Source organism: Dreissena polymorpha, chromosome 8 (genome assembly GCF_020536995.1).
Source record: "Dreissena polymorpha isolate Duluth1 chromosome 8, UMN_Dpol_1.0, whole genome shotgun sequence".
In the NCBI taxonomy this organism is placed as follows: Eukaryota; Metazoa; Mollusca; class Bivalvia; order Myida; family Dreissenidae; genus Dreissena; species Dreissena polymorpha.
In genome coordinates this window covers 87,965,788-88,037,876 of record NC_068362.1, presented here as the reverse complement: position 1 = coordinate 88,037,876, position 72,089 = coordinate 87,965,788, and the positions used below count along the sequence as shown (strand labels likewise).

The 72,089-nt window shown below is 36.3% G+C and overlaps 2 protein-coding genes across 18 annotated transcripts; one reads left to right on the top strand and one right to left on the bottom strand.

Moving 5' to 3' along the window:
• Positions 1-16,698: 16,698 nt before the first annotated feature.
• Positions 16,699-34,541, bottom strand: LOC127843278 (neurogenic locus notch homolog protein 3-like). Of its 16 annotated transcripts, XM_052373200.1 has the most exons (13): positions 33,609-33,680; positions 29,416-29,470; positions 28,886-29,017; positions 26,974-27,042; positions 25,161-26,043; positions 24,667-24,722; positions 23,597-23,672; positions 22,773-22,904; positions 21,918-22,049; positions 19,779-19,829; positions 17,670-17,927; positions 17,318-17,452; positions 16,699-16,819 (listed from the first exon to the last, which is right to left on the bottom strand). In XM_052373200.1, the coding sequence occupies exons 5-13, from the start codon at positions 25,171-25,173 to the stop codon at positions 16,782-16,784; spliced, it is 891 nt and encodes a 296-aa protein (XP_052229160.1). In that variant the 5' UTR covers positions 25,174-26,043; positions 26,974-27,042; positions 28,886-29,017; positions 29,416-29,470; positions 33,609-33,680; the 3' UTR covers positions 16,699-16,781. The 16 variants fall into 16 exon arrangements, with proteins under 16 accessions (XP_052229160.1, XP_052229150.1, XP_052229149.1 ...); XM_052373190.1 differs by lacking the exons at positions 25,161-26,043; positions 26,974-27,042 and adding an exon at positions 34,435-34,541 and having other exon boundaries at positions 23,597-23,665; positions 24,663-24,722; positions 28,886-28,983; positions 29,414-29,470; positions 33,609-33,729; XM_052373189.1 differs by lacking the exons at positions 25,161-26,043; positions 26,974-27,042 and adding an exon at positions 34,435-34,541 and having other exon boundaries at positions 28,886-28,983; positions 29,414-29,470; positions 33,609-33,729.
• A 252-nt stretch (positions 34,542-34,793) lies between these two features.
• On the top strand, positions 34,794-65,964 carry LOC127843277 (palmitoyltransferase ZDHHC16A-like). 2 transcript variants are annotated; one of them, XM_052373186.1, is made up of 9 exons: positions 34,794-34,965; positions 39,090-39,393; positions 40,267-40,461; positions 47,300-47,411; positions 56,620-56,753; positions 58,128-58,193; positions 59,120-59,356; positions 60,113-60,183; positions 65,218-65,964. In XM_052373186.1, the coding sequence occupies exons 2-9, from the start codon at positions 39,157-39,159 to the stop codon at positions 65,351-65,353; spliced, it is 1,188 nt and encodes a 395-aa protein (XP_052229146.1). In that variant the 5' UTR covers positions 34,794-34,965; positions 39,090-39,156; the 3' UTR covers positions 65,354-65,964. The 2 variants fall into 2 exon arrangements, with proteins under 2 accessions (XP_052229146.1, XP_052229147.1); XM_052373187.1 differs by lacking the exon at positions 59,120-59,356.
• The last annotated feature ends 6,125 nt before the right edge of the window (positions 65,965-72,089 follow it).

Below are 72,089 nucleotides of genomic sequence, written 5' to 3'. Positions count from 1 at the left end.
TATATGGCTTCAGTCTTTCATGATGCACAATTTTTGGTTTCTGCACATTTGACTTGATCTCGAATACTAAGTCCCCAAATTTTATAGTTATCACTAAGGGCCCTTGCCATATTATTGGTTCTAGTTTCTTTGATCGCCCCACTGTTTTAGATTTATCTAAACAGTACACTAAGTCTCCAACTTTATAAGAATTTGTATTTAATCTTGAGTCATAATCCCGCTTTTGTCTCTTAATTGTTGATTTAGTGAATTGTCTTGCTAAAGAATAGCTATTTTCTAGTTTAGCTTTCAAACTTTCCACATATTCAGATTCTTTTTCACAATTGTGTGATTTCGGGAAACATCCGTATTGAAGTTGAATTGGCAAAGTTACCTCCCTTCCAAACATCAGATAATTTGGACTATAACCTGTTAAACTATGAACACTAGAACGATATGCCGATGTCACAAGAGCTAAGTCTTCGTCCCAGTTGGTTTGATTGTCATCAATATATGTCGTAATCATGTCATATAGGCACTGATTAAACCTTTCAGACATCCCATTTCCAGAAGGATGGTATGAACTAGTTCTTGTTTGATTTATTTCGAGGAGCCTACACATTTCCCTAAATAAGTTCGATTGATAATTAGATCCTTGGTCACTGTGAATATCCAAACTAACTCCATATCTACTGAAATATTCATACACAATTTTTCGTGCAACAGTCTCTGCTGTCTGATTTGGAATAGCATAACACTCCACAAATCGTGTAAATTGATCCATCATTACGAGAATAAATCTATTGTTCTGCTGTGTAACAGGAAGTGGACCAATTATATCCGTGCACACTCTGTCTAAAGGAAACGAGACTGAATATTCCTGCAGTCCGTGTCGACCTGGTTTCGTTGGTCTCTTTCTCGCTGCACAAACTGTACAATTGCGAATAAAATCCCTGATATCATCTTTCATTCTGTACCAATAAAAGGATGACTTCACTTTGAAAACTGTCTTATCTATTCCAAGATGAGCTGATAACTTCAAACTGTGACATGATTTCAAAACGTCCTTCTTTAGTAATGAATATAGGTGTTTTCGAAACAATACACCATTCCTTAAGTGTAATATGTCCCAATTTAGCCACAAATTACGAACTACTGGTGATTCACCAGCAATAACATCCCTGGTTGGTTTAACACCTTTTTCCAACGAGATGATAATGTAACCCACGTCTGGGTCATTCCTTTGTAATTTCGCGATACTTTCCGGAGAATGGTCAACTAAGAGCGAGGATTTTAACTGGTCACTGACATTGAGGGTAGTATCAATGTCGTTAGATTTCAAATCAAATGGTTCCTCTTCCACCCCTTTCGGAGATACTCCATGTTTACTTCCCTGTTCCCGGTTTCGAATCCTGAGACGCAAAACACTACCAGTAACTTTGTGTAGTGCACTTTTTGCATTACTGATTATTATGGCTAAAAACACAACCAAAATATTCCAATAGTAGAGAAATGATTGCACAGCATGAAAACTTGTACTTCCATTATTTATCCTGGAAGCGGAAATGTTCCTGGTAAATAAAGGTATCACATCATCTACCTTTGCAAATTCTGACCACTCATTATGACGCTTTAAGCAGATTTTGCAGCCTTTACACGGTAAATTCTCCAGTATGGAATTTGCGTTATAACAGTCACACTCATTTGGATCACACGGTATCCTGGATAAGCTATCACAATTCACGTGTTTGGTACCCTTCCGGTGTTCAATTTTAAAATTGAATTGTGCCATAATCTCCATCCATCTCGCCATTTGATATGTGGGAGATTTGAATTACATAATCCATCGTAACGAAGAATGATCTGTCCTCACTAAGAACTCGCGTCCAAGTAAGTAATGTCTATATCTGTGCATAAAGGTAACCATTCCTAGCAATTCCCGACGAGTAACACAGTATGATCTCTGCGCTTTTGTAAGAGATTTGCTGGCGAAGAATACAGGTTTCTCTATTTCACATCCTGCTTTGTCACAATACTGCATCTGGGACAAGCAACCACCAACCCCAGTATCACTCGCATCAACATCCAAAATAAACATTCCTTCATCCTTTGGATAAACTAAGATGTCTCCACTTACAAATGCAGACTTTAAATCTTCAAATGACGCCTGTTGCTCCGAATCCCAATGAAATTTCTGACCGGCCCTCATCAGTCCATTCAATGGTGCAGCTCTAGTAGAAAATGACCTGATAAATCTTCTATAATACGAACAAAATTGAACAAAACTTCTAACTTCAGTTAAGTTCTTTGGCACCGGCCAACTTTTAATACATTCAATTTTATCATCATTTGGTTTAACTCCTTCCTTGCAAACTGTAAATCCAAGAAATTTAACAGAGGTTTGAAACAGTTCACATTTCTCAGGTTTCAGTTTTAATCCAGCGTTCATTAAACGTTGAAACATTTCACGCAAACGTAGAAACTGTTCTGTGAAATCTTTTCCAAAAGTAATAAGGTCATCTAAATATATTAATAAAGACTTCCATTGAATGCCACGGAATATTAATTCCATACAACGCTGAAATGTCGCAGGCGAATTTGACAGTCCCATAGGTAATGTCACATATTCGTAAAGTCCATTTCTACTAGTACAGAACGCTGTCTTGGCTCTGTCTTTTTCCTCTACCTCTATTTGCCAAAATCCTGAAGCAAGATCACAAGTACTAAAATAGACAGCTCCATCCAAACTGTCCAAACACTGGTCAATTTTGGGTAGCGGGTATGAATCTTTGACTGTTATGTTATTTAAAAGTCTATAGTCAATACAAGCACGAGTACCGCCTCCCCGCTTTTTGACAAAACACATTGGGAAAGACCAAGGGCTATTACTCTCCCGTATAACTCCTGCTTCAAGTTGTTGCTGAATAATCTTTTCTTCCTCGCCTTCAAATGCCTTGGGTACCCGCCGTGGGGGTACTTTAATTGGTCTATGATTTCCAACATTTATGGTATGTTTTACAACACTGGTACGCCCTAAATCACTAGGACCAATTGAAAATATAGGTTTAAATTCATCCAATAGATTCATAAGTAAAATCCTTTGATTATCAGAAAGTTCTGCGCTTGAACGTTTGTACAAATCTTGTAAAGGTTTGCACAACTTGGAAAGAACTTTCTCAATGTCAGAACTGTCACTGCACGCTTGGTTTAATCCATGTGAAACATTTTCACTTTGAAGTCGAGAGCTTTCCAAATCACTTTCTTGTAAATCCTCTGCATAACCAAGAGTAGAACCTTCCTTAATGGTGACACTTTCTGGTGATGTATTAATTATCCTAATCGGTATTGAATCGCCATTGTTAACATTTTCGGCATTGAAGACAGTATTTCCAATTAAAAGTCCCTCACCAATACCTCTATTTGGTAGTGAATTTTTCACAAATTGACCAAATTTTGTATTAAATACACCACCATTTGATTTAATTCCTGGGATTAAACACTCTGATTCTGCTGGTAAAACAATATCTTTGTTGCAGGTGATCCTGACTGCTCTAAGAGGTACATTTTCAATAACAGTGTCATATTTCTTGCCATTTAATTTCAGGCCATTCTTGTTTAAGTTATAATTGAAATTATGCAAGAAATCAAGTCCCAGTAGTCCATCTTCTCTAATAGTTGCCACAAAAACGTCCCACTGAAACACGTCTTTACCTATATGAATTTCAACACTAGCAACACCATCTATACTTAAAAGTCCATTATCCGCAACTTCAAGCCTTATGGATGAATCCACGGGTTGTAATTCCGGCCTTAAATTATCAGCAATTTTATTGAAAAGTGCTGTAGAAATTATTGTTGCACAGGCACCTGTGTCAATTACAAAATGACAAGTAATATCACTGAGTAATGTTTTCAGCAAAACTGATGTTCCTAAATTAATCCCTCTGCATTTCACAATTTTATAAAGTTGTCGTTCGCTAGGTTGGACCAATACAGGGCCGTTTGTACCAGTCCTTCCTAGTTTAACTTCTTGCTTCCCAGGTTTCCGCCATTATTCCGTTTGCAATCGCGTGAAATATGGCCATTTAAGCCACAGTTATAACACACAATATCTTGCGGGGTCCTAGCAAACTCCTTGCGAGGTTGTTGAGAAGTAGCCCTCTTATTGGGTTGTTGGTAGGACTGCCGGTTAACAGTCTTAGAAGTTTTCATCTGATTTGCAAGAATATCAATTTCTTGCCAATTGAAGACTTGATGTCTTTGCCGAAAGCCAGAAGTCTCTCCTCTGTAACATATTCAGCAGAAGCTGGCTTGCTCGATTGCTGCACCTCTCGTACTCGGGCGCTGCCTTTCACTTCATCTTTAAGACTATTGTAGGTCTCAAGAATAGTCCTAGCCTCCTCGATGGTCTTTGGATCCTTCATGCCAATATTCAGGGCAACATGTTGATCCTGTAAACCCTTAATGAAATAACGAATGTTAATTGTCTCCCTGGTTATTCCATCCGCAGTGGGGTATCCTTTAATCACCAGTCTCCTAATATCAGAGACATATTCCGCTAACTTTTCCTTCGGTTGTAGCTTACGACTTTCCAACTCAGCCAGATAAGAGAAACTGTTACGATGTTCCTTATATCTCGTCTCGAGAGCCAACATCAATTTACTATATGATGCTGTGGTTTCTGATATCGTCTGGTTGAAGGCAAACTCAGCAGCCTCTCCTCTGAGACTACTTTGAAGACGGAATAAACATTCATCTTCATTCCAAGCGCAAGATTCTTGTAAAGCTCTAAAAGGCTTCACAAAACTTTCCCAGGAAGTCTTCCCATCAAATAAGACTTGTCTTGGCATGGGTATTTCATGCCCCTTCCTCCTTGGAACTCCCCTGTTTTCCCAAACTTCTGCCCTAAACAATTCATTTGCCTTTGACAGAATTCTTATCTCATCATCTTTTTCTGCGCTTACTCTATTAATTTCATCTTGATATTTATTTATCACAGAGTTTCTTTCGTGAATGGAATCTTGTAAGTTCCTTTCTCTGGTTTCTTCCGAGATCACCAGTTTATTTTTTAAGTCAGCAATTTCTTGCCGAAGCATTTCTTCTTCACTATTATCATCGGACATGTTGATTATTTATTATTGATATCGTACTGATATTACACTATCACTATGACACTATTTTACACCAAATGTAAGAGATAATCCATTTAATTATAGCAAAGCAAACGCTATAAACCCTAGAGCCACTTTACAGATTTGTACACTGTCTTCAATTTAGCCATCCGATCTTCACTAATAGGTGTAAAATAATAATAAACAAACTCATTGAAAACACTATCTGAATAACTTGGGATTGATTTGCCTCTTCTAACTAAAATTGTATTTGGAGGCGGATGTCTTTTATATATTTCAACAAAACATGTAACTTTTCTTTCAGGAGGAGGACACCTCTTGTAAATTTTAGCAAAAGTCACTTTCGCTTTGTAATTATCCATTGTTAATAGTGATATTTAACAAAATTTAATCGGATTTTGATTGTCCCACACGACCCTTGGGTGTTACTTTCATGAGAGCATCTTTAAGTTGACTAATTTCCCTTTCTAGGTCTGTAATTTTATCCTTTTTTTTATAATAATGGCACGTACAACATTTGTAAATTCATCCAATTCTTCCCGAAGATGATCGCACAAGTTTCGAATTTCAAGGCCAATCTGATGTAACGAAGCTTCTCGTTCAGTAAGTTGTTCCATCAATTTTCTGAATTCTAACACAAACGCACGTGTTAAAGAACATATCCCACCGCTGCCATCAGTGTCGCAAAATTTGGACTTCGATGGTAGCAATCAAAGTTAAACCTTGCGCAAATTATCTCAACTAAATTTTAATTTAGTCAAGAACCTGTGGTCTTATTTACGGATGCTGCCACCAGTCCATTTGGACAAATTTCCATGTTACTTGTTCACTAGCCGAGCTAGTAGAAATTAAATAAGTCATTTGTTTCTACCACTACAGTTTATTTACATTATATACACGTATTATTTTAGCATTTTCCAACAAAAGTCAAACATTAGACATTTAAATCACATACAAAATATTTTAAGTTTAGATACATTCCAACAACTCCCGAAAAACATCCAAAAGCCTCCAAAAGCCTTTCTTCCCCCTTTTTAATATAACTTTAGGTTTATATACTTAAACCCCTACCCGAACTTTCAGGTTAACCTGAATCCTCGGTTAACCTGAATCCTCGGTTAACCTGATAAACAGGTCTGTAACAATTCTTAAACTTTAAGGGTACCTGAAATTGTACTTAATCATGGACCTGACCATTCAATACCGAAGTGTCAGATACCCATTGATAAACAATTATCCAGAACTAATCTGATAATGAGAGTTGTAGGTGTACCTGAGTTTACATACATGTTTTATGTAGTAAAATATTGATACGAGTATTAATGAATAATACCTCAAAAAGTGAAGAAAATCATTATTGCTTTAAAACATTTTAGATGCAAAATAGTAAAAGAATCACTAATAAAAATCAAATGTATGATTTTTTTTAAACTGCAACATAACCACCAGATATATTCTAATTAGCATAGAAAAAATATGTTTCTTATTTATACTTTAATTTCTAGGCCAAATAAGTTGTGTGGCTTTTCGTTTGACATGTGACGACAGAAATGATTCGTTTTCTTTCAACGATATTTATTCATACGGCACATGAACACCAACTCCGATCCTTATAAAAAGACAGTTCCGCTCGGCTTAGAAGACAGTACAGTCACGTAAAATATCGATTATAATATATATTTTATATTACAACTGGTAGCAAGATGAGTTGCAGATAATTGGTCAGTTATCACATTTTAACTAACTTTGTTGATCTGTTTATTCTTTTGAGCTCAATTCGACAGTGTAACATGCCCATAATGTCACTTTAATATCCGATCAATATCACAACAAGATAAGTGCTCCATCTTTGATAACAATATCATTACGCTGATTATACAATTGTGACGATCATTTGAAGTCATTAGGGATGTTCGCATGGAGATAACATTTCGTCATCTGTTCTGACGGAATACAATGAACTTAAACCTTCCTTGCGAGCATTGCATAAACTAAACATTCAAACCGTTTTTCATGAAAGTAATTCTGCTGAAGTTTACGACGTGGCAATTTTTAACCAAGGTAATCACACCGTTGACTAGACGTATTGGTTAGTGGCAACTTGGCTGAAGGGAAAGGCGCGATTCTGCTATTAAACAAGTCCACACACTATTCTTATGAATCAAATTCGTAAAATATTCAAGTCCAATAATCAGATATACGGGCGGGCGGTCTGACCCTGACAGACCGTGTCCGCGATTCACAAGTTAATGAATCCGAGGTCTACCGCTCTCTAAATGTAGCCAAACTTCAGTATATTAAACAAGGTCTTTTTATACTAAAATTTGCCAAAATGGACTGTTTTTTCTATATCACGAACATGCGTTGCTACTAAATATAATACTTTGTGATACAAAACAGATGTATATTTTTCATTAAATTATGTTTTAATCATTCCTTAACTATTACATAAAAGCTTGCGTCTTGTTTATTGAAGTTAAAACGTAGCTACACAACAGCTGTTAATTTTACATTTATAAATATATGCTTTTTATAAAAACTGTCGTCAAATTAATTAATATTATTTACAGATGTATAAGTATTTCGGTGATTATAACATTGTATCAATAGATTAAATGGATTTCCGTCCTTTAATCCAAGTAAAATCACAAACAATCATGCCTTTGCTAAATTTTGTCATAGATGTTGATCCGTTACGAAAAAACGCCCAAGGAAAACGTATATTTGGAATACATGTATTTATTAAGGCTTGTTTAATCTTATTACCCCTGCTTCTTAGATTGAACGCTTTATTAAGTTCTATAAAACGGGCTGGTAAAAACTGAAGTGTTTGGTGCATGCAATTCTCATTCATCGGACTGATTGCATCTGAAGAGGGCAGTATATGCAATGCTTATTTAACAGTGGTGGTAACAACAAGAGTGGGTGTTTTATGTCATGTTAATTTATCCACGTTGGTTGTTAAAAGAGTGAACTTTTTATGCAATGTTCTTTTACACTGGCTGGTTGAAAAAAAGTGAACGGTTTATGCAACGGTCATTTCTACTTGCTGGTTGCAACTAAAGTAATCGGTTTAGACAATATTTATTTATGAATGCTAGTTGCAAAAAGAGTGATCGGTTTATGCAATGTTCATTTATACTTGCAGGTTGCAAAAAGCGTGAAGGGTTTAGGCAATGTTCATTTAGCCATGCTGGTTGCAAAACTAGAGATCGGTTCATGCTTGAAAAAAGGGAAAGTTTCGCAATATTCATGAATCCACCGCTGTTAGCAAAGAGTGTGAACGATTTATGCAACGTTCATGTATCCGTGCTGGTGGCAAATAGAGTTATCGGTTAATGACTGTTGAAATATAAAATTGTGTGTACAAGAAGGTAATTAAAATGAATGTCAATTGCAGCAAAAAATATTTTATTTATTCTATCTATACGAACCCACTTTCAAACATTTCAACTCGTTTTAATTTTTGTCCTTGTAGATCTTTTGCTCGTTCAAACATAATAAAGTAAATGCATAGTTATAAACTTAAACAATGTTTACGTCTACCTTGCATGAGATGTTTAATTAAGCGTGACTTGAGTGTACCTTGAAAATGAATATCGGTGTACTGTCTTTTTGTATAATAGCATACCGGTATATCACCATGGCGTAACACTTATAAGGTTAAACTAAAATTCAGCGTAAAACTTAAAAAAGGAAAGTTTATTGTATACATGATTTATAGTAATAGCACTGTTTGTATTACTCATTGGTAAGTGTGTGGGGGAGTAGTAATGCATCCTATAACCGCAGTTGTGTATTGCTGAAGTCACGCGCTTTTGATTCCTGTCCTGTCATCTGCGAGGCATATTTATAAGCGGGCGAACACAATAATTGTCGGTGTGTCGAGCTTTTGAAATTCTTATGATTCATGGCATTAAAAAAGGCGTTTACTAAAAAGCTTTAAAGGGGCCTTTCCACGCTTTGGTATATTGACAAAATTTGACAAAAACAATGTTTCAGATTCGCAAATTTTTTTCGTGCAGTTATGATACTGGTGTGGAAACAGTAATACTGAACATTTACCATGCTCTAAAATATCCATTATGTGCAGCTTTTGACGATGTAAAAACCTGAAAATTATAAAGCCTTGCAACGCGAAACGATTGAATAATTTGGAGAATTCTGTTGTTGTCGTTGTATTTTTTGATACTATGCATATATGAGGTAAAAAATACATTGAAAGTGGTATAAGAGCGGATGGTCTAGTGGATAGGACGGTTGACATTTGCTCCATGGCTCCAGGGGTCATTCGTTCGAGCCCCGTTGAAGGTTACTTTTTTAAATTCTTTAATTGTATTCTTGTTTTTTTAATGGAGATGTTTAGACCCAATGTTTACATTTATCAATATAAAGTATTTAATGACAAACTTCAAAACATGCCAAAATCTGTGAAATGGCCCCTTTAATTATGTATTATTTTATATCTTCAAACAAATCTAGATGAAAGATAATTATTTTGAAAGCTTCACATTTTCAGAAAATTTAACCGGTTAACCGATCGATCAGTTAAATAACCGAATAACCGGTTGCACCAGTAATAGAAAGTGTGACACATAACCAACCTATGTCTTGTTATTTTATTTGCTCATTCTTTCCATTTGTATATGAATGTATGTTAATGTTTAAATTTATGTGAAATTAATTTGGTATGTCAGTCGTGTAGAGTACCTGAGTTTATTAACTAATTAAATATAAATCGTGCTGGACGAGTAAATACTGGTTAAGACGATTCATATAACATAATAGCAATACGGGGAAGATAATAATGAACGCTTGTGCGGTGTAAAATTGTGTGTGTGTCACTTTTATTTGTGATTATATGTGTATCTAACAATCAAAAGGCATGTCTGGTAACGTGCGACTGCAGTGATCATCCGACCAAATTAACGCCAAGATTATTTTGTCCGGCTGAAAACGAAACGAATGTGTAAACATGATCAAACAGCAAAAGTGCACACACGCTGAAAGTATGCCATTTAACTAAAATAATGACATTGTAAATGTAATATAAATACAGATCAGCCTAAACTAACCATATTGTACGCACCATATTCACAGACATATGGAAACCGCAGGTTGCAATGTCTCTCGTCCCATTTACCGTCGTTAAGGCGCATGATAACGGCGTCATGCAAAATGTGGCTATGAGTGATGCCGAGATTATCATACGTCGCGCATATTCCTATAAACAAATAGGCAGAACAAAAGAAAGCAAAAGAAAGAAAGTAGCAAAGGTACTCCTCTTAAAAGTCGACATGTGTAAGGATACTTCACAATATATTCTGATTGTTCATGAATACATTTGGCCATGAACACTTTTTGGGTGATATTTTGGTTCAACACGCGACATCTTGAATCGAGAAACGTTCGTACATAAATTATTACTAAATATACGATGATGACAAATGATTCCTCCTCAAACATGTATCTGAAACCCATGTGAAATGACCTTCATAATTATTTCATTAAGTCCAATCCAGACTTCTTGTCTGAGCGAAGCGGCAACTCTATGCACCATGTCCTGCTCTTTGACGTTGTCAATGGTTACCAAGGAGCCCCCCTGTGATCTGCAGTCAGCCTCTGCAGCTGACCAGCTCTTAGGCGCAGAAACGAACTCGTAACAGCTCTTTTCAAACACCCCGTATGTGCTTCCTATCCGGCTTGGATGTGGGTAACACGTGACTATGTCAATAAAACACTCGTATTTCAGAGTAATACTCTGCCTTGACAAAATAGTTACAAAATGTGTCATATTTCTGTTTCATGTTACTATGGGTTGCATATTGGTTCTTGCGCAGATATATGGGTTGTATATTGGTTCTTGAGCAGAGATATGGGTTTTATATTGGTTCTTGAGCAGACATATGGGTTGTATTATTGGTTCTTGAGCAGAGATATGAGTTGTATATTGGTTCTTGAGCAGAGATATGGGTTGAATATTGGTTATTGAGCAGAGATATGAACGACATATTACAATCATACATCTGAAATATAATGTTCTTACATGCGCGATTACATACAATTTTGAAATATTATTTAAATCTTTTAAACAGTCTCCTAATTTTACTTCTCAAAATAAACGAGACGGACGAACGACCGAACAGACGATGCGATTATTATGTGCGTTATACACCAACATGAAAGTACACGTGTAGTATAGCACTGACGTCTACTAGAACTCTGTCGTATGAAAGTTACACAAGATATTTTTCATCGTCGCCATCGTAGAGAGTGCTGACAATGGAGGTCGTGCCCATTGGCTATAATAAGGAAATATCATTTAAATCGTTTGAAAACCTTTTGTGTTAAAATATTTTGGTATCATCCAAAGGACATTCTTTACAACTATACTGAACAATATACCAATAAGCAAACGGAAATAAACGGAATTTGCAATTGGATTTTTGTAGTTTATTGGAATCTAATCTCGAAACGTAAGCTGTTGTTTATTATTAGTTATTTATGCACCCTTCGATATCCAAATATTTCGAAAATACGAAGCGTGGAATGGCTTAGGCGGCGCTGCAATTCTTTCAAATAATGACAGAATGACACGATAATATTATATATATATATATTTAAACTTCAATATAATCAATACTTAAAACAAAACGGCTAATACATACAGAAATAAATACCTGAAGCGACTAGTTAATAAATAAACATGGGGTTTCTTTTACGTATTTGTAGACGTCCCGCTCGGAGTGAAGGTTACAGATACAACCATAATCCGCACAGACTAGTGTTGAAATCACTAACAGTACACAAAATAATTGAATCATGACTTAATTATACAAATGCGTTGAATATATGCTCAGTTGTAACAATGTTTTCTCTTGAAGAAATATGATGATACTTTGAGAGATATGACCCTGAAAGGGTCCTTGGTCGATGACGAAATGAAATCTTTTAAAAGTATTGTTTGACATAATTTAACATAAAATAAACAAATATTACATTTAAAATGTGTGTAGCGCAAGACCTTTGATTGTGTTGTGTGTGTTTTTTATAACTGATATACGATAAATAGTGGTGGATAGGGCATTTGAATTATTGGCATATAACCTGGTATAAGTATCATGTAAACCGTAAAATCTGATTTAGAAATACGAGTATAGTTAAGTTATAAAGTATATCTTCATTGTTGAATGTGAACGCGTTTACTTTAAATATTGTATATGCACATATATTTTCCTATCTTCTTTAAGATAACAATTTCAGCTACGCAAGTAAGTTAAACAATTATTAGTTTAAAATGAATGTATTAATATAAAACCAATACACAAACTGGCACGCATTAACACAAAATTGTCGTTATCATTACGCGGCGTAAAATTGTTCTTAATTAAGACAGGTAAATCATCTCAAATATATCGTTGAATAGACATACACATGACCACCAGATGATCATTGCAGGTCCATCATGGATTTGTCAAGGTACGCCCAGATGTCTGAATGTTCTGATGAAATGCCAAAGATAAGACACCTGATGATTGTAGACGCATTTGGCCTCATGAACACGATATCACAAATTGAAGAAACAAACACTCTGAAATAAATGTCACATTTTCTAATTATTTAACATTGTTTAAAATAAATATAATTCTACTATGTTTATTACTAGAAAATCAGAACAAATAACCACCATAATATAATCTCAAATCTGCAATATAATTGTTAAAATATATGTGAAGGTCGGCTTTTTAGCACGTACAGTACAGTACAGCAACAAATCAAAACAAATTATTCTCTTATTAAAGCGTTCCAATTTTTTAAAGCATTTTTTTTTAGTTCTTCGCTTGCGAAGGAGGACTAAGGTTATGAGTCTGCTTTTAGCTACGCTAGGAACGATTACCACCTTAGCTACGCTAGGAACGACAATCTGCCTGTTTATACTCTACCACTGGCACACTGCAGACAGCAGTGTGTGCATGTAATTAATATGTGTTTGACAGCTTGTGGGACGACATTTTCCAATTTGTCATTGAAATCTGTTAATGTTCATATTGGCTGCTTTCCGGGAAAACGGGGCTTAATGCATTTCAAATAAGTGGTGTCCCAGATTAGCCTTTGCACACTGATTAGCCTGTACAATGCACACAAGCTAATCAAGGAGGACACTTTCTGATTTTATGGTGTTTTTCGTTTAAAGAGAGTTTCTGGTACTGGGGTGACTATTAATGCATATGCATTAAGCACTGCTTTTTACAAAATGAAGCTTAAATCATCTTTTCTATCATTGATTTGAAATATAGAAAAAGATAAAAGTTATAATAACTTCAAAGTTACCTCGCTGACAAGGCAAATCACTTTTAAATCAAATTTACAAACAATGAGTTCTATAATTTTACCTTGTGGCATTTTTAGTAAACATCTCAAAGGGACCTGTTCACAGTTTGTCATTAAATGCTTAATATTGATAAATGTAAACATTGGATCTGAAATGCTCCATTAAAAAACAAGAATAAAATTGAACAAACAAAAACAGTTACCCTCAACTGGGCTCGAACCAATTACCCCTGGAATAAAAGTCTATCGTTTAGACCACTCGGCTATCCAAGCTCATACAATGAGAGACCTATTTTATACTTTATATAAACAATCCTTGTAGCATGACAAATATAACGACAACAACAGACCGCACCAAATCATTAAATCTTTAAATTTTGTCAATTAACCAAAACGTGAAAAGGTCCCGTTAATGTCTTGAGACTTTCATATTGAAAGAGTTCAATACACTGTCAGAATTTACATCATGAATACCTTACAGATTTAATGGTCGCATGTTAGCCTGGGGCCAATATATTTAAGACCAGGAAACTAAATTTCAAAAGTTGGTTATAGTTGGGCTAAAAAGCAGGGCTACTTTTCAAAGCTTGAGCGTTAATTCAATTCAATTAAACATAAAATACAAATTGGTGACTGTGGATCAATTAGACCTAGGAAATGATTCAATTCCGGCTCACAACAAGACATGTTCCATTAAAAGTATGTAATGTCGGCAAAATTGTTGCTAAATAATTTAAAGAAAATACATAAAGTATTAGATACACACAACATGAACATGATTCTATTCTTACAAAATTAATCGCTTTATGATGTGTGACAAAAAATATCTACATAATTTTGCCAATTATACACATAAACCCGTATTGTGAATGGTCTTGCCGGAATGGGAATACTGAATAAAAAATAATGGCGAGAATAATAATGTAAAACTGTGTTTTCTCGATAAACCGCGTTTAATCTGCAAGAGAGCATGAATATTGGCTAAGCGTATACGGTCTGTTAGTGAGTCTCGTTTTTTATCGGCAGCAATGTGCCATTAGTTATTTATTGGCTAAGTGTATACGGTATGTGAGTGAGTTTCTTTATTGGCAGCAAAGTGCCATTAGTTATTTATTGACTAAGTGTATACGGTCTGTCAGTGAGTTTCCATATCAGTAGCAACATGCCATTAGAAATTTATTGGCTAAGTGTATACGGTCTGTCAGTGAGTTTCTTTATCGGTAGCAACATGCCATTAGTTATTTATTAGCTAAGCGTATACGGTCTGTCAGTGAGTTTCTTTATCGGTAGCAACATGCCATTAGTTATTTATTGGCTAAGTGTATACGGTATGTGAGTGAGTTTCTTTATTGGCAGCAAAGTGCCATTATTTATTTATTGGCTAAGTGTAAACGGTCTGTCAGTGAGTTTCTTTATCGGCAGCAATGTGCCATTAGTTACTTATTTGCTAAGTGTATACGGTCTGTCAGTGAGTTTCTTTATTGGCAGCAAAGTGCCACTAGTTATTTATTGGTTAAGTGTATATGGTCTGTCAGTGAGTTTCTTTGTTGGCAGCAAAATGCCGCTAGTTATTTATTGGCTAAGTGTATACGGTCTGTCAGTGAGTTTCATTATTGGCAGCAACGTGCCATTAGTTAACTAAGTAATAGTTCAATCAACATTTTATTTGAATGGATGCTTCGAACCAACCTAGGAATTTTATATTTTCGTTAACAATCATTTGAGAACAAAAGATGTTTTAATTCCATTAAAGAATTTTTGACATTGCATGAAAGAAACAAATGTCGACATGTACGTTGAATTCCAGCTATAAGACGCAAAAGGCTTGAAAGAAAAAGAGGGTTTAGCCCCTACCTCTCCCTAAAGACAACTACACACGCGGTCCCAACATTCCATAGCCACATACACGCCTGTGAAAGCGATATCTATCTTTTTTTTCTAATTGGATGTCTGGTTAGCGCAGTTGATTCTCGCCTTAGCGACAGGAATTCAGTCCTATTTCCCGGAACCTGGTAAGTTTGGCCGATGCTCACTATACCGGACAAATTGCTCCGGCTTCACCCCCCCCCCCCCGCTCCTTTACCACAACACAAGTCCACGCATGCGAGTCAAGAACGTTCAATAGGTAGGAGTGATTGGAAACACTCCCATGTCCACACATAATGCAGCCTAACCCTTAAATATAACCATATCAGATCATAGCATTACCACCTGAGGTAAAGAAGCTTACCGTATATTAGTATTACTAACAACGACGATCATTTTTTGAACCTTTGGAGTCTTGTCTCAGGACGCTATCGCTTCTTATGTCGGATTTATCACATCCCAAAGTCAATGAAGCTTGACTTGGTTGCTACAAAGGCCGTGTCTTGCAAGTTGACTTTAATTCTGAGGACTACACCACGGGACAGTACGGTGCATCGCAGGAAATATTTCAATGTTGTGTTTCTTCAAGATATCGTTATATCAGGTATGCATGTACAATATTCTCAGACTGGTGATCCGTTTCTGATAAAATATACCATTCACTTTAAAGTAAACCTGCATCCTTTCTTATAAAATGTAATATACAAAAATATATACATCGTAACTGTGCATTAGCAACGTGCAAGAAAATCATTTTTGTATATTGCATTTTATAAGAAAGGATGCAGGTTTACTGTGAATTGCAGATTTAATCAGAAACGGAATATTGAGAAGTCTGAGAATATTGTACATGCATACTGATATCAGGATGAAAAGTTGATATAAATTGTGCATACACAGTAGCAATAGCCTGATTGCTTTATTCTGAAATGCGCTTGACTAAGGCGAAAAACACTGGTCTGTAGATAAATACAATAAAAAAAACAACATTTTTTCTGACCAAAGGTATGTTCTTTACAAACGGTTTTGGGCTTGGAAAGCATTTTCAAATTGGTAAGCTTTATGTGTATCTCACGTGTTGCTTTTTTAAGCCGTTGCTAACAATAACCACATACTAACATCTGAATGATGTCTCCGTCGTGCGTGAGATGTTAACTATGTTCATATATTACACTTTTTGGAAAGAATTAACTAATTGATAAATTGTGAAATATAAAATCAAGTCATTATTGCCTACAAATGAGTATTTAATTTGCCCTGTCTTTTTGTTCGTAAAAATATTGTGTAAACCTTGCTGGAGAAGAAACAACTATCCAAAACAGTGGAACATAAAATAAAACAACACCGGGACTAATCATAAAACGCTTCAATATTTTTGGGGGGAATGCACGAGTAAACACTTTTATTTGTGACTATATCACTTTATGTCGGGATCAATCAATAGATATTTCTGTTAACGAACGGCTGCGGTAATCAACCGATCAAACTAACGACAGGATTGTTGTGCCCAGCTGAAAATAGAACAAACGTAAACAAAAGTTCATATACATAAACGTGCATGTTTAGGTATACAGAAACAATCGAATTTATACTGGAAATAAACGCTTTGATATGTTTACAATTTTCATATGGATCCAATATGTGACGTTATATTAATGTTCGAGACAAGAGGTTGTTTGTTATACGTGTACTTGATTTTGGATAGTGTTGTTTTTGCTCGTGCTTTTTCTTGGAGGAGGGTGTGCACTTTTGTAAACGGCTGGTTAACAACAAATTATACACATCTCTGCTATTTTTGTTGTTGTGTTGGTGTTGTTGTTGTTGCTTTATTAACTAAAGTACTCTTATTACCATTACTCACCATACAGTATGTAATTCAAGTTCTGAGTTAATACCAGTTTTTTAATGCAAACCTTACAGAAAATATGCCATTAAATTAATACAATAAAACCATTAGTTATGTTTTACTAATACAGATCAGCCTAAACGACCGTACGTTGTGTACGCACCATATTCACAGACGTATGGAAACTGCCAGTTGCAATGTCTCTCGTCCCATTTACCGTCGTGCCGGCGCATGATCACGCAGTCATGCAAAATGTGGCTATGAGTGATGCCAAAATTAGCAAACGTCGAGCGTATTCCTATAAATAAAAGGCAGCAAAAAAGCAGCACATTAAAGAAAGTTGCAACGGCACTTAAAAAGTCAACATGTGTAAGGACATTGCATACTTTATTCCGGTTGTTCATGCAAACACTTTGCCGGGAACACTTTTTAGATCATTAAAATCACCAAACAAACGTATGCTAATTATTACTAATTATATGATGATGCCAAATAATTCCCCCTAAAACATGTACCTGAAACCCATGCGAAATGACCTTCATAATTTATATCATTAAGTCCAATCCAGGAATCATTTTTAAGCAGCGAAGTGTCAACTCTATGCACCATGTCCTGCTCTTTGCCGTTGTCAATGATTACCAAGTAGCCTCCCTGTGATCTGCAGTCGACCTCTGCAGCTGACCAGCTCTTATGCGTAGAAACGAACTCGTAACAGCTCCGATCAAACACCCTGTATCTGCTAGCGGTCCGTCTTGGATGGGGGGGACACGTAACTATTGCAATAAACACTTGTATTTCAGAGCAATACCGGTACTCAGTAATAATCTAGTTCGACGAAAATACTTTACTTACAGAATGCGCCATATTTCTCTTTCATGTAACTAGTATTATACAAAAACTTTTTTAAATGCATGTGAATAATAAGCGGCTTTACTTTCTAGTTAAATTGAATGCAACCGCAAACACAGTCAGATTTTTGGCGACAAATATTGTTTACATGTAAGACTATATACTACGTATAAGTATTGGTGAACGAATATACCGGGGTAAGTACTTAAACTGAATAATTGGTCACTGTGCAAATACATGTATTGTCTGTAATATGTGCTCTCCTTACATAATCAAATCTGTTGTATACCTTGTTTGGCACTGGCCTTTGAGTGTTGCGTTCTAAAGAACGATCGCATTGAGGTAGAGTTGAGGACACGGTAGTACATTAAAATGCTATGAGGAGGATTTATTGAGATTGACTAGAGTTGTTCGTCTAATACATGTACCCTTCTTAAACGAACAAGCAAATACAAGGTCGCTCGAACGAGACCTCTTTCACGTGAAACAAGTACCACGCGAAACAAGTAAAATGAACACACATACGAGGTTCATAAAATGAAACATCAACAATAATTGCATGCATAGCATGAACACATATTTGCAAGCCGCTGATGAGAGACATATATAGTGTGTACGATTGCTACATAAACGCACGCACATGAGATTGTTTAAACGATACATCGACCATGTTTACTGGTGTAACATATACACAAGTTTCCGTTTTCCTACTTCGAAATGGGATTTCTAAGTTAGCAATAAACACAAACCTTATACATACCTGACGTTTTTGGTTGTTTGAATAGGCGTTGCTTTTGCAGTAGTTGTATAAATGTATAAAAACAATAAATTCCGGGTTGCGGATTGCATTAAAACAAGCGAACTTCAAATGTACATTAATTTTGATAAAAACATATGTAATAGTCTTGCTTATATCAAAATACACACTTCTACTTAAATAAATTGTTTTCACATTGGTTTAACAAATAAAAGCCTATGGTATTACAAGTATTGTTGTTACTTGTTCGCTATTCTATTAAGAATGGTGTTTAAATTATTTCTGCGGATATGTGGGACATTAACATTCATTTGCATCTTGAAATATGTCGATGTTTTATGTAGACAGATTCTCAAATGTGTTTTACCAAATAAATCTTGCTTTTGTTGTTCGATTAATAGGATACACGTCAATTGTTTCATCGTATCGGATAATTTCAACTCATTGTATTATTAGACTATGTTTTTTTAAACAAATATCCAATGTGTATGTTTAAGATCAGTCACGCGTTTCACAATGCAGTCCGGTGAAGTCGCTCGGACAAAAGTTATCTGTTTCCGCTGCCTATGAAACAGGAACCGTGCACACAGGGGCTAGGGGAACACGGGTTGATTTCTAATTGAAATATAATTAAAAATGTTTTGATTTCCGAATTTATTCGCATTCAAAACTTTTCAAAAAATAAACATACCGGTATGTTTGAATCGTTTAATGGAATACAGTGTGAGATTGTCGATACTTTTTATTTTAAAACGATTCTAATATATAATACATTTATTAACTTTGTCAGACAATAAAATTTGAGTTTGTAAAGCATCAAATGATTATTTTCCTCGTATCTTTTAAAATAATAGTAGCTGGAAGCACCGGATGCAAATAGTTATCGAATGGAACATAAAACTATCGGTTGGTCATTTATTAAACTTAAATATGTTAGTTTTTCTGCGGGTAAGTTTGAAGAGTTATGAAACAGGGATCAAAGGCAAGAACTCATAAATAAATATACACATTTGCATACTCATGGTAGTTGGTGTTGGATGCGTTGTTGGGGACGAAGTTGTGGCAATATCTGAAACATAAATACTAGACTCTTTATTGTTAAAAAGAAATCAATTCTCATACTTTCCATGAAGATGCGGAATGAGTTGCTGACAAGTGCATAAGGGACAGCGAACATTCTATGTCAGAAATGTAATGATACAGCATGCATAAATTTAAGATCTACTTTCTGACTGACCAACCTTGGGGATATTTGTTCTACTGACATAGTTAATATATTAAGAATACAAAGCCAATGGAATAAGTTTTATGTTTTGTCAGTATGTATTCGATAAACTTGTTGTTGTCGTTGCAGTAGATGTCGTGATGACTGAAACAATAGGTTCCGGGTAGCGCGCTTCATGTAAACACGCGGAATGGAAAGTGACATTGGTTTTGATAAATACATATGAAATAAGCTGGTGGACATCACAATTATTTTTTCAACTAGAATGAATCGTTCCCAACGTGCAATAGAATTAAAATATCTGTCTTATTTCGGTAGTGTTGTCGCTTGTTTGTTATTCCTTAAAAAATCTTAGCCGTGTTTCATACGAACATGTTAAACATTTAATTGCACATTCAGTTTAAAATATCTGAACGGATAGTATAGTAAGATACTAAACGCTTTGGATTTAAGAGTAATAACATAATTATGTACAACTTTAAAAAATTATTAATTGTTTTTCCGATAATACACTCTACGTATATGAAGCGTTTTATCCAGTCAAAACATGTTAATTGCCGATGGACTTTTAGACTTATTGAAAAATCCCAATCTCCCCGCAGAGTTTTAGTTCCTTGCCCTCACATACTATCTCTGCCATCAGAAGAAAATTTTAAAAGAATTGGTAGGATTTTATTTTTGTGTTTATGATTTTTTTATAAAAAGAAGAATCATTTTCTTTAATATTTTGAAAATAGTTTGTATGTTTAGGTTCATAATAAATCAAAGTACTGACAGAACTGGTGTGACGATGCTTTTCAAGAGGACGGATATAAAAGAATCAATTTAAGTTTATCCATATAACCACAAATGTGTATGTGGGTAAGAAAATTTGGGTACGAAAACAAATTGGGTAGGAAAATTTTGGGTACCAAAAAATTATGCCCCAAAAAATATTGTGTACGAAAAAACAAATTAGGTACGAACAAAAAATGAGTACGAAAAAAAATGGGTACAAAAAATTGTGGGCACAAAAAAATGGGGGTACGGGGAAGTAGTACCCGTGTGGAACTTGACCCATTCAGCGAAACTGGGGGGCGGGTAACATTCTCGATCAAATCTAAAAATAACTACATTTGGGGTTTAACCAGCGTCACAGCATTTGAAGTGCCACCTGGCAGTTTCGTGTCTGGTTCCTGTCCCGAACCTCTCGATAAATTTAAAAGAGGACGGGAATCAAGCTGCCTTTACCTTTATCAATGATAATCAGCAAGGTATGCCATTTAAGAAAATTAAGCTTACTCAATCGGACTGGCTCGGTCCCTTACATAGGTCGCCATTGCGAAGAATTGTTTCGTGGTATGATAACTTAGACGAGCAGCATCGTCAAAACTAAATTACCTCAATTAAAACAAAAGTTAAAATAACAAAAAGAATATTATTGTTTCACGTGGCCTGGCTATTATCACGTAGTTGGTTAGGGATTTGATCCAGTTATGCTGGTTCCAGTCAAATATCTTTTCGGCGGTTGGAAAAATCCTTTTAATATTTTATATCATTAACCTGTTTAATACTGTTGTCCGATGATGTCACTGGGACGCAGACATAAGAACGTGTGATTGTGTCCGCTGTCCATGAAGCAGGACCCACGCTTACATGGACATTAGGAACACGGGTTGATTTCCACACTGACGTCAATTTATTATGTTTAAGATTTTGATATACGTTTCGATTATTGTGCCTGCTACTTAGAAAACACTCACTCGATTTAGGAGTAATAATGTATGTGCTTCTGCATTTGGGACGATACAATATACATTTGTATAAAAACAGTTATTTTCTTTTCAGTTAATAGACTACGTACACTTTGTTTGATCTGTTTGTATCTTACAATATTAATAACCGATGGCGCTTTAAACTTTTTTCATATTAAAATTGTTTTATTTTACTCACCTGTTTCACAGTGCAGTCCAGTGAAGCCAGTCGGACACAAGCAGAAGAATGTGGCATTGTTTCCGCCGCCTATAAAACAGGATCCACGCACACAGGGGCTCGCGGAACACGGGTTGGCAGGAGTTGTCAAAACTGAAACGAATTATTTCTTTGTTCGCTATACCTAACGAAAATTCTTAGTCTTGTTTCATTCGAACATATTATACATTTCTCTGCACATGCAGCTTAAAATGTCTATGGACATGGATTGTACAGTTAGATTATTAACGCTTTGGATTTTCGAGTGATATCATATATATCCAATTTAACCAAATAAATCATTGTTTTTCTGATAATACACTATGCGTATAACTTAACCAAATAAATCATTGTTTTTCCGATAATACACTATGCGTATATCGTTTTATCCAGTCAAAATATGTAAATTGCCGATGGACTTTTAAGCTTATTGAAAATCCTATTAACATCTGTTTAGATCATTATCTTTACAATGTTGTCCGGTGTAGTCTCGGTGACACAGACATAAAAACGTGTGAATGTTTCCGCTGACCGTGACGCAGGACCCACGCTTACAAGGACTATAGAAACACGGGTTGATTTCTAAACTGACGTCAATAAATCATGTTTTTAGATTTTGATATACGTTCTGATTATTGTTCCTGCTGCGTAAAAACGATTAATCGATTAAAGAGTAATGTGGTTTGTGCTTTTGCATTTGGGACGATACAAATATATAATACAGTTATTTTCTTTTCAGTTAATAGACTAAGTACCCGTTGTTTTATCTTTTTGTATCTGACAATATTAATGGCACTTAAACCTTTTCTTATATTAAAATTGTTATATATTCCTCACCTGTTTCACAGAGCAGTCCGGTGAAGCCAGTCGGACAAGAGCAGAAGAATGTGGGGATGTTTCCGCCGCCTATATAACAGGATCCACGCACACAGGGGCTAGGGAAACATGTGTTGGCAGGAGTTGTCAAAACTGAAACGAATGATTTCTTTGTTCCCTATTGCTTACGAATAATCTTAGTCGTGTTATATAGGAACATGTTATACAGTTCTCTGCACATGCAGCTTAAAATGTCTATGGAAATTGATTGTACAGTTCGATTATTTACCTTTTGGATTTTCGAGTGATAGCATATATCCAACTTTACCAAATAAATCATTGTTTTTCCTATAAAAACACTATGCGTATATCGTTTTATCCAGTCGAAACATGTAAATTTCCGATTGACTTTTAGACTGATTAAAATCCTTTTTAAATCTTTTCGTATCATTAACCTATTTCACAATGTTGCCCTGTGTAGTCACCGGGACACAGACAGAAGAACGTGTAATTGTTTCCGCTGTCCATGAAGCAGGACCCACGCTTACGATAACAATAGGAACACGGGTTGATTTCTACAATGATGTCAATTATTTATGGTTAAGATTTTGATATACCTTCCGATTATTGTTCCTGCTACTAAGAAAACACTCACTCTATTAAAGAGTTATGCTGTCTGTGTTTTTGCATTTGGGACGATACAGATTTATAAAACAGGTATTTGCTTTTCAGTTAAAAGACTACGTACCCGTTTTTTTAATGTTTTTTATCTGACTATACATGTACTAATTACCGATGGCGCTTTAAACTTGTTTTGATATAAAAATTGTTTTAACAATAATCACCTATTTCACAGTGCAGTCCAGTGAAGCCAGTCGGACACATACAGAAGAATGTGGGGATGTTTCCGCTGCCTATATACCGTAATTACTCTATGTTTTCGGACACTTAAAAATAACTATTTTTTTTCGTGTCCGAAAACTTAGATACGAAAAATATTCACAAAATACAGGTGTCCGAAATCTTAGAGTCGAAAATTGTGTGTCCGAAATAGCGTCAATTGTATCAACGACTACGGGTAATAGCACGCGCTTGTAAAATGCCATGCCGTATAGTATAAATTACAGTTTTATGTGTTTGCACTGCATTTTAAATAATTTTAAATGCTTATTTTATTTGACATATCGTTACTACAAGGTTGTACTTTGACCAACGAGTTCAAAGATGAGCATGTGATGTACCGATACTCGCTATTATGAACCTGTAATTAACGCAAAGAGAGCAAACAATGAATTCTTTGTTTGTTCATTTCCGATAGTTGTTGTCTTACACCTTCCATTGTTCGTAAAACTTGCAATAGAGAGCATCACACTTTGAAGCGCTTAGTATTTGTCAGTTATTTTACTGAGAAGGGGAAGTACATGTACCACTGCGGTAGATAATAGTACAGTTCTGCTGTGACGTCACTAATTGCTAAGCTGACCGATACATAGGTCACGTGGTTTAACCACAGACAAAGAATTCACTCATGTTAATTTGCACTACCCCTGGTAATTGTCATAACGCTTATGCTATCGGGCGAAACCATTGATTCATACCGGTTTACAAGGTTACACATGTATTTACCCTATAACGCAAATGTAATGGTCTGTTGCCCTCAGGCATGCACCTGTCATGTTTATGATGTTAATCTGGTTGAAAAACCCCATGATCGAAGTGTCATTAGATATCGAAAACAGGACCGAAATTTGGTAAAATAGCGCTGTAAAATATACTGTCCGAAAACTTAGAGACATTTATTATGGACGAAAACTGGTGTGTCCGAAAATTAAGAGTCACGAAAAATAATTATTTTGGCTAAAAAATGGGGTGTCCGAAAACTTAGAGTGTCCGAAAACATAGAGTTATTACGGTAACAGGATCCACGCACACAGGGGCTAGGGGAACACGGGTTGGCAGGAATTGTCGGAACTGAAACGAATTATTTCCAATTAGATAATGCATTTTTCATGTTCATAGTTTGTTTAAAATATCAATCCTGATTAATGTTTTGTTTGTATTATATTTATCTAACGTAGTTATACAATTTAGACAGAGCAATATTAACCAGGTAAATGGGTAAAAATGCCACGTTATCTTTGAAACATAATAAACGTACCTAAAGTTTTCTTTTATTTATTTTTGCTTATTCAACTAAACACAACGTTTTCTAATGTTCGTGAAATACAAGATAAAAGCGAGGCCTTCTTTACCATTTAATTATTGAACTACGAAGTACATGACAATTTCGTTCATATAAAAACACGTATGATGAGATATCTGCGGATAACAATACTATTTTGACGAACGTCTGTGCTGAAATTAATAACAGTAGGTATTGTTATAAAATATAAATGTATATCGAAATACAGTGGAAAATCATCGCAGATCTAATATTATTGATCGTTGTCCGGCTGTACGTCTGGTGTCTCCTATGTAGTATTGAAGTAATCGCTCGCGGCGAATACGATGTTTCTTTTTAGGCCTTCCCGCCTTGCGACACAAGAAGGTGTGTGTCCGCTATTCCCAGTTGTGTGCATGGTACTGTCTTCCTCCTTTAACACAAACAGTGACTGATTAAATACCAATTATACACAAGACGATAGAATGTAATAACAGGAAAAGTTAATACCAAAGGAAAATAGCTCATAAAACGACAGTTTGGCCTATCTGCTTGACAATACATGGCGAAGTCGGCTATGTAAATAAATTAATAACTTGTAATAAGACCACGCCATTAAATAATTGTTTGTGTAAACATAAGGCCACACCATAAAATTGTTCTTTTTGTAAATAAATGACTTTCCTAATGTTAAATAGATAATGTTCAATCATTCGTTACGTTCAACAACGTTCTCCCTTAATTTGATTTTTTTTTAATTTTATGATGCAAAAAAAATCTTTAACTTTTAACTATTGAACTTTGAAGTACATGAACATTTCGTTCATATAAACACATGTTTGATGGAAAATCTGCGGAAAACAACTAGATTTTGACGAACGTCTGTGCTAAAATAAATAACAGTAGGTATTGTTATAAAATATAAATAATGTAAATCGAAATAAAGCGGAAAATCATCGCAGGTCTATTGTTGTTGATCGTTGTCCGGCTGTACGTCTGGTATCTCCCATGTAGTATTGAAGTTGTCGCTCGCGGCGAATACGATGTTTCTTTTTAGGCCTTCCGGCCTCGCGACACAAGAAGGTGTGTGTCCGCTATGCCCAGTCGTGTGTGCATGGTACTGTCTTCCCCCTTTAACACAAACAGTGACTGATTAAATACCCATGATACACAAGACGATAGAATGTAATAACAGGGAAAGTTCAGCTAATCACCAAAGGAGTGTAGCTAATAAAATGACAGTTTGGCCTATCTATGTAAATAAAATAATAACTTGTAATAAGTCCACGCCATTAAATAAGTGTTTGTGTAAACATAAGTCCACAACATAAAATTGTTCTTTTTGTAAATAAATGATTGTTCTAATGTTCAATAAATACTGTTCAAATATTCTTTTCGTTACAAAAATAAATACGGTGGAGTTTTATTAAAAATATTGTGAATGAAAAAATATATATATTGAGATTTTGTTAATATTTCGCCTAGCATATATTTACAGGCAGGTTTCCGTTTTCCTACATCGAATCGGATTAAAACACGCGGAATTTAAATCAAAATTAATTATGATAAATATATATGCAATAATCTTGCTTTTTCAAAATACACACTTCTACTTTAATAAATTGTTTTTACATTGGTATAAAATTAAAAACCTTGAGTATTACAAGTATTACTTTTACGTGTTCGCTATTCTATTACCAAATTATTGTAATTGTCTTACTGTGGATATGTGAAACATTAACATGCATTTGCATAGCTACATATGTCGATAGTGTATGTAATCAGATTATCAGATTTTAGAAAAAACAGCATATGTTTAACCAAAAATCCTTGCTTGTGTTGTTCAGTTAATAGGATACACGTCTATTATTTCATCGTAACGGATAATTTCAACTCAGTTTAGAGGATAAACGTCTATTGTTTCATCCTATCGGATAATTTCAACTCAGTTAATAGGATACACATCTATTGCTTCATCGTATCTGATAAGTTCAACTCCTTGGACTGTTAAGACTAGTTTTTAAAAACAAATATCCAATGTGTATGTTTTAGATCACTCACGCGTTTCACAATGGTGTCCAGTGAAGTCGCTCGGACACAGACAGAAAAAAGTTGGATTGTTTCCGCTACCTATTAAACAGGAATCGTGCACACAGTGACTTAGGGAACACGGGTTTATTTCTAATTGAAATATAATTAAATATGTTTTGATTTTCGATTTTTTTCCCATTCAAAACTTTTCAAAAAATAAACATACCGGTAGTTTTGAATCGTTTGAAGGATTACAATGTGAGATTGTCAATACTTTCTATTTCAAAACGATTCTAATATATAATACATTTATTTACTTTTCAGTCAAAAGAAATTGAGTTCGATGGATGTTTATCGTGTTGTTTCGCAATATGTTAATAAAAACAAGAAATATCTTTAAAAAAGATATACGGCGTAAATAGTTTAATGAATGAGATCAAGTATAGCGAATGTCTTTTTCTGTGCAGTTCTTAGCTGCATCACACGCAGTACGGGATGTTACGGGGAGTTTTCGCGGCTTATTTTACATTATAACATATTGCTGGTCATAAACCTATAGATACAAAACAGAAAACCAAAAGAAGAATGGAAGTGAAATTTAAACATATGAGTCAACCGGCCACACGAGAAGTATCCGTATTTATAGGCGCGTTCTTCGAACAAACCTGTTTTAGTGGTTTGTCGGGCATTGCTATTTGATTCGATTATTAACAGTATCAATTATCATCGTGCTAATGCTTAAAGTGATATTATGGGCATTTTGCACTGTTGAATTGAGCTGAAAAGAATTAACAGGTCAAAAAAGTTAGTTAAAATGTGGTTACTGATTAATTATCTGCAACTCACCTTGCTACCAGTTGTTTATAAAAATATATTTTATATTCGATATTCTTACGTGACCCACCCAGTCCTGTAAGCTGAAATGATCCGTAAAACAATTTCGTGTCTTTGTGTCGTATGAACAAATCTGCACTAAAACTAAATTTAGGTTCAACTCGTAAACGCATGATCAGTTGTCAAACGAAAGTACGGCTGATATTCAAATGCATTATTTTTCTATTTCTGGTATATTGTTTTAGTATGATGATGCTGCATTAATTAAAATAAGTGTATATGAAGTAGAAACATCAAAAATAATCAACGGTTGCGATAGACACCTATAAACTGTTACATGCTCATAATATCACTTTAGTACATTAGGCAATATGGACGAATAATTATTGTTAAATTTATCAACAATAATATTTATCATTGTATTGTTGAAAACACATTAAGAATCTATTATTTACATATCATAATTATATTGCTGAATATCTTCATTTAACATATTTCTGGTCTAAAGAAAATTCCAGGTCACCTAGTTCACGGATAGCGTCTTTATTATATAACGATTATTTTACTGGCCGCCAACTCCGGTGATGACCTGTATATAAACTCTGAATGTCCGCGAATTGACCCGATATACCTCGCGGGTTGAAATGCAATGCTTTAAAGTGAGGCCTCGCTTCCATTGCTCTTTATACTTTTACATGTTAACATGTTGACAGGAATAAGGAAGTAAGTACTAAATATGAGAACATAGCCTTTTAAGTATAAACGCTCTTGCGCTGGTAATACTCTGAAAATAAAAGGTGTACGCACAAACTGTATTGATGTCGAGAATTGAGTGTAAAACTGTTCTATCTAATAAGCCTTTTCATTCGAGATAAAATTGTTTCATACAGTAAAACAGTGTTACAAAGACGCGGATATGTTTCCAATGTTCTGGTGGTATACTCAAATCAGCCAATGGAATAAATGAAGTGTATTCATTCGTACCTAGCCGCGGGAAATTTTATTGGACACTTACAAAGGTCAGGCTAAGGTGAAAAGCTGGCTTATGCAGCTTACGCCGAAAAATCTACCTTTTTACATTTGTTTCATAGTAAATAAGATCACTCACCCATTTCACAATGCCTGCCAGTAAAGCCACTCGGACAGAGACAGAAGATTGATTGATCGTTGTCGCTGTCTATATAGCATGTTCCACGTACGCAGGGGCTAGGGAAACAAAGGTTGTCACGGGTTTTCAGAACTGTAAAGAATTATGTCCAAAGAGATCGTCTAAGGTTCATACTTTTAACACCCATCCTGATTAATATGCTTTTTGGTTTAAATTATTTTTGCTACACTCAATGTATCGTATTAATATATTTTTGACAGTCAAATGATTACTAACGTTACGCTAATGTTCAGAAAAATACAAAAGCATCAAGGTTCATTACATGTTATCATGAAAAGTCAATTTTATATGCAATTTTATATAGATCCACATACTCAAAGAAACAGACTAAATTTCTTGAGCGGTGTGTTTATTTGCTAATAGTTTTCTCTTTTTGTTGTTTAAGACAAAATTGCGTTACGTTGCTAGACATCGTTCGAATTGTATGTGGTGAATAAGTTAATTAAGAAAAGAAAGCCTAAAACTAACACCTCGTTGTTGTTTTTGTTGTAATCGGCGTTCTCATTGCAGTAAGTGTCGTAATAACTGAAACAATAAGTTTCGGTAGTGCGTTGAATTAAAACACACAAAAACATCGTTTCTCCTTCAATACCAATACTGACTAGCCCGAGAAGCCAATATGCTGTCGGAGTTGATGTTTTATTACTTCTACTTGTACTTCGTACTTCCTACAGTAAATTGCTGACAATTAAAAGAAGGCCTATTATAGGCAGATACTGTCGAGTCCGTTTCCTGGCAAAACCCAGTACTTGGTGTCTATGGAGGAGATAATGAGAACGCTCCCCGAGTAGGGAGCGAACCCACAAACTCCCGATCGCTAGGCAAACACCTCATCCACTGCACCACCGTGACTTATTAGCCGACTAACACTCATGCACACATATCGAAAGCTACGGCCGTCCGCTGGAAATTGACTTCTATGCAGGCTCTGTACAATTAAACATAATTAAATATTGAAGTAAAATCAATATGTACATCATCCTAAAATCTAACAACGGGACGGTGGACGTATTGCGAACTCCGCCAAGGACGGTCCCAAGACCGCGCTGAAAAATGAGGAGGGTTGGGCGTAGGGCTAGCTACCCTACCCTGTTGAAACCTTATTGCTACAGAAACGCCAAACAGAATAACAACAGACATCAGCTGGGAGAAGGTGGACCTCCAGCTGGAGGACGTAAGACGCCGAACGGTGAAAGCCAGTGTCAACTGGAAGCCATCAGTCCGAAGACCATCATCTACCACCATCGGTACATGGAATGTCCGAACCATGTATGAGACCGGAAAGACAGCACATCATTATTCTAATGGGTGACTTCAACGCCAAGATCGGCAGTGACAACCGAGGATATGAGGTGATCATGGGAAAGCAAGGGTAAGGTGAGATGAACGACAACGGGAGAGATTCGCCGACCTGTGCGCCACAAGTAACCTGATCATCGGAGGAAGTGTGGATACACAAGGCAACTTGGGTGTCACCAGACCTGTCAACGGAGAACCAGATTGACCACTTGTGCATCGCAAGGAGTTTTCGTCGCTCTCTTCAGGATGTACGTGTCAAGCGAGGAGCAGACGTGGTTTCAGACCATCATCTTCTTGTCGCCCGATTGAAAAGCTGAAGAAGAGTTGGACAGGGGGGCCCAACCAACGCCAACGGTACAACACTGCCACTCTGAAAGACACCTGGAAGCAAGAAGCGTCCAAGGGCACTCTCTCCAACAAGTTCCAGGTCATAGAGGAGCTGCTTGAAGAAGGGACGATAGAGCAGAAGTGGCAAAACGTAAAAGAAGCAGTGACTTAAACATGCCAAAAAGTACTCGGCCCCAAGTCTTACACCCACAAGGAGTGGATGACAGCAGAGACTCTTCAGAAAGTTGAGGAAAGACGAGAAAAGAAGGCCAGTGAAATCAACAGCAGAACACGCGCCGCAAAAGTGACAGCACAAGAAGAGCACACCAAAGCAAATAGGAGCGTCAAGCGAAGTATCAGAGAAGACAAGAGAAACTACCTAGAGACGCTTGCAACAGAGGCGGAAGAGGCAGCCTATCAGAACAGAACTAAAGATCTGTACTCCATCACCAAGAGATTGGCAGGAAAGTTTGCCAAGCCAGAGAGGCCAGTAAGGACAAAAATGGAGGAGTAATACCAGATGATGAAGGGCAGAAGGAGAGGTGGATTTAGCACTTCCAGGACAGGAGCTACTCAACAGGCCTGCCCCTGTGAACCCACTGGAGATTCTGCCAGCTACAAGCGATCTGCCAATCAAATGCTGCACTCCCACAAAGGAAGAGATCAGCAGCGCCATCAAACAATTGAAGAACGGCAAATATGCAGGACCTGACAGCATACCGGCAGAAGCGCTTAAGGCTGACGCGGAGACCAGTGTGGTCCTACTACACCCGCTCTTCAGCAAGATATGGGAAGAAGAAGAAATCCCAACAGAGTGGAAAGATGGTTACCTCATCAAGCTTCACAAGAAAGGCGACCTCAGTTCCTGCTCCAACTACCGAGGAATCACGCTGTTATCCATCCCAGGAAAGGTGTTTAATCGCATCCTACTGAACCGAATGAAAGACGCAGTAGACCCGCATCTCCGTGACCAACAAGCAGGCTTCCGAAAGGAGAGATCGTGCACGGATCAGATCGCAACCCTGCGCATCATTCTGGAACAATCCCTGGAGTGGAATTCGCCGTTGTATGTCAACTTTATTGACTAAGAAAAGGCGTTCGACAGCGTTGACCGGGAGTCCCTCTTGAGACTTCTGAGACACTACGTAGTGCCAGAAAAGATCACCAACATCATCGGGAATTCTTATGAGGGAATTACCTGCAGAATTTATCACGGCAGACAGCTCACGGATGCCTTTGAAGTGAGAACTGGTGTGAGGCAAGGCTGTTTACTCTCACCTTTCCTGTTCCTGCTGGCCATAGACGAGGTAATGAGGACATCAACGGAGCAGAAGCGGAATGGAATTTAGTGGACACTCTGGTAACAGTTGGAAGACCTTGACTTTGCTGATGATTTGGCTCTTCTCTTCCACACCCAACAACAGATGCAGGAAAAGGCAAACATGGTAGCGGACCACTCAGCTAGACTGGGCCTCGCCATCAACAAAGCGGAGAGCAAAGTTTTCAGGACTAACGCATCAAACAACACACCCATCACAGTCCAAGGCGAGGCGCTGGAGGAGGTGGACAGGTTCACCTATCTCGGCAGCATTCTGGACAACCAGGAAGGAACGGATGCAGATGTCAGAACTTGCATCGGTAAAGCACGAACAGCCTTCCATCATCTGAAGAACATCTGGGGATCCAGCGTAATTAGCATCACCACCAAGATTAGGCTCTTCAATACCATTGTGAAGCCGCTACTCCTCTATGGAGCAGAGACCTGGAGAACCACTGTCACCAACACCAACATAGGTCTTCATCAACACCTGCCTCAGGAAGATCCTCAAGATCCGCTGGCCAGACAAGATCTCCAACGAAGAATTATGGAGAAGAATAAACCAGCAGCCAGTTGAAGACGACATCCTTCAGAGACGTTGGAGGTGGATAGGCCACACCCTTCGCAATCCTGCATCCAATACGACAAGGCAATCCCTCACATGGAACCCCCAAGGGAAAAGGAAGAGAGGGCCGCCTAGAAACACCTGGCGCCGTGACCTGGATGCAGATGCTAAGCAGATGGGCCAAACATGGGGGCAGCTTGAGAGACTCGCCCAGAACCGAGACGCCTGGAGGAAGCTGGTTGGCGGCCTATGTCCCAGATGGGACCACAGGCGAAGATGAGATGATATGAGACGTATTGCGTCTCTTCAGTCAATGATTGGGTTGAAGAGTTAACGTGTTTGAACATAATTGTTAAAAGAGATAGTCACATAATTCAATTAGTGTAAGTCAAATCAATAGACAAACGACCACCTACACACATACAAGAGAGAGGAGCATACAATTTTTCTGCAGCCGGGCAATTACTTGACTCGAGACCAAGAAATGACCAAACAACGAGAACAAGGTTCATTTCTGATATAGAAATCAAAGTCTAATAAGTCAATTTCTATTAAGATTTATTTTTTAAGACATTTGACAATAATATTTTATCCGTTTGTATTCGATGATCTTTATATTCTTGAAAATAAACAATCGTGTTGAAATGGAGTTTTGCGCATATCTTTCCTTCATTTTCTTTCACCAGAAACAATTGTATAACTACATGTCGATGCAATTATGAAAGTTAACGATCCCGGACAATATTAAACTGTATACACGTTAGAACTTTAAACAATAAAAGTGAACACAGTCGGGGACCGGACAATTCAAAACGGTCAATTAAATACTGGCACTTTTATATGTTCTATTGTTTATTATAGAAAATAATTTGTAACATGAAAAATTGACCACCGAAAAATACTCCCGTCATGAAAACAAATGCAATCAATTTGTTTCTTGACGATTAACATGGAAAAAAATCGTATTTCGGCATTTCTAAATCGTTTTTAAAAAAACGAAACAAAGCTTATCTTACGCACAGTTATTATCTTAAATTACTGACTTTGCTTAAATATAAATTATAACAGTTTAAGCAAATAGCAGATCTAGCACATAAATGCATTAAAGGTAACAGAAAGGCGTAAAACAATAATGGAGACTTAATTGTTCATACCGCTTAAGTACCGTAGCAATAGTCGACTCCAGTGCAATTGTCATTAATGAGAACGAAACTGGAATGTTTGTCACTGCTTATCTATTCGTCCTAGTAGAAACGATAGTTCGTGACCAGACATCTGAAATTATCGCCAAGTAATAATAACATTGTTATGTTTGAAGTGATAACGACCGTCCGGATGAACATACAAACTTATCAAACAACATCAAACGAAGTAACTGAAAGAAGTTAATCAGCAAACTAAATATTTCTTTAAAAAAAAAAGTTTTACTATCACCTTTGTGAAAAAAGTTGTACACGTTAAAATAGTATCCGTATTCACTTTATTATTTATTTTCATTTACATAAGCCAGCTATTCCATCAAAGAACACTTTTCTTATGTGTGTTTCAATAAAAGAATCACTCCGAAGGTGTGCATATGTATTGCATGGCTTTATAAATAATGCGTCTAGATCTACATGTTTTGCTTCAAATGATTTTCGATCTGCCTAAAAATTACTGCAAATGAAATATGAACAGCCAAAAATATACCTGGTTATTGAAAGTATTAATATACTTAATTAATAACATCAAGTATCCATATCGGCCTATTTTGTATAAAATTATTGACATTACATACGTTCTAATTACATGTATATTATTTCATAAATATATAACTAACCTAAATAGGTTGTTAAATTTTTATATTTTAGTTTAAGATTTTATTATATATAAAAATGTCAATTGTTGTCATATGAAACAGATATTTGAACACGTGAATCCGACCGCTCTTATGAAATTATGTTCGATATGATCACTCATGAAATGATAATACGATCTTACACTGAATCCATCTAATATCCTCTGTTTGTAAAATATTTCATATAAGTGTTGATTTTAGCACACACAAAACAAAGTCTCAAGAGCGGCTTTTGCTCGATTTGTCATTGGTTGTATTGAGAAGATGGACGTTTGCTCTCCTTGAATTAGGTTCTATTCATTTAAATTGAATTTACTTATTTGATTTTTTAAAAGCTAGAAGGGCGCCATTTGTGATTATTATCTTATTGTTTATTTTTAGCTGATAAGATTATTATTTGTGTATATGCTATTCTAGAAATTATCAATGAACTCTAGATCATTACCACAAGAAGAATAGCAGATATATATACTGTGTTGTAACCTGTGAGAGTGCTTTTCCTTATGTTAAACTTCGCCTTACTTCATTCTTAGTCCCTTATATTTCTGAAATGATTTTCTAAATGTGCAATTGAATATGCGTGATTATAATGATTGTTTTAATAACGAAAATAGTACTTCTGTGACGTTCATTTTGATCTGACGACTTTCCATAATGTTCTGATGTCAAACCAGGTATGTACGCAGACTGTAATAAACTTCGGACATTTTAGTTCGGAAGCAATTTAATGAATTGATAGTTCCTTTCTGTTATTAATGTTCTTGAGAGATAAGTTCAGATAGAACTATTCAAGCTAAATTATTTGATTATAAAAAAAATGGTATATATGTAAAATAATCACTCGCTGCATATAAATTAAATGAATGAAAACCTATTAAATCTACTAGCATGTCTACCCATAATGCCCTCTTAATGAATACATACAATTTTTGGAAGTAAACAAATACAAAAACATGCATGTGTTATATGTCTATTCCTGGACATTAGAACAAAAACTGCTTTTGAATTGGCAATGTTTTGACAAAATGCTGGCTAGATTTTGCTCTTTAGTAATCTGTTTCATGTACAATTCTATCTATCTATGTATACTGCCATGCGCCCTTTAAAGCATTATAGGCAGATATGGACATTATCAAGTCCGTTTCCTGGGAAGAACCAGTACTTGGTGTCTATGGAGGAGATAATGAGAACGCTCCCCACTCGGAGCGAACCCACGAACTCCCGATCGCTAGGCGGACACCTTATCCACTACACCACTGCCTATCGGCCCTTCTGATTGGTTGCTACACATGTAAGCTTTGTAACTATGCGCATGTCCTTATTCTAAATAAAGTAACTTAATAAAAGACGAAAAATCTTGCTCATGTTGTTCTTAAAATATGTAAACATTTTATTCAAAAATAAGTGGCATATAAAACATTTGATAAAGCTACATGTATTATTAATCCATAAACAAACTAACATAATTGTGTGTTGCATTATAAAAAATCATAGACTAGTATCACCCTGGAATAAACATGACCTACTTTCCAACAAACACCGGAAATCATGAGAATTATTGTCATAATAGTCATTGATAAAATTCAATAAATTACAACTTCTAAAAGTTGAAAAAACATTTACTTTCTGCAGTTCTTTAATGTTTTTCGTTAAAGTCACAAACTATGAGGAGGACTGGTTCTATGAGGCTAAGGGATACTCCATTAGCCCTAGATGCAAACTAGCCTTGCTTTAAAATAAGGTTTCTGTTCGCCCTGTTCGTATATTCCATAATTGCGCTGCTTATAAGAATTTTAGATGTTGAAAAAACTTATGAAACATATCTTATACAATTGTCATATAAACTGCTAACAAATATTAATAACATATAGTATGTCATTTGTAAAACAGTTAACTCAGTTCATATTGCTCACCAAAACAATCATGTTCAGCATTAGCTAATTTCCATGTACAATACAGCAACAATAGTGCAATATATGTTTAAATATGTGAGAAAAAGATTGAAAATCATAATCTCTCATAGTGTCACATACATTTGTTCTCATGGTACCTAAACAAATCAGGCCAGAATTACTTACCTAAATAAAAGAATTCAAAATACATTTTCTTTTACTGGTATGTATAAGCAATTGATTTTTTTATATGGAAAATAAATTGACTTTTGCACACTTATGTTGTTGTTTTTTTCAAATGTCATTTTAATGTTTTTATTAACAGCACATTAATAATTGAAATACCGTAAATTTGCGGCCATAAGTCGACTTAAAAACGCTCCCAAAATTGACTTTAAAAGTCAACTCGACTTATGGATGAGGTACTAAATAAAAATTAAAAAAAACACATATTTCTGTGCCGTTTTTTTTTAAAGTAATAAATCTCTGATGCGGAGGAATGATGACTGTTTACGGTAAGGCCGACTCGTCTTTTACTTAAATGTCCGCCGATAACAAAATACTGCATGTTTACATTGGTTTTTAATTCATTAATCTTCGTTATAAGTCCAAATTAAAGCATGTAAAAATAACTTCGAAAATATTAAACATTTGTGACGTACGGTAAAGTGGCGAAATTTATACATAGCAATTTGTCTATTGATACATCGTCCGTTGTCTGCTAAGAACAATAGAAAATCGACTGCTGACACTTGTACCCATTTAAAGTTAATCCGTGTAAATACAAACTGTCAACAGATGCAGGTGTCTTTATGCCACCAATTATCGCTTCTCGGCCTTTTGACTAAGATCAGAGTGTAAAGTGTATTCTTTATTGCGTCACACCTAAAATAGTTATCCGTTAATGCACAACGGTTCTGCTACAAACTACTTCTGACCAATCAAAATTAATTACTCTGTCGTTGGATACGCCTTTAACCAATCGCTATTGTTCAACTTCACATGGTATATTTTTTTATTGGATGAAGGTGTGGTTTCGTTGATTTATTCACAACTGTCCCACAATTTATGCATAATTGTTTCGTAAATCAATAGATCTTATCTGAGTGATGATTTCATTCATTGTTTGATTATAATAATATTACGCACTCACCCTGGATTATTAAAAAGTGTAATTGGACACATTAAATACACAATTACTTTCGATTAGCTGCTTAGTATTATTAGATAAGACGTTTTTCCAGAATGCAGAAAATATTCCTCGGGTATCTCGTGATTTACGAATATGTATATAACAGTCGAATAGCGAGCGATGCGAGTGTTGGTAAATTCACGTGTTTCATGCATAATGGCGAAAGCGTTTTTGATTATTTGAGAGCAAGTTACAATTATTTTGACCATACAATGCATTTCTGCGTTCAAGATTTTAACGAATTTTCACATCAATAGCACTAACACTTTAATACAAAAATATCTGCTCATCATATAAACGCTGAAAGTTATTACGTTAAATGGGAAACTAATTTTGATTTGTGAAATATATATTAAGTTCGAAATAATCAATGATATGTTATTATGATTTTTGAACAATAAAATATATTTTTCGTGATAATAAATAATTGAAACGTTGAATGTTTCGTTTTAAATATATCCTTATTATTAATATCCCAAAAAATGTCAACTGCCAGTGCAAAAGCCCTCAGAACCATGACTAAAAGGTCACTTAAACATGTCTGAGATATTGAGGAAATTTACCCCCCGACTTATGGCAGAGTCAAGGCAAAAAAACAAGTTTTTCTAGCCACATTATACCCCTCGACTTATGGCCGAGGTAGACTTATGGCCGCAAATGTACGGTAGTTTAAAACAAGAAATGGCGTGGCAGAGGCCGATGCGTATCCCCACGCCGCATGTTTGACCCAGGGGACACCCCAGGGTTGGTAATGGGGCCATGCATAGTCGAGATTGAACGTATTGTCATAAGATATGTTCAGTATCAATTGGAAGTGAATCGGTGTAGAAATGAAGAAGTTAATGTAAAATAACATAAAACAAGAGATGTGTTTGTCATAAACACAATGCCCCCTCCTGCGCCGCTTTGATTTATTTTTAAAATATAATATCATTTGTCAGGTTCATGTCTTACCTCCCTTTAAAGCTTATTACTTCCCTTGGATTTGTTTTTTTTTTACCTTTGACCTTGAAGGATGACCTTGACCTTTCACCACTCAAAATGTACAGCTCTATGAGATACACATGCATGCCAAAGTTGCTATCTTCAATATTGCAAAAGTTATGGCCAATGCACCATACGGGGGGGGGGGGGGGGGGGGGGGATGAGTGAAAATCTCTGACCCGGGCCCCACCCCAACCCCCATAACGTTTGACCCAGGGGTCAGATCAAAATTCCAAATAGTGCAGGGTCGCACATATGCACATAGCTACCATGTGTGTAAGTTTCAAGGTTCTAGTGCTTATAGTGTAGGAGGAGATAGTGGCCAGGACAGACAGACGAACTGACAGACAGACGGCGAAGATAACCACAATATCCCCACACTTTTAAAAAAGCGTGGGGATAATAATTATAATAACAAGAAACAAACTTTGAATAATAAACTTTGCCTGCCAGGAAATTCAACTTCTCCTCATTGTCCAAAGCAATACTCAACCGGCCTCTACACCACAGATGCTTTAAACATAAACTCTTGAGTATAAGATTGATATCTTACTTTGATTTTGACCTAATTATCATAGTTTTACATGAACTTTAGGAAAATGCTATAAGTGAATGTTCATTACCAAATTATGTTCAGTACAGGTCTCATACCTAAAATGACCACTTGTTGTGAACATCTATTATTAATTTATTAACAGTTTTTCCATTATGTTTTAATATTTATTTTCAGTTGTCATTTGAATGACCATTATAAAAGTTGACCATTCTCATATGATGCTAGCTGTGGACAAAGTTTCATGATACATACAGCAAATCCAGCACTAAGCTATCTGACAGTAATGATGTGCGTTGGAAGAGCTTGTGCTTGGTTACCAAGGAAAATTCGTCGTAGAGTGAGGGAATGTTCAGAATGGATGACAACACTGTATTACACTCTGTACTTCAACTATTTCACTACATTTTTCCTAGCTCTTGAAGTGATGATGGAACCTTTGTTTTGGTTTGTGGAGAAATTTGCAAGGTTTCTAGGACCAGTAAGTATATTTCAGGGACAATTTTTCTGCCTAGAATATAATTTTTGTTTAGACGAGCTAGACTTCCTTTTAACAAAAACGCCATGAAAGCTGAAGTGGTTGTCCCTGATAGCCTGTGTGGATTGCACTGGCAAATCTGGGTCGACACTTGAGCCACATGTTTAGCCCTGTTTTTTATGGTTTATATTGTTAACCCTTTGCATGCTGGGAAATTTGTAGTCTGCTAAAATGTCGTCGACTGATTTTCTAAAATTATCATTTTCTTTGATTTTTTTTCAAAGAATACTATCAGAATAGCAAACAGTTTGGATCCAGAGGAGACGCCACGTTCTGTGGCGTCTCATCTGGATCCAAGCTGTTTGCAAATTAAAATTTGGTTCCAGCGCTATAAGGGTTAAGAAAACTAGACTTTTTGGTCTCTTCTTCTTTATATATCATGTTCATTTTGTTATCAGCCATTAAGAACATTAAAGGAATGCTCAGCATACACATTGTCTGACATCCTTTGTTGAATTCAATGTCCGACAACTAAAAACGAGACACACAATGTAAAATGCATAACACTTTGTCAATTGCATTAAATGTTTCACACAATAAATATCACATGGACACATTTTGTCATGTCAGACCTTCTCCTTTTCTATGTAGGTCACTTTAGGGATTGTATGACTTGTTGATGTAATCAATCAGTAGATCCTATTGTATACTTCAACAACATTTTTAAACAATATGTCAACATTAACACATTTTTTTGTTTCTCTTATGTTGTTCACTAAACATTTCTATAACTTTTTTATTTAATTAATCGGTAGATCATACTGTTCCCTTCAAAACCAGCTAAAAACAATACATTATTTCATTTTTTCTAACTAGATGTTTGTCACTCTGGTGACAGTGATGACAACATCCGTAGTGACCATATTCTATGTGTGCCTGCTTCCTCACGTGTACGATATCAGCCTTGGATTGACAGTGTTCCACCTGATCTTCGGACATTGGCTGCTTGCCAACATTGTGTTTCACTACGTGATGGCTGCATTCACCCAACCTGGCACTCCTCCACCCCAGGTATAGATTTATGCCACAACTTTTCAATTTTCAATCATCAGCATTAACTTTTTTACTCTAAATGAAAATCCTTCACAAGAATTGTTGTGTTTTTTTTGTTCTACACCCTGTAAAAAAATAGAGGGGGTTTACTGGATTCACTATGGATGTTTTTTAGCTCATCTATTTTTTGAAAAAAAATTATGAGCTATTGTCATCACCTTGGCGTCGGCGTCGGCGTCTGCGTCGGCGTCGGCGTCCGGTTAAGTTTTGCGTTTAGGTCCACTTTTCTCAGAAAGTATCAATGCTATTGCATTCAAACTTGGTACACTTACTTACTATCATGAGGGGACTGGACAGGCAAAGTTAGATAACTCTGGCGTGCATTTTGACTGAATTATGTGCCCTTTTTATACTTAGAAAATTGACAATTTTGGTTAAGTTTTGCGTTTAGGTCCACTTTTTTCAGAAAGTATCAATGCTATTGCATTCAAACTTGGTACACTTACTTACTATCATGAGGGGACTGGGCAGGCAAAGTTAGATAACTCTGGCATGCATTTTGACAGAATTATGTGCCCTTTTTATACTTAAAAAATTGAAAATTTTGGTTAAGTTTTGTGTTTAGGTCCATTTTATTCCTTAAGTATCAAAGCTATTGCTTTCATACTTGAAACACTTACTAACTATCATAATGGGCCTGTGCAGGCAAAGTAATGTAACTCTGACTGGCATTTTGACAGAATTATGTGCCCTTTTTATACTTAGAAAATTGAAAATTTGGTTATGTTTTGTGTTTAGGTCCACTTTATTCCTACAGTATCAAAGCTATTGCTTTCATACTTGCAACCATTATTAACTATCGTAAGGGGACTGTGCAGGCAAAGTTATGTAACTCTGACTGGCATTTGGACGGAATTATGGGCCCTTTATACTTAGAAAATTGAAAGTTTGGTTAAGTTTTGCGTTTTGGTCCACTTTACCCCTAAAGTATTATAGATATTGCTTTCATACTTGGAACACTCGCAAACTATCATAAGGGTACAGTAAAAGGACAAGTTGCATAACTCTGGATGTCATTTTTACGGAATTATGGCCCTTTTTTGACTTAGTAACTTTGAATATATGGTTAAATTTTGTGTTTCGATCCACTTTACTTCTTAAGTATCAAGGCTATTGCTTTCAAACTTCAAATACTTTCATGCTATCATGAGGTTACTGTACCTGGCAAGTTGAATTTTACCTTGACCTTTGAATGACCTTGACTCTCAAGGTCAAATTATTAAATTTTGCTAAAATTGCCATAACTTCTTTGTTTATGATTAGATTTGATTGATACTTTGACAAAACTACTCTTACCTGACATACCATAATAGACTCCACCCAAACCATCGCCCGTGCCCTCCCCCCCCCCCCATTTTTTTTTACGGTTAAAAAACTAAACTATTTATTTTGATTATTTTATGTTTGAAATACCGTCCAACCATCGCACCCAAGAAACACCCCCCCCACCCCCCCTCCCCCCACCTCCCACCCGAATCCCCCCCCCCCCCTAAATTTTTTTTTTTTTTTTTTTTTTTAATATCACAAATTACCACCACACCCTCACACTATACCCCCCCCACCTCACCCCCCCCCCCCCCCCAATTTATTTGAAACGGTTACAAAACACAAATATTTATTTTTATTATTTTATGTTTGAAATACCGTCCAACCATCGCACCCAAGAATCCTCACCCCCCCCCCCCCCCACCCACCCCCCACCCCCCCCCCCCCCTCCCCGATTTTTTTTTCCTTTTTTTCGCATTTTTTGAAGATAATGTAATAAATGTCCACACCCCCACACAATGCACCCCTCTTCTATCCACCCCTCCCTCCTTTGTGATTGAAAATGATAGTCCCTTCACCTTTAAAAAGAAAATAGATGAGCGGTCTGCACCCGCAAGGCGGTGCTCTTGTTTGTCTTTCTTACTACATGACTGATTTTTTATATGCCAGAATAATAACACACATATTATAGGAACACCTGAGTGGGTAGACAGTCTGAAATACCTGTCCTAACATAGCGTTGTACAGCAATTAGTCCTGCTTTCCCAGTGAGCAGCTCAAATGTAGAAATGAATCATCTGAAAAAAAGATCCAAAACAGTAATATAAGATACATTTTCAACATTTATACCACAGAAACATTTTTTTATTATATAGTACAGTGTTGGTTTGCTGTGTATTAAACAATAACCCTAGTGATAAATGGCTTTGTTAACACACATTTTTATCCCCGCCGAAAAAAAAATCGGAGGGGATATAGTAATTGGTCCAGTCTGTCTGTCTGTCCGTTCGGCTGAAACTTTGTCCGGACCATAACTCCAAATCTATTCAATGGATTTACTTTAAACTTAGAATATAAACAGATGGCAACTAGGAGAACTGCAGTGACCAAGAACCATAACTCACTCTACCTTAGTTTTTGAATGATCTCCCCTTTTATATAACTCTAAAGTAAATTTTTGTCCGGAGCATAACTCTAAATATAATAAAGGGATTTACTTGAAACTTGAAATAGAAACAGATGGCAACTAGGAGAAGTGCAGTGATCAAGAACCACAACTCTATCTACCTAAGTTTTTGAATTATCTCCCCTTTTATATAATTTTAAAGTAAATTTTTGTCCGGAGCATAACTCTAAATCTACTGAAGGGATTTACTTGAAACTTGAAATATAAACAGATGGCAACTAGGAGAAGTGCAGTGACCAAGAACCACAACTCTATCTACCTTAGTTTTTGAATTATCTCACCTTTTATATAATTTTAAAGTAAATTTTTGTCTGGAGCAAAACTCTAAATCTACTGAAGGGATTTACTTGAAACTTGAAATATAAACAGATGGCAAGTAGGAAAAGTGCAGTGACTAAGAACCATTACTCTATCTACCTTAGTTTTTGAATTATCTCCCCTTTTATATAACTTTAAAGTAAATTTTGTCCGGAGCATAACTCTAAATCTACTAAAGGGATTTACTTGAAACATTAAATATAAACAGATGGCAACTAGGAGAAGTGCAGTGACCAAAAACCACAACTCTATCTACCTTAGTTTTTTAATTATCTCCCCTTTTATATAATTTTAAAGTAAATTTTTGGGCGGAGCATAACTCTTAATCTACTGAAGGAATTTACTTGAAACTTAAACAGATGGCAAGTAGGAGAAGTGCAGTGACTAAGAACCATAACTCTATCTACCTTAGTGTTTGAATTATATCCCTTTATTTAATTTCAAAATAAATTTTTGTCCAGAGCATAATGAATTATCTCCCTTTATTTGTTTTTACAAATATTATTCAACTCTCTAAAACAAATGTTGTCAAACAAGCAAACACATTTCGGCGGGGATTTGGCACTACTGTGACAAGCTCTTGTTATTTTTATGCCCCCCTTCGAAGAAGGGTATATTGCTTTGCTCATGTAGGTATGTCGGTCTGTCGGTCGGTCCGTCCACCAGGTGGTTGTCAGATGATAACTCAAGAACGCTTGGGCCTAGGATCATGAAACTTCATAGGTACATTGATCATGACTCGCAGATGACCCCTATTGATTTTGAGGTCACTAGGTCAAAGGTCAAGGTCACGGTGACCCGAAATAGTAAAATGGTTTTTGGATGATAACTCAAGAATGAATACGCGGCCAACAGGGGGAACTCTGAACAATATAACTGAAGCAACTGGTCTGTAATCCTAAATCTATAATTATCAGTCCAATGAAATATCATCCTTTGAGTAAAATAAAGTGGATCAGTATAAATATTTTCAGAATATGAGGTTTTTTGTATATTTTGTATATTAAATATTGTGTTAATGTTTAATTTTGTTGATTTATATAAATATAAGCAGGACAGGGGAGGTAATACACTATTATATCTTTGTTATATACAAGGGAAACAAATGCAATAAGTTTAAATTTATTGTTACAGCATTTGCCTCCCTTGTAATATATTTCAATTTTACCAAATGTAAGGCTAACTGCATTTTTGTAATGCATACTACTACTACTACTACTGCTGCTGCTGCTGCTGCTGCAGCTGCTGCTGCTACTATTACTACTAATTCTACTTCTACTACTACTACTACTACTACTACTACTACTACTACTACTACTACTACTACTACTACTTCTACTACTACTACTACTACTACTACTACTACTACTACTACTACTACTACTACTACTACTTCTACTACTACTACTGCTACTACTGCTACTACTACTACTACTACTACTACTACTACTACTACTACTACTACTACTACTACACCACCACCTACTACTACTACTACAGCACCACCACCACCACCACCACACCACCACCACCACCGTTCACAGTGTCAAAAAACATATTCACACAATGGCTGCTACTACAACTTATAGCCCATATAGGGGGGCATGCATGTTTTACAAACAGCCCTTGTTTTTTTTTAAACATCTAATAAATTACCACACCCCACATTAAAACCCCCCTCTCACTCCCCCCTATTCCCCCCCTTCCCCCCCCATCCCCCCCAACTCCCCCCCCCAAATTTTTTTTTTTAAACATCTAAGAAATTACCCCACCCCACATTATTACCCCCTCTACCCCCTCACCCCCCACCCCCCCCCAAAAAAAAAAATATTAAAAATTCTTTTAAAAATCTTATAAATTACCACACCCCACATTATACCCCCCCTCTCACCCCCCACCCCCCCCCCAACCCCCCCCCTTCCCTGCCCAAAAAATTTTTTGTTAAACATCTAATAAATTAACCACACCCCACATTATACCCCCCCCTCTCATTCCCCCCTACCCCCCTACCACCACCCCATCCCCCCTCCAAAAAAAATGTTTTTTTTTGTTTTTTTTAAACATCTTATAAATTACCCACCCCACATTATACCCCCCCCCCCCCCTCTCACCCCCCACCTCCCCCCCCAAAAAAATTTTTTTTTTACACTTATAATAAATTACCACACCCCACATTATTACCTACCCCTCTCACCCCCCCCCTACCCCCCAACCCCCCCCCCCAAAAAATTTTTTTTTACATTATTACCCCCTCTAACCCTACCCCCCCCCCCCACCCCCCCCCCCAAAAAAAAAAATTTTTTTTTTTAAACATCTTATAAATTACCACACCCCACATTATAAACCCCCTCTCACCCCCACCCCCCCCCCCCCCTCCCAAAAAAAAAATTATATTTTTTTTTTAAACATCTTATAAATTGCCACACCCCATATTATACACCCCTCTCACCCCCCCATACCCCTCCCACCCCTGCCCCCACCCCCAGCCCCCCCGCCAATTTTTTTTTTTTAACATCTAATAAATTACCACACCCAAAATTATACCCCCCTCTCACTCCCCCCTACCCCCCCCCCCCACATTATATTCCCCTCTCACTCTCACTCCCCCCTTGATCATGACTGGCAGATGACCCCTATTGATTTTCAGGTCACTAGGTCAAAGGTCGAGGTCACAGTGACTTGAAATAGTACAATGGTTTCCGGATGATAACTTACATTAGGTCAAAGGTCAAGGTCACAGTGACAAAAAACGTATTCACACAATGGCTGCCACTACAACTGACAGCCCATATGGGGGGCATGCATGTTTTACAAACAGCTCTTGTTAACTTTACCAGTTAGATACATATTTTTATCCCCCGCCATAGGTGGAGGGATTTTGTTTTGGCATTGTCCATCCATTCTTCCATCTTTCCGTCCGTCCGTTTTTCTGTCCATCCGTCCAGCACTTTTGTGTCCGGAGCCATATCTTGGAAGTGCTTTGGCGGATTTCATTGAAACTTGGTATGAGTATATATATATGGATAAGGGGATGATGCACGCCAAATGGCATTGTACACCATCTGTTAATAACGGAGTTATGGCCCTTTGTATCTTAAAAAATGCTTTTCTTAGCTGAGTGTCAAATATAACACTTGTGTCCAGAACCATATTGGCGGGGGATATCATTTCAACAAATTTGCTTGTTATGCATGTGTAAGTCACTTAAAAAGTTAAATTAACTTCAAGACCTTTCTAACTAGATCTATATTCAATGTTTAAAGGGTTCATTTCCAACCCTCAGTTACTGATGAGCAGCAAGCGGCATAAAACCTGAACAGACTGCGAATTACTTGCAGGCTGTTCTGGTTTTATGCTGTTTGTACATAACCATTTTCTCTTTGCTTCTGAGTGGGAAAGGGTTCATTTTCTAAAAAAAATCAGTGTAATAAAATATATTGTTTAGGGCAAAAGTAACAAGTAACACCAAATGTAACAATGTTGAAAGTCTGCAAATTGTTCCATTACAAATAACGAGTAATCCTCTTACATGGGAATGTTTTACAGGAAGGTTCTTTAACCCTTTGCATGCTGGGAAATTTGTCGTCTGCTAAAATGTTGTCTGCTGAATTTGAATTATTTCTAAAATTAGCATTTTCTTCATTTTTTTCAAAAAATACTATCAGAATAGCAAAAAGTTTGGATCCTGATGAGACGCCACTTTCTGTGGCGTCTCATCTGGATCCAAACTTTTTGCAAAGGCCTTTAAAATTCGGTTACAGCGCTGAAAGGGTTAAGGAATCCTGTTTCAAAATTCTGAAATCAGAAGGGAAATATTGCTCTGATGCATTTACTTGTATGAAAAAATGAGTCATTTAACTTCAAATTCTGTGCTTAACAAGTTTACACTTACAATTTAAAGGACTTTATTCGCCTAGTTTCCTTTTTTGCATTCCTCTTTGTAATCTGTTAAATATTTTCTTTAGAATTAGGCTAGGTGTCTTATCAATGCAATGAAGGAGGCAATGTTTCTGTCTTTTGTTTTAGAATGTTCCAGAGATTGTTTCCGTTTGCAAGAAGTGCATATCTCCAAAACCACCACGTACACACCATTGCACAATCTGTGGAAAGTGCATACTCAAAATGGACCACCATTGCCGTATCCCTTTGCTTTAAAAATCTTGGCTAGAATCTTTGTTAGTTTTCATCCATGCATGTCATTCAATCGCATAACAATGAATTCAATGTTCTCATAGTTAGCTTTTTATCCCCCTCAAAAAGCTGATGGATATAGAATTGGCGATTTCCGTCCATCTGTCTGTCACCAACTTTTCAGGGCTATATCTCAGAAATTAAATAAGATAGCAACATGAAACTTTATGGGTGTAAAGATATCAATGAGGAGTTCCATGCACAAGAACCATAACACAACACATTCTTTAATATTTAGTGTTATTGCCATTTGTTTTTTAACCAGGTTTTCCGAAGGAAAAAACTGGTTATTAAATTGGCGAATGCGGGCGGGCTGGCTGGTGGGCGGGCGGAACAAGCTTTTCCGGGCCAAAAACTATGTCGTTCATTGTCAGATTTTAAAATCATTTGGCACATTTGTTCACCATCATTGGACGGTGTGTCGCGCGAAATAATTACGTCGATATCTCCAAGGTCAAGGTCACACTTTGAGTTCAAAGGTCAAAAATGGCCATAAATGAGCTTGTCCTGGCCATAACTATGTCATTCATTGTGAGATTTTAAAATCATTTGGCACATTTGTTCACCATCATGGGACGGTGTGTCGCACGAAAGAATCACGTCAATATCTCAAATGTCAAGGTCGCCACGACTAAAAATAGATTTTTTTTTTAAACAAACTTACAAAGGGGGTTAATTTTGTTTGTTCATTTCAAAAGTTCAGATTGAGTTTTCTCCCTTTATCAGATTTTTTTTTTCACAATGAAAACCTGGTTTTGTGACAATATTGTCCCTTGTTATTTTATGTAATTGTCAGGACTAATAATATCTCAGATACCATTCAAGACTCCAACATGAAACTTCATGGATGTATTGATATAAATGAGGAGAAGTGTCATGCTAAAGAACCATTACTCTTCACTTCTATAATTAAGAGTTTTTGCCTTTTGCTGCTTGTGTATGATGTTAATTTTCAGGGCTTGCTCTCAGATTAGATACAAGATTTCAACATGAAACGTCATGGGTATTTAGATATCAATTGCAATACATAAAACAATGACCTTAGGCTTTTTTTTTTGGATTATACTGTACATCAAGGGATTTGATATTTGAAATGGTTCTGGTCCATTGAACATGAAATTCATAGGTGTATAAATAGCAATGAGAAGAATTGCAATACATAATGCAATGACCAAAGGCTTTATTTTTTACTTTATCATGGTGACCTTTTGTGATCGCCTTTTGTCCGTCGTGCGTTGTCCGTTGTGCGGCGTCAACATTTGCCTTGTTAACTCTCTAGAGGCCACATTTATTGTCCAATCTTCATGAAATTTGGTCAGAAGATTGGTCTCAATGATATCTTGAATGAGTTCGAAAATGGTAGCGTTTGCTTGAAAAACATGGCTGCCAAGGGGCGGGGCATTTTTCCTTATATGGCTATTGTAAAATCTTGTTAACACTCTAGAGGCCACATTTATTGTCTGATCTTCATGAAACTTGGTCAGAAGATTCATCCCAATAATATCTTGGATGAGTTCGAAAATGATGCCAGTTGGTTGAAAAATATGGCCACCAGGGGGCGGGGCATTTTTCCTTATATGGCTATAGTAAAACCTTGTTAACACTCTAGATGCCACATTTATTTTCCGATCTTCATGAAACTTAATCAGAAGATTTGTCCCAATGATATCTTGGATGAGTTCAAAAATGGTAACCTTTGTTTGAAAAACATGGCTGCCAAGGGGCGGGGCATTTTTCAATATATGACTTTTGTAAAATCTTGTTAACACTCTAGAGGCCACATTTATTGTCCTATCTTCATGAAACCTGGTCAGAAGATTCATCCCAATAATATCTTGGACAAGTTCAAAAATGATGCCGGTTGGTTGAAAAACATAGCCGCCAGGGGGCGGGGCATTTTTCCTTATATGGCTATAATAAAACCTTGTTAACACTCTAGAGACCACATTTATTTTCCGATCTTCATGAAACTTGGTCAGAAGATTTGCCCCAGTAATATCTTGTTATCTCAGGTGAGCGACTTCGGGCGTTTCAGGCCCTCTTGTTTGGATTATACTGTATATCAAGGGATTTGATATTTGAAATGGTTATGGTCCATTGAACATGAAACGTCATGGGTGTATAAATATCAATGAGAAGAATTGCAAAAAATAAAACAATGACCGAAAGCTTTTTTTTTTTTGGATTATGCTGTGTTTGAAGGAATTTGATATTTGAAATGGTTCTGGTCCAACCCGAGGGCATGGCAGTTTTCTTGATATGCCTATAGTGAAACCTTGTTATTCTTCTAGACACAATTTTAATCCAATCTTCATGAAATTCGCTTTAAACATTTTTTAGCTCACCTGAGCACAACGTGCTCATGGTGAGCTATTGTGATCGCCTTTTGTCCGTCGTGCGTCCGTCGTCAACATTTGCCCTGTGAACACTCTAGAGGCCACATTTATTGTCTGATCTTCATGAAACTTGGTCAGAACATTTGTCCCAATGATACCTCGACCGAGTTCGACACTGGGTCATGCTGGGTCAAAAACTAGGTCACTAGGTCAAAAAAAAGAAAACCCTTGTGAACACTGTAGAAGTCACATTTGATGCCCAATCTTCATGTAACTTTGTCAAAATGTTTTTCTTAATGATAGGTTGGTTGAGTATAAAAATGGTTCCGGTCCATTGAAAAACATGGCTTCCAGGGGGCAAGGCAGTATTCCTTATATGGCTATAGAGAAACCTTGTGAACACTCTAGAAGTCACAATTTTTGCCTAATCATCATGAAACTTGGTCAAAACAGTGGTTTCATTGATATCTTGGACGAGTTTGAAAATGGTCTAGATTGGTTTAAAAACATGGCCGCCAGGGGGCGGGGCAGTTTTCTCTATATGTATATAGTGAAAACATGTAAACGCTCTAGAAGTCACATTTTTGGTCCAATCTTCATGAAATTTTGTCAGAATATTTGTTTCTTAGATACGACGGTTGAGTTTGAAAATGGTTCGGATCGGTAAAAAAACATGGCCGCCAGGGGGGCAGGGCAGTTTTGCTTATATGGCTAATATAGTTTAACCTTGTTAACAATCTAGGAGTCACATTTATAGTCCAATCTTCATGAAACTTGGTTTGAACATTTGTTTTTATGATAGCTAGGCTGAGTTTGAAAATGGTTTTGGTCTGTTGAAAAATATGGCCGCCAGGGGGCGGGGCAGCTTTGCTAATATGGCTATTGTAAAACCTTGTTAAAACTCTAGAAGTAACATTTATAGCCCAATCTTCATGGAACTTAGTCTGAAGATTTGTTGTATTAATAGCTTGGCTGAGTTCGAAAATGGTTACGGTTTGTAGAAAAACATGGCCGCCAGGGTAGCTGCAGTTTTCATAATATGACTATATTAAAACCATGTTAACACTCTAGTTGTAATAGGGATGTTGGTGCACAATGATGATGATGATGATGTTAATGATGATGATGATGATGATGATGATGATGATGATGATGATGATGATTATGATTATGATTATGATGATACTGGTAATGGATTCAGAAACATTAACCACAACCCAAATATCTAATTATAAGTATTGCATTACTCAAATTAACTATTGCCATTACTTATTATTGTTATCTATATCTTTGCAGAAATTTAACATAGTGGTAAAACCAATAAAACAACAAGAAGTGTTACATATGAATCTTATTTGACTTTTCATTCACTTATCCTAGGCTACTCTCTATAAAACTCATTTTTACCTGTGCTTGCATTGTTGCCAGGTGGTAATTGTATAACACTCCTGGAAATTGACCCCAATTAACTGGGCACTTTCATCAAAGACCTTTGTGTTGATGTTAGATGGAAACCATTCATAAGATAGATAAGACATTACAACTAAATGAAATGTTTTACACCTACAACTTTCAGTTAGTCAGTAGTGTGTGTGTGTGATTATGAAAGATTTGTGATTTTAGCAGGTTTTATTGTTGTTTCAATCGGAAATATCAATCTAAGGTGAGTCCTAAAATTGTTCCAGTTGTTTAAAAACAATTGTCAAAAATATGAACAATTTGGTAGTAAAAAAAACTACAACTTATCACATCCTTTAAGAAACACAAACAGCTGTTTGAAGAAAAGTTGATTTGCATTTGTTTTTGCAAAAGTAATGTATTTATGCTACAGATTTTTTGTGCATTTAAATTACAAATAGTTTGATAGTTGTTTTGATATGATACATTTTCAAATGTCTTGTATGTGTTTACTTATATATTTGCACACATTTATAACTATAAGAAAGATCAAGTGATGTTTTGTACTATAAAAGAAGATCAATTTTGAATTTCTAGTAGCTGTACATATTCTCATACTCATTTACTTTTTTATAACTGACTTTGATTTATGATAACAATTCAACATATTTTATTTAATTATGCAAAAACTATTTTACAAAAACACAATCTCTTGAACAAATACGGTTGTTTTAAGTATCTAAAAGTGTTCTTGCTAAACAGATTGTAAACAGTCATCTGCTATAAGATGCTGAGATGCTTATCTCATGATCTCAAATTTGGACAACAATTTGTTGAAAAATGTACTTCCATTTTCTTTTGCTCAGATGCTCATTATTAAATTACTGTCCTCATATTACTTTTATCCAAAATAATAGCTTTGTCGCAACGGGTAACAAATGTCTATTTAAAAACATTTAAACACACACAAAACTACTGATAACGCATATATGTATACATGTATAATCTGCCAAAACAGCAAACCTTTTATTTTCACAAAACAACCTTAACAACCCTTGTTTCCTGGATACAACAGTTGAGTTCAAAAATGGTTTTGATCCATCTAGTAACATGACCGCCATGGGGGGCAGGGTCATTTTCCTTATATTTATATACTGAAAGAGCCTGTGAACACTCAAAAGATCACATTTTTATCATGAAACTTGGTCAAAACATTGGTTTTATTGATATGTCGGATGAGTTTGAAAATGACGTGATCAGTGGAAAAAACATTGCCGCCAGGGGATGTGGCAGTTTTCTCTATATGTTTGTAAGAAGCATTTTCCTTATATATATATTTTAAAAAAATCTGGGTATTCAAAACATGGCCGCAAGGGTGGGTGGGGTAATTTTCTATATAGGCCTATTGTGAATAGTTTGGAACACCTTATTTTTAAAGTCAGTCTTGTCATACTTATAACTTAAAATATTTGCTGAAGAGTTTTAATCTTTGTTTCTTTGCATCTGAGTCTCTCAGGTGAGCGACCAAGGGTCCTTTGGGGCCTCTTGTTTTCATTATATCTCGATCAGGCTTCAAATGTTAACAAAATATGACTGCAACTTTTTTCTTTTGCTTGAACATTTGGCTAATAAGCAACCTTTTTAAGAATGTGGATATAACTTATTTTGGATGACAAATCTTTCTAGAGGAGACAAACTCTCTGGCAATAAATTTGTTTTTTCCACTAGAGTTGCCTCAATTATTTTTCTAAGGGTTGATAATGTAAATACATTGTATACATGTACATGGTTCTGTGTTGGAGAGTTTGTACTGCAAAGAATTCAATTATTTTTAAATCACCAAAGTAAGTCCGTATAATGTGCCTAGATATAATATTTAAATAAGTAACATTATCTAAAGTCTCATTCCCACAACTGTTCGGGTGGTGTGAATACTAAATACAGACATACAGACAGTTTTTTGTGCGGTCTAATATGGAATTAGACCATACACAAAATCTGTCTGCATGTCTGTATTTTGTGAGCAATACTTGTATAAGTCCTGTTATAAGTCTATTAGTAAATTAAATCCCATATTTAAGCTCATATTAGCAAGCTTTTCTGATCGTGTTTTGACGTGTCCATCTTCTTAATTTTTGCCCTGTGGAAACTATTGAAGTTACATTTCTGGCCAATCTTTCACTCGGTCAGTACCTGAAATTTTTTCTGCATATCTTAGCTTAGTCATGTAGTTTGTTTAAAAACTAGATCAATTTGTCAACTTGTTAACAAAAGGAGAGACATTTTTTCCCAATGAACATAAAATTTTCTTAGGGGATTTTTTGCTATTGATATCTTTGATATCTATGTTCGAAATGGTTCTAGTCCGTTTACAATAAGGCTTCCAGGGATCGGGGCAGTGTTTCTTTTGTTACAATTAATTTTGTATTAAGAGACCACAAGAGGGAGTAACCAAAAGTGGTCTCTTTATAAAATGGTCTTTAAAAAAGACAACTCTGGACTAAAGTAAATTCTCTTGTCAGTTTCAAATTCATAGACCGATTATGTAAAACAGCTATTTTGTTTAACAAATAAATTCTTTAAAATCCAGATATGAGTGTAGTTGAACACATTAATACCTTGCAATTTTATAAATAGTAATAATCCAACAAAAACCTGTTGCCGTTTTTGATGATTAATTCGTTAAAAGAATTTCATAAATACAAAAGTGTGCCTTTTGTAGCTCACCTGAGCACAACGTGCTCATGGTGAGCTTTGGTGATCGCCTTTTGTCCGTCGTGCGTAGTGCGTCATGCGTCGTGCGTCCGTAGTCAACATTTGACGTGTGAACACTCTAGAGGCCACATTTACTGTCCGATCTTCATGAAACTTGGTCAAAACATTTGTCCCAATGATACCTCGACTGAGTTCGAAACTGGGTCATGCTGGGTCAAAAACTAAGTCACTAGGTCAAAAAAAGAAAAACCTTGTGAACACTGTAGAAGTCACATTTGATGCCCAATCTTTATGTAACTTTGTCAAAATGTTTGTCTTAATGATATGTTGGTTGAGTTCAAAAATGGTTTCGGTCCATTGAAAAAAATGGCCGCCAGCGGGCGGGGCAGTATTCCTTATTGGCTATAGAGAAACCTTGTGAACACTCTAGAAGTCAAATGTTTTTCCCAATCATAATGAAATTTGGTCAAAATATTGGTTTCATTGATATCTCGGAGGAGTTCGAAAATAGTCCTGATCGGTGAAAAAACATGGCCGCCAGGGGGCGGGCAGTTTTCTCTATATGTTTATAGTGAAAACATGTGAACACTCTAGAAGTCACATTTATGTTCCAATCTTCATGAAATTTGGTTATAACATTTGTTTCCTGGATACGTTGGTTGAGTTCGAAAATGGTTCGGATTGGTAAAAAAAACATGGCTGCCAGGGGGGGTGGGCGGTCTTTTACCTTATATTTATATAGTAAAAAAAGCTTGTGAACACTCTAGAAGTCACATTTTTTGCCTAATCATCATGAAATTTTGTCTAAACATTGATTTCATAGATATCTCGGACGAGTTTGAAAATGGTCATGATCGGTGAAAAAACATGGCCGCCAGGGGGCGGCGCAGTTTTCTCTATATGTATATAGTGAAAACATGTGAATAGTCTAGAAGACACATTTTTTGCCCAATCTTCATGAAATTTGGTCAGAACATTTGTTTCTCGGATACGACGGTTAAGTTAGAAAATGGTTTGGATCGGTAAAAAAACATGGCCGCCAAGAGGGGGGGGGGGTCATATATTTATATAGTAAAAAAAGCTTGTGAACACTCTAGAAGTCACATCAATTGTCCAATCATCATGAAACTTGGTCAAAACATTGGTTTTATGGATATCTTGGTTGAGTTTGAAAAAAGTCGTGATCAGTGATAAAACATGGCCGCCAGGTGGGGCAGTTTTCTCTATATGTATATAGGAAAACATGTGAACAGTCTAGAAGACACTTTTTTTGCCCATTATCTTCATGACATTTGGTCAGAAGATGTTTTCCTGGATAGGATCAACGGTTGAGTTAAAAAATGATCCATCTAGTAACATGACCGCCGGGGGGTAATTTTCCTTAAATTAGATACTAAAAAAGCTTGTGAACACTCTCACAGTCACAGTTTTTGGCCAATCATCATGAAACTTGGTCAAAAAGTTTATGTTGGGAATTTGTACATGTTACGACGCTTTCGCGCCATTGCGCGAAACGTCACGTGACGTTAACGTCATATATGTGAGTTCGTTGTTTATATACATTGAGATTTTAAATAGATTCAGAACTATACACAACACTTTCTTCCTTTTATACGATCACAAGACATTTTGGTGCCGTGATTGGTTCCCAACAATTGGTTTTATTGATATGTTGGATGAGTTTGAAAATGGTCGTGATCAGTGGAAAAACATGGCCGCCAGGAGATGGGGCAGTTTTCTCTATAAATTATGTATGTAAGAAGCATTTTCCTTATATATATATTTTTACAAAATCTGGGTATTAAAAACATGGCTGCCAGGGTGGGTGGGGTTATTTTCTATATAGGCCTATTGTGAATACTTTGGAACACCTTATTTTTAAAGTCAATAATTTGAAATATTTGCTGAGGAGTTTTAATCTTTGTTTCTTTCCATCTTAGTCTCTCAGGTGAGTGACCCAGGGCCCTTTGGGGCCTCTTGTTTTTTAATATACATACATACACGGAAAGCTGAGACTAATGTATTCATTGTTTAAAATCTTTTTCCGAGTAATAACGATTGCAGTGCCATGCACAAGAACCATAACCCTACACTTTCTCTAATAAGAGTTATTGGCCTTTGTTTTTTATTTGATGTAACGTTTCGGGGCTATATCTCAGATACCATGCAAGACTTCAAAATGAAACTTCATGGGGTATTGATATTAATGAGGAGAAGTGCCATGCTTAAGAACCATAACCCTTCACTTTCTTAAATAAGAGTTATTGTCCTTTGTAGTTTTTGTATGATGTAACTTTTCAGGGCTAAATCTCAGATACTATTCCACATTTAAACGTGAAACTTCATAGGTGTGTGAAATCAATGGGATGAAGTGCCATGCACAAGAACTATAACCCTACACTTTCTTATTGCCCTTTGTGTGTTTTTTGTATGATGTAATTTTTCGAGGCAATATCTCAGATACGCTCATAGATTTCAACATGAAACTTTATGGTTGTAAAGATATCAATCAGGAGAAAAGCAATTCTTGAAAACAATTACCATACACTTAATTATTTTTTATGATTATAATTACCCTATTATACTGGGTATCAAGGGTTTTGCACCATTATTATGACAACATGTATTTATTATCATTATATTTATTTTTAAATCAACAAAATAATTGCATTTCCAAAGTATGAAAACTTAACTCAAAATACTCAGCGTGGCTGAACAACTGTGTGGGTCACCGTAACCATAGATACTTCTTCTTGTTTTGCCTCTACATGTGGATGGGCACAATCTATGTCAGCTGGGTGGGCCATGAGCTCTTCAGACAACATTTCTATGGCGACAAGGTAATGGGCCTTGTATCACCAGGCCTTTTCCTGGCCACTTGGGACAAAATGCAGTTTCGGGATTGGGATTCTTTGCGCAATAAAGCCACTGATTTGGGAAAAAACATTGTACATAACTCTTTGTAATATTTCAAATTAGTAGGACAAAATAATAAATAATAGTTATATTCTTTGTTAGATGTAACTGAAACAAACACATTGATTTTTTTGGAAGTATGGATTTTTTTCATATTGTGATTTTTTTTACAATTTCAGTTTGTGAATAGGACCGTTGAACGGACCCTTAGATACACCAGGAAAAGGCCTGATCACTAACATACTTAATCCTTTACCACTCAGATATGCATGTTGATGCATTTGTAGTCCCTTAGAAAATCACATTAACCCATTTATGCCTAGCGTCTAGAAAAAAGGCCTTGGCAAACAGCGTAGAACAGCATGATGCGGTGTCTCATCAGGGTCTGCACTGTTTGCTGTTAGAAATATTCTAAATATAGAAATAAATATACTAGACATCCCTAATTTTGGAAATAAATTGATCCAATTTAGAAGAATGGAAGAGTCCACTTGGCATAAATGGGTTAAATTTAACACCTGTCTTACTAGGTTTATAATAAGAGGCTTCATTTCCTACCCTAAGGTTCATGAACTGATAAGCAGCAAACAGCATAAAACCTGTACAGACTGCGAGTTACTTACAGGCTGTTCTGGTGTTTTGTTGTTTACATATGTGTCTTGTTCTGAGAAAACTGGGCATAATGCATGTGCGTAAAGTGTCGTCCCAGATTAGCCTGTGCAGTCCACACAGGCTAATCAGGGAGGACCGTTTCCGCTTAAACTAGATTTTCGGTAAAAAGGGACTTCCTTTAAACGAAAATACCATTTAAGCGGAAAGTGTCGCCCCTGATTAGCCTGTGCGGACTGCACAGCCTAATCTGGGACGACACTTTACGCACATGTATTATGACCAGCTTTCACAGAACAAGACACATATCATTATTCCCTTATCACTCTGCGTCTGAGTAGGAAAATATTAAGTCAATATTCTGACTCAGCTTTTGGGGGATATTTTCTCAAATTTAAATTGTTTGAGATTATTTTATTCATAATACTAAACAGGGTTTTCAATATATTTTGAAAATCAGGAGTCAAATGACCCCATGCTTCAAATGGTCAGGGGTCAAATGAAATTTTCAGAGGTCAAATGAAGTTGCCATGTGTCAAAATTCTGAAGTCAATAATAATTTTATGTCTGCATATTTGTTAGATAGTCCACACATGTTTTGTTTTTTTTCATAAATTAAAGCATAATTCAATGCAAAATCAGAGTTGTATAATAAAAGGTTGGCATCTGTCTGTGTGTTCCCTTTTCAGCCAACAAGGTTCCCACCGTTCTTGTATCCACTCAACGCCATTCACGATGCCATCTACAATCCAAAGGTATGTCATCAAAAGTCTTAGTTAATGGGTTGGACCAACAGTATAGAGACCCCAAAAGTAGCAGACAGTAGATGACCTGATCAGACTGCACTTATGCGCAGGCTTGTCTGGAGCTACGATGGCTGCATATTGCTTGAGGCTCATTTTAAATCAAGAAATATACTGATGTTCCTAAAATTTAATGCAACTAATCATATGCTTAAAATGTATGTTTTGTTATTAATAGGTAATGTTCGGAATATAACGTGTTTGTGTTAACAGTATCAACCAAAGATAACAGATCTTTGCTTTAACATAGAACAGAACAGTTTATTTTTTACTTAAGCATGTGAAGCTCGTTGTTAACATACATATACGATAACAGCATGCGTTGAAGTGCACACATATTTCGTGAACATTTTTCGTGAGAATGTCACATGGATGAGGTTAATACAGAGTGATTTTACAATGTTAAGCCCAAGTCTCACTATTGCCGGTAGAGCCCCGGTCCATCCCGTTTTGCTAACGACGGTCGACCGGCCAGAACCGGGATGATGCGTAAAAAAACACGCTGTTACACTATTTCCCGGTGCCGCCCCAGTTGAAGCCAGTCAGCAAGCCGGAAGAGTCCCGGTCAACCCGGACTAAGTACGGTTTATCCTGGTTGAAGCCCCGGCATTTACATACTTTTCGGTTGTTCCCGGTCATCCCTGGTGGAGCCCTGGTTCATCGGATCACGCACCGGGGCTCCACTTGCATCATAGTGAGACTGGAATGTATAGTTTTACAATTTTAGCAATTCCATAATTCTGACCTTATTTCTTTGTAAAAAAAATGTAGTAGTATTTTACACTACATATATATGACATAACATACACTAATACTAATAAGCATGGCTTACAGTTAATTTTGTTTACGGTTATCGCTATATATTTTGCTCCTAACAGGAAAATCCCAAACCACAGGTCTTCATTATCAGCGAAGATTCACCGATGATAGAGGAGAATTACCTCGAGTATTACTACCACATAGCCGTCCTATACGAGTTTATCTTATGTTCGGGGGTCACGCTGGCTCTCGGCCTATTGATGGTGTGGCACGCCAAGCTTATATCGGTCGGAGAAACCAGTATAGAGGTGCACATAAACAATACGCAGCGCAAAAAATATAAGAAAAAGAATCTTGTAAGTCGGACAGTGTGCTTACGCCTATACTCCAAAATATTGTTTACGAATGTTATGTTTCTACATCAATTATTACCAAAGAAAGATACATAAAAAAAGTTTAGCACACATTGCATTCTAGAATCAATCGAATACCCATGTGTGCTATGCTGTTAGACTCTCATGACACTATTACGTTATATATATAAGGTACATGCTGTGTACGTATTGATTAATTAATCAACATTGGGATACCAAACTATATGAAATTGTAGCTATATCTAGTTTCTATTGTACTTATGAGCATGTGAATTTTCGAGAGATAAAAATACTTTATCAAAGACATTTATTGTTTGCTATGAATACACAATATTGTTCAAAGCGTTTGATCTAAGCATATATCATGTCACCAGGCCCCGATTTCTGGACAAGTCTCTTGTTAGAAGATAGTTTTAAACTCGATATTTTCATATTGCAATTAAAATGCATTACTAAAATTGCATATACAAATTACATATATAGTAAAAATTGTTTCTCAGATAATTACATAATTAAAACAATTAGATGTGACATTAATTTTGAAATATTAGTTTTAACAAAACATTAATTTGTGTACGTTACTTTTGACTAATGAATAACACCACATGAAGATAAGTCGAGAAATCGGGACAAGCGTTAATTCGAATTAAAATTTATGCTTTGATGGAAACTTTCAGAGTGATGGAATATGTGGTTTTTAAATTATTGTGTGACCACAGACAGATGTTTGTGTTTCAGATATACACAAATCCATTTCACTACGGTTTAAAAAAGAATTGGATGGTGTTTTTAGGATTTTCAAATTTTAGGTAAGTTTTGCTTATTGTTTTTTAATAAAAAAACTTAACACCTGAAGCATGTAATGCGTTTTGTAGTAAAATGTATAAAGGCCCTCCACACATGTTTTGCACACGTTTTTCTTCTGAAGATGTATGTTATGAATAACAAGACTATTGCCAAGCAATATAAGTTCCCTACCGGTGAAACTCCACCATTTTCAGCAATATTTCTAGTCTATTTGTTCCCATAGGAGCCAGATATCTTGACGAAGAAACAAAATGAAATGACGTGCATAATCTCCATATTGTCATCTGTCGGTGTCCATGTTTTAAGTTTCATGAACAAATATGAAGAAGTTTTCAAGTTATCGCAGGATCCAGAAAAGTGTGACAGACTCACAGACACACAGAGCGCAAACCATGTCCCCTCCGGTTTCACCGGTAGGGTACTAATAAAGCATAAAAGTATGTGCATGTTCTGGGACTATTGAACTACACCGGTAAAACGTACTTTTGTGTAGTTGTTAACGCCCTTCGCCTGACATTAGTCGCCGTTAGCGACTCGTAACTCGCAACTGGAGCTCATAACCTTAGTATCTGGGTGTCTAGTTGATTTTATAGTGTATATATATATATATAAATGTTATCTCCCATGCTGTTTAGAAACTGCATGTGTTTTAATTTGTCAACTGGAGCTCATAACCTATCTGGTTGTTAAGTTGATTTAATTTTATGCTATGCTTATGTTTTTTTAGTTAATTTTTATTGTTTTTCTATTTCTCTATGTATAAAGTATTAAATACCTATGTTTTAGATAGAGAGCTGTCTCTTATAACTCTGTACTGAGTGGCAATACACTTGTAATCTATGAATAACTTCTATGTGTATATAGCTGTCAAATATGTGTATTGAAGAGACGTTAATAAACTATTAAAACTCGTATACTGAGCGCGGCGAAAATGGTTGAATCAACCTTAATTTGCGACTTTTCCTTTAAATCCTCGTGCAAAAGTAGAGCCACACATTTCGTTTTATGATGATTTTATTAAGTAGAAGCGATATAAGACCTGCATTACCCAACTCAAATTTGTATGTGATTCCATTTTGATGGCATGTGAGTTAAAACGCGTTTTAACGTGACTTAAAAGTCGCATCTGGTTTAATTTTAACGAGACATCGGAATTCTATATAATTGAGGGGATTTGTTTTTAACATGACGCTTTGCTAGTTGATCGACGATTTGCGTGCGTTTACAAGACTGAAATACACGCAGTTACATGACAGTTTCTTAGAAGAATACGCCATGAGTAAAAACAATACATACGGAATATTACGCTAGTCAATTGTTGCATGTGTTTGTATCAGTCAAATGGCTTGTGTGATGACGTATCGCACGACAGGCGGAGCCTCGAGTGTGATACGAAATAGCTCAAGCCACGAGACTGATATAAACACGTGTTACAATTGACTTGAGTAATATTCCTTTTATTATATACAACTTTTAATCATTTAAGTTGAAAAAATTAGTATAAGCATTCACAATTAACCAAGAATGCTCTTATAATTTTCTGCATTCAAAGCGACGTCATTAAAAGTAGTCCGGTTAGTATGGTAATACGGATTTGGAAAACTAGCGAGTAGCATAATACGGGAATTATTTCTGTGCAGTTGTATTTTGCCGAACTTGTATTTTTAGCTTACCTGAGCACAACGTTCTCATGGTGAGCTTTTGTGATCGCCTTTTATGCGTCGTGCGTCGTCAACATTTTGCCTTGTGAACACTCTAGAGGCCACATTTATTGTCTGATCTTCATGAAATTTGGTCAGAACATTTGGCCCTTTGATACCTCGACTGAGTTCGAAACTGGGTCATGCTGGGTCAAAAACTAGGTCACTAGGTCAAAAAAAAGAAAAACCTTGTGAACACTGTAGAAGTCACATTTGATGCCAAATCTTTATGTTACTTTGTCAAAATATTTGTCTCAATGATATGTTGGTTGAGTTCAAAAATGGTTCCAGTCCGTTGAAAAACATGGCCGCCAGGGGGCGGGGCAGTATTCCTTATATGGCTATAGAGAAACCTTGTGAACACTCTAGAAGTCACAATTTTTGCCCAATCGTCATGAAACTTGGTCAAAACATTAGTTTCATTGATATCTCGGAGGAGTTCGAAAATGGTCCAGAAAAACATGGCCGCCAGAGGTCGGGGCAGTTTTCCTAATATGGCTGTATATGGCTATAGTAAAACCTTGTTAAAACTATAGAGGCCACATTTATTGTCCAATCTTCGTGAATTTTGGTCAGAAGATTGGTCTGTATGATATATTGGATGACTTCGAAAATGGTTACGTTTGCTTGAAAAACATGGCTTCCAAGGGGCGGTGCATTTTTCCTTATATGGCTATAGTAAAATCTTGTGAACACTCTAGAGGCCACATTTATTGTACAATCTTCATGAAATTTGGTCAGAAGATTGGTCTCAATGATATCTTGGACGAGTTTGAAAATGGTTACGTTTGCTTGAAAAACATGGCTGCCAAGGGGCGGGGCATTTTTCCTTAAATGGCTATAGTAAAACCTGGTTAACACTCTAGAGGCCACATTTATTGTCCGATCATCATGAAACTTGGTCAGATGATTTGTCCCAATAATATCTTGGATGAGTTCGAAAATGGTTCCGGTTGGTGGAAAAACATGGCCGCCAAGGGGGCGGGGCATTTTTCCTTATATAGCTATACTTAAACCTTGTTAACACTCTAGAAGCCGTATTTATTGTACGTTCATCATGAAACTTTGTCAGAAGATTTGTCCCAATGATATTTTGGACAAGTTCGAAAATGGTTCCAGTTGCTTGAAAAACATGTCCACCAGTGGGCGGGGCTTTTCTTCAAAAGGGACTTATGAATCTTCATGAAACTTTGTCAGTATATTTGTTTAAATGATATCTTGGATGTGTATGAAAATGGCTCTGGTCTGTTGAAAAAGGTGGCTGCCAGGGTGTTCTCTAGTCATGCAAGTTGGTAAGAACATTTTGTTCTAATGACATCTTGGGCTGCACAGAACAGGTCAGTTCCTTTGAATCTCAGATGAGCGACTTTGGGCCTTTCAGGCCCTCTTGTTTGGGAACATAAAGCAGGTATATAATAAATGTTGGTTCAAGTACCAGACTCCCGGGAAGCGCATAGATCATTGCAGATCGATGGCTTTTTTCCGTTTGACCGGAATAATCCTAAGAGTAACAAACCGATGCATGTACAAACCTATTCGAACGTCATTGAAATACAAGAACGAAAAATGTCCGCAATTAGGAACCCCGAAACAGTTTTATGATAGTTATGTATTCGAATACATTATTCGGTAGAATTAATTACTATACAGTTAACAATATTGTAAAAAATAAAGTTTAATCCACCCCATATTATGAACCTAATAAGAACAATAGGTATTATTATTTTATATTGATTTTTTGCAATATATTTGAGCCGATGCTCCTTGGAAAAGGGGTTAAATGTATGGGCGTAAAATGTGGTCCCAGATTAGGCTGTGCAGTTCGCACAGGCTAATCAGGGATGACACTATCCGCTTTTATGATATTTTTTATTTCAAGAAAGTCTCGTATTATCAAAATTCAAGGTTATGCGGAAAGTGTCGTCCCAGATTAGCATGTGCGGACTGCACAGGCTAATCGGGCACGACACTAAGCATATGCATTAAACCACTTTTTCACAGAGCGTGGCTCATTTGCAGTATCTCAGTCATGTCACTGCGGTCAGTGAACTTTTTCACACTTTCCTGTTTAAGCTGGTGACCAATTCTACTGTTTGCGTCTTCTTATGCCAGTAACTGACCACAGGTTTTGGACGCGTGGTAACTTCCCTGAAACACTATCAATATGTCATAAAACAACATTTTTCATCACTTTGACAAAAACAATTCTGATATTGTATTATATCAGAATGTGTTGTTTTTAGCTCGGCCTTTTTTCGGAGAAAACCCGAGATATTGTCATAGCCAGCTCGTCGTCCGACGTCCGCCGTCCGCGTCGTGCTAAAACCTTAACATTTTTTAAAGTTTTGAACATTGGCTCTTAAACCAAAGTGCTTCAACCTACAACTTTTTAACTTCATATGTAGCTGCACCTTGATGAGTTTTGCATGCAACACCCATTTGTAGGTCAAAGGTCAAGGTCAATGTGACCTCTAATAATAATAATAATCTGACAAGCTTTCATTTATTCAAAACTGCACCCGCAGCCGAGCGTGGCATTCGTTATGCGGTGCTTTTGTTTTGTCAAAGTGATGAAAAATGTTGTTTTTTGACATATTGATAGTGTTTCAGTGAATTAACCACGCGCCAAACACCTGTGTAATTGACAACTGCCACGTCAATCATTGGTAGGGGAAGAATGGATTTTGAAATCATTTTGCTGACCATTCCTGACAGACGCGTTGAGGTTAGATCGGAGCCCTCTATTCACCAATCGATTATTAGACTTAAGAATACAGAATAATTAAAAACTAAGAAAAGTTACAGAAACAGGGTTATAAGGGACGACACTTTCCGCTAAAATAATATTTATGTTTAAATAATGTCTCTTCGTAGCAAAAATCCAGTTTTGACCGAAAGCGTCGTCCCTGATTAGCCTTTGCGGACTGCACTGGCTAATCTGGGACGGCACTTCATGCACATGCATTATGCCCCCTTTTCACAGAGCACGGCTCATATAATATGTAGAGGCTAAATTTGGTGAATATGCCTTGAACAAAACGTTCTTCATGAAGAGTGATGTACATAGAGCAGGTTAATGCCAAGTTTGACTTGAAATCAAACAACTACTTGAATATTCCAGTTAAAAGAATACTCTTTATTCTTAGACTTTAGCCTAAGAATTGTTTGGTGAATACGGGCCCGGGAATCGAACCCGCTATTCTCAGCATTGTACTCTTGTACTCCACAAACTGAGCTAACGGCTAAGGTCCGTTTGCTATAGACCATAGTCCGTTCCCTATAGATGTGTTGAAGCCAAAAGTTTTAAGAATCGACATTCCCATATTCCCGTTTCAGTTCGTTTGTCCGTCGGGTATTACTGCCCTCCACACATGAACCCGAGGGTAGCGGGCTCACCTGGGAACGTGCCTCATACAAGTTCCATCCGGATAAGGGATTACAAAGGGTCTCCAATGGGACCCCTACGTCATAGAATACGAAGGGTCTCCAATGGGACCCCTACGTCATATAATACGAAGGGTCTACAAAGGGACCCCTATGTCATAGGAGCTTAGATATTGCTCGCAAAAATAAAGGTCACACAGACCTTTATGCATAACTACATTAACCCGGAAGATACCGATGCAAGAAATTCACAAGTGGTCGTACTTGAAGCGAGCACAACAATAAAAATGCGAGTCTTTGGACGGGAATGGCGTAAAATTGATGAAACATGTTCATGCTTAACTGCAAATATTGTCGTTTTCGTAATGAAAATGAATGCCATAGATTCACGAATATCCATCTAAAATGTGTGAAGGGTATCTTTGATCTCTTAAAACAGATCACGAACAAAAGTGAGTATCACTACAGGACAAAATTAAGCGCGTTGTTTATGTTAGTAGAGTTCTTGAGTTTGGTACTTTCATATGTGCGTAGCTTGAAGTGACACTGTGATAAAAAATCTTACCTGTGGGACAAACTCTTTATAAGTGTGAGCAAACGGTAACAAACGGCTCAAGTATTGTTCATTGAATTCCATGTTGCAATATTTCAATGTATTTTATAAGCATTATTGTTATGGAATAAAACTATTGTTTTGTGTATTTTTTGTTTTCACTCGACTGTGTATGTTTATGCTACATAACACTTATTTTTATGTCCCCCACTATAGTAGGGGGGGGGACATATTGTTTTTGCCCTGTCTGTCTGTTGGTCTGTTGGTCTGTTTGCGCCAACTTTAACATTTTGCAATAACTTTTGCTATATTGAAGATAGCAACTTCATATTTGGCATACATGTGTATCTCATGAAGCTGCACATTTTGAGTGGTGAAAGGTCAAGGTCATCCTTCAAGGTCAGAGGTCAAATATATGTGGCCAAAATCGCTCATTTTATGAATACTTTTGCAATATTGAAGATAGCAACTTGATATTTGGCATGAATGTGTATCTCATGGAGCTGCACATTTTGAGTGGTGAAAGGTCAAGGTCAAGGTCATCCTTCAAGGTCAGAGGTCAAATATATGTGGCCCAAATCGCTTATTTTATAAATACTTTTGCAATATTGAAGATAGCAACTTGATATTTGGCATGCATGTGCATCTCATGGAGCTGCACATTTTGAGTGGTGAAAGGTCAAGGTCATCCTTCAAGGTCAGATGTCAAATATATGTGGCCCAAATCGCTTATTTTATGAATGCTTTTGCAATATTGAATATAGCAACTTGATATTTGGCATGCATGTGTATCTCATGGAGCTGCACATTTTGAGTGGTGAAAGGTCAAGGTCATCCTTCACAAGGTCAAGGTCATCCTTCAAAGTCAAACGTCATATAGGGGGACATTGTGTTTCACAAACACATCTTGTTATATTCATAGAATTGTTAACCTTGTATGATGATTGTTCCTGTTTTTGTTCAGACAATGACATGCCGTAATTATTTTGAGATTTGGCTTGAGCCTTTTCACCGCAAAATCGGTGTGAATGGTTAAACTCTTACGAGGCCATTTCTCAATCTACAGTCGATTGGTGTATAGCGGATTTTAGTGAGTAACGGATAGGTTAAACGTTTTTTGCAAAATACTTTTATTTATGTTAAGATTTATAGTTTTCTATGAATTGAATACAAAAAGCCTATCATTGTTAAGTCGATTCATGTTTTTGTTGACGTGTGTCGATGTTTACAACTGTTTCTTTTTTTGAAAGCAAAACAAGGTAACGTTATGTACGCACCGTTTTTGTGACCACAGGAAAAGGGCAGACGAATGGTTTCTTGAATTTTGCAGATTTTTTTTTTGTAAACATAATGTTCATTGATGTAATATTTTAGTATTATGTGTCTTTTACAAAAGTAAGAATGATCAGAAACCAAATTGATGCGTACCATATAAAATAAGCATGAAAGCTGCAACTCGGGATTGAGTGAATTACGGACATGTGGTGACCCATATTCAGGAATGTGGGGATTGTCTCAAAAAAAATATAAACTCAATTGAAGTTGTCCAATACACATGTGGTTAGCGGGTGGCTATGATATTAATTAGTGAAAACATCATTTTTGATGAAAAATAATCAAATTATAACGAAAAAAACGATTTCTTTAAAAACATATTTTTCACTATCAAATCTATATATATATAACAAGTTTATTCAACTCAAAATGACCTGAATATAGGGTGCATCGCTTTGAACAGTAATTACTTCATCAATTGTGCAACGATTTCCATGAACTTGGTCTTATTAAACGCAGAAATGAATTGTCTTTCTGGAAATGCACATATATTGCAATTATTTTTTACAAATGCTGTGTCAAATGTCAATAAATAACACGATACACATGTAATCCGATAAAGACCTAAGCGATCCGGTAATGGCTGAATCAGTGTACCATGAAATTCGCGCTGTAAACAAATAATATTTTTTCGGAAATTTAAAACCGCTGGCATGTTTCAATAGGAAAGACATGTGTCCATCTAGGTTGAATGGTTTAATTACTAAATGCATGTTGTTTACGTTGAAATGAGACTCAAAGTCCATAGCTATCCGTTATACACCAATCGACTGTATTAAACATAACAAAATTTCCAATAGCCTTCCGTAAAAAATCATAAAAAGATGGAAGTTTGAGTCAATGTTGTTCTAAAAGTGCTATATCTACGCGTGAACGAAGAAAATGCAAACTATGCATTATGCAAAATATACTATGTTTACGAGAAGAAAAAAAATGGAATAACAAAACAAATGTGCACTGAAACTGTATACTGCAGCTACAAGGCATGCACACGAACATTTAGATGGATTTGTGCGATTAAATATCAACCGATAAAAAGTCTAATAACTCCTTATCTGAAGATTGAGTTTCAACCTTTTCTTGAGCTCGATTGCATCGAAAGCCTCTTTCATATTGAAACGGTCTCGAGTCCGTTTCCTGGGTTAGAACCAGAAATCTCAAGAACGCTCCCTTAGTGGGGATCGAACCCGTGACCTCCCCGATCGCTAGGCGGACACCATATCCATTACGCCACTTAAGGCGACAATAAGGCCTTAAAAAACAAAAACGCATTCGCGAAACGTTTACAAAGTGCGCCTTAGCTCATTTAGCCTTAAGGTTTGTATTGTGTAGAAGTTTGAGAAAAATCGCTCTCAAAATATAAGATGTGTTGAGCACATAAAGTGTTACGTGAAATTTAAACCAAAAGGCAATAACTCATTTTAAATAGGGATGGCAACGAATACCGATTTTGGTATTCGAATATTCGGTCATCCTTCCGAACGAATATTCGGATATTCGGTCAACATCTGTTGCAAAAAAGTCAACTTTGTTTACCGTACCATTACTCCAAGAATTCTACTTTCGTTTTTTACCGGAAGTGCACCGGAAATGACTAAATATTGACACAGCATTGCCGTCGATAATTCGAAGCTGATTTTGTTGATTACTTTTTATTGTTAAAATTGAATGACAAAAACTGTTTTTAAACTATTAATATTGTACATTAACAATCGAACGAGAAACATAATATTACATGACGACAAAATAATTACATGACAAAACAGAACTTAAACGAATTATGTACATAGCCGCAACACACTTTGAACCTGTTTAACAGACTAAACAGTCAGTCTTTTAAAGTTGCCACGTTTAAAAGTCACTTGGATCGGCGACTTCTTATCGGATGTTGTCGTGAAATACTTCCAAGCATTGGAAGGCGTAGGTGGCATTTTGCTTGGACAGAGATTTACTTTGTGCGTGTAGCAATTATAATATTTTCAATTAAATGAGGGCGAACTACCAAAAACATTTCTTTAAGTATAATACCTGATTGAATATTGAGTAATAAATTAAAGTTTGGACCATACGATACGCAAATACTCGTTAGAGGTTGATTAAATTATTTTCTAAAAGCTTTTTTGATTGGACAACGTGATTATAACCATACGATCTCTTTGTTTTTCACACCAAGTCGGCACTTCCTTCACTCATTTAATCTTGGATCATTTTAAATGTAATTCGAGTTATTAGATCAAGACGGATCGGTGGTTTAATTGCCATACGGTCTTATACGTTTTTTACACCAAGTTGGCTTTTCCTTTACTCATTTAATCTTTGATAATTTTAAATGTAATTCGAGTCATTGGATCAAGTGCAGGTCAGTGTTTTGATTGCCGACGCGATTTGCACCTATCATAATTTTGACACAAAGTGTCTGTCTTTGTTAGGCAATTAGCGGGATTTATGACCGGTATACTGTCATCACCATAGCGACGCATTATCGCGCGTAGCAGGAATAAACATTATGACACGAGGAACAACTTTTTTTATCAATGTTTGAAGCAAATTTCACGAAAACAAAGTCTTTGAAATTACTCGATTTTTTATTTTTTCTTTCGAATATTCGATTCGGAAAACTGTACCCGAATATTCGGTCCGGGACCGAATATTCGGATATTCGTTGACATCCCTAATTTTAAAACAAGTGATTGCTATGCAATATTGTCCCCTACCGGTGAAACTCCACCATTGTCAGTAAAAAATATTTTTTTTTATATATATTTGTTGCCATAGCAACCAGAATTTTTGACGTAGGAACAGACTGAAATGACGTGCATAATCTCCATATTGCCATCTATCCATGTTTCATGAAAAAAATATGAAGAACTTTTAAAGTTATCGCAGGATCCAGAAAAGTGTGACTGACAGATGGACTGACAGACAGACGGAGTGGAGCAAACCATAAGTCCCCTCCGGTGAAACCGGTAGGGGCAATTAATGATTCAACACTAGGAGAGGATGATCCTTATAGTGTTTGGAGAAGATCACGCAAAATGAATTAGAAGTTGCGCAGAGAAGCTTTTGTGACGGGTGGAAGTGCGTGCGCACATACGGAAAGAATGACGCCTTTCGCTTATAGTGGGTTTAATGCATGTGCGTAAAGTGTCGTCCCAGATTAGCCTGTGTCGTCCACATAGACTAATCAGGGACGACACTTTCCGCATAAACTTGATTGTTGCTAAGAAGAGACTTTCTTTAAACGAAAAATGTCATAAAAGCGTTAAGTGTCATCTGTAACAGAGCACGGCCTATACATATCCTTCTGCTTTTCGGCGAGGGATAGTTAGTGAAATTGTCAACCCTTATGCTGTTATATTATTAATTTATTATTTATGGGCAATGTCCTTCGTTTTTTAGTTCATCACTTTCACATAATCTCGAACGTTCTTGAAAAAAAAGAAAGAAACACTTACTTAGCTCATTTAGTGCTTAGGAAGTAATGCTCAAATCATCAAAATAGCTTTGCTTCGTATATTTGTATAGCAGCATATACAACTGCATACATAATTAATTGTATCAAATAAGTCCAATGTCCTCCTTGACCGAACTAAGTATATAAATAGACTATACTTTCGTGACAGGGTCTTTAAATACACTCCTCGGGTTATAAGAGACACTGTTCTTAAAGGGGCCTTTTCACAGATTTTGGCATGTATTGAAGTTTGTTATTAAATGCTTTATATTGATAAATGTAAACATTGGATCTAAAAAGCTCCAGTAAAAACAATAATAAAATTAAAGAAAGACAAACGTAACCCTCTACTGGGCTCGAACCACTGACCCCTGGAGTAAAAGTCTATCGCTAAGACCACTCGGCCATCCGTGCTCATACAATGGGTGATGTATTGTATAGTTTATATAAGCAATCCTCATAGTATCACAAAATATCACGAAAACAACAGAACTTTCCAAATTATGCAATCGTTTCGCGTTGCAACGATTTATACTTTTCAGGTCTTTAAATCGTCAAAATATGCATATAATTGATATTTAGACTGAAGATCGTGGTAAATATTCAGTATAACTGTTTCCTCACAAATATCATAACTGCAACGAAAATTTGAAACAATTGGTTTAAATTTAGTCAATTTACCAAAATGTTGAGAGGCCCCTTTAACAACCTGTCTGCATTCGGAGCGTCACCGGCATGTTCTAATTTCGGATAACAACTGCTACAACAACCGCTAGTATCATGAGAGTCATTTGTTTGAACAGTATAGGTAAATTAAGAGAGCTAAACGATATTCATAATTGATGAACAGTTGCCATTGTTTCCACGGAGCCAGAGCGCCATGAAGGATAAAGGCGAAGTGCCTAGTCGATTGGAAAAAACTGTGAGTTGAACTGTGTGTGTGTGTGCAAATTTTACGAAGAAAATCAATATCGGCACCGTATGTTTAGTCATATAAAACAAATTCCTACTGCGAACACATTCACTGATTATTTTAAAGCTCTGGTTCTGTCAGTGATACTGTTTTTATTGGTGTTTTCATTAAAGAGTATCAATCAATGATAATAAAAAGCCTTCGATTGATTGCCGCACGCACGGGGAAATAAATGGCACGAATTTAATACGACTGTGGCTTTAATCTAATAGGAAATTTGTCTTTGACGGCATGCCTTTTCTCGCAGCAGAGTGAATGAGCAACACGGAAAAACAGAGACACTCGTAAAATGGATCTTTAGTCGCAGATGGTATCGAATCGCGGGGATAGTAAATGATAAAAATAGAAAGAGAAGTGTTTAACTTAGCTTAGAATTTCATCTTGGTTTGCATTAAAAAGCGGCTGTTATAGTGTAATATATACACAATCCTGCGTGGATCGTGAATCAGTGGGCCCATGGATTAAGATTAATATCATGCTGAGCAAAGATTGCTTTTTTAACATGTTGT

Excerpts from the sequence above, each read along its gene's own strand:
- LOC127843278 (XM_052373189.1), bottom strand. The coding sequence starts at position 33,652 with ATGACAATTGCACTGGAGTCGACTATTGCTACGGTACTTAAGCG. Across the intron at positions 22,050-22,772 it reads CGGACTGCTCTGTGAAACAG|TTTTGACAACTCCTGCCAAC; the intron begins GTGAGGAATATA and ends AATTCGTTTCAG. Across the intron at positions 16,820-17,317 it reads TCCATACGTCTGTGAATATG|CTGGGCACAACAATCCTGTC; the intron begins GTGCGTACACAA and ends TTCTATTTTCAG.
- LOC127843277 (XM_052373186.1), top strand. The coding sequence starts at position 39,157 with ATGATACATACAGCAAATCCAGCACTAAGCTATCTGACAGTAATGATG. Across the intron at positions 39,394-40,266 it reads TTGCAAGGTTTCTAGGACCA|ATGTTTGTCACTCTGGTGAC; the intron begins GTAAGTATATTT and ends TTTTCTAACTAG. Across the intron at positions 59,357-60,112 it reads AATATAAGAAAAAGAATCTT|ATATACACAAATCCATTTCA; the intron begins GTAAGTCGGACA and ends TTTGTGTTTCAG.